At 37.1% G+C, this 72089-nt stretch overlaps 1 protein-coding gene across 1 annotated transcript; it reads right to left on the reverse strand.

Moving 5' to 3' along the window:
• Window positions 1–31881: 31881 nt before the first annotated feature.
• On the reverse strand, window positions 31882–46786 carry LOC149779707 (flavin-containing monooxygenase 5-like). The gene is made up of 6 exons (XM_089938670.1): window positions 46222–46786; window positions 41314–41557; window positions 38380–38495; window positions 33369–33605; window positions 32721–32824; window positions 31882–32226 (listed from the first exon to the last, which is right to left on the reverse strand). The coding sequence occupies exons 1-6, from the start codon at window positions 46784–46786 to the stop codon at window positions 31882–31884; spliced, it is 1611 nt and encodes a 536-aa protein (XP_089794796.1).
• Window positions 46787–72089: the final 25303 nt, after the last annotated feature.

Raw genomic sequence — 72089 nt, forward strand, 5'->3', positions numbered from 1 at the left:
CACATCAGCCTTATACAGGTTATACCAAATACGTCAATACCTTCAGCTTTAGATTTAATTTTGACTTCTACTGAATTTTCTTGGGGACTTTAAATTATTAGGACTTGATTCTGTAATTCTGTGATTATTTGGAATTTGATTCGTAATACCGTAGGTTCCTTTTATTACATTTTAACTTTGTACTCAAGGGAACTAAATTATGTGTTGAATTTTATAAAGCTTGTTGCTTTTCACACTTTTCTTTTGTGTATTTGAAGAGCATACACGACTCGTAACACTTAGTTAAGCACAATTTGGACCTTTCCCACAGGGAGTATTACTTAGTTATGTACGATTCTGACATTTGTCTTGGGGATTATTACTTAGTTATGTACGATTCTGACATTTGTCATAGAGATTTGTACTTATGTACGATTATCACATTTGCCACAAAGAAGTTTGCTAAGTTATGTACGATTCTGCCATTTCCTACACACATTATTACTTAGTTATGTACAATTCTGACATTTGCCACAAGGATTATTACTTACGTATGTACAATTTTGTCACTTGCCACAGGGATTATTACTTAGTTTGTGTATAATTTTGTCTCTTTCCACAGGATTATTACTTAATTATGGACATTTGTATCACTTGCCACGGGGATTATTATTTAGTTATGTACAATTTGTCATTTGCCACAATGTATATTTATTGGTCATGTATTATTCGGTCACTTGCCACAATGTATATTTATTGGTCATGTATGATTCGGTCACTTGACACATGGCATATCATATGGTAACTTGAACCTAATTTGAATATATAATAATAATAATAATAATAATAATAATAATAATGAGGACTTTGAATAGCGCCTAATCTTTAGAAGCTCTAAGCGCTTTACAACAATATATACAGGATAAAAATGCATACAAATATTTTCGAACTTTTAATATTTCAGAGCTTTTGATATTTCAGACGATCGTTTTTTGAAGTTTGAATTTCATTATTTGAAATTTTGGTAGAGGCGCAGAATGGACGAAAGGATTGTTGGAACGATACTTAAGAAGAACATAGAGACGACACTCATACAAAATTAAGATGATCTAATTAAACGAGTGTGCTGAATGAAAAAAGTATTGTATACTAGTAAAAAATAACTTCATTTAAACCGTTCATAAATGTAATTAACTGTTCTTGACGTTCTCTAGAGCACTATATGGTTCACTGATACTTCTAGCATGGAATTATTGTCCTTATAATGGTTCCCTCATTCTAGACTGTCATCGAACTGCTTTCTGCCTTTCACACTATATAGGTACGCGCTCTGTTGGCTTATTCACTATAGGTGCCACTCCAACGGCTTCTTCACCGTGATGTGAATTATTAGGTACTTCAAGTGACTGAGACCCCTATGTCGTGGTGTTCTTAAAACGTGCTGGGTTTCCCCGCCCTTGTGGCTGGATTCCCTGACTAGCAGAAACTCCTTTTAGCAGTCTCACAACCCAGCCTTAACTCTCCAGGGTTAAAATCAGTTTAATCTGGCTGCGATAGATATCCATTTTTTGTAGCTCCTGTCCACAGTAATCGTACACGTGACTGTCCCAGTTTTACCTGGCGTATCGTCACTTTATGTACACCTTTGGTTAGACTACATGAAGTGCAAGACTATCTCGCCTGGTGAGACGTATCAAGCCACTATAACGGTCATACACGAGTTAGTATTCTACAGTCAACTTCGGATAATACGTTTTCAGGTCTTTATTGTACGGAAAGTCTAATGTTATTTAAAGCATAAATAAAGTAAGTGAATGTGTCAGTTTGTGACAAGTAATATCTGGTATTTTGATTCCATGTCTGGGAAATTATTAGTGAAACAAACATCCGTTCACCATGACATCCCAAGTAGAGAAGTTTATTGACGATCCTATCCAGGGAAAATTAAGAGTCCTAAAAAATGGACGAGTTGCTTGAACTTGCAAAGCATTATGATCATGCTGAAGCCATGGCTTCTATGAGGAAACGTGACATCAAGAATGTCTTGATAGATATTTCGTGAACCAGAACGTTTTAAATACACGTGTTTATGGTTCGATAAAGAAGACCCAGTCTGGTTGGGGCAGGAAATTACGGGAAATAGACATAATAAAACTACAGCTTCGGCAAGACATAGACAAAAGATTGAAAAGGAGAAAGATAGAAAAAGGCAGGAGAAAGAGAGAAAGGAGGAGAGTGATATGCAAATGTAAAAGGAACAAATGAAAATGCAGGAGTGTGTGTGTGTGTGATTCTGATTTTTAAGCTTTAAAAAATTCAGTCATATCGCTACGATGTCTGCAGTGTGACAGTTTATCGTGATGTCTATCACTGGGGCATCATGCCGCAGCCATGTAGTATGATGTCCCACCCAGTCACCTTATCCGGACACAAGGCCGACCAGTCCTAATACTAACTTCTTAATGCTGAGCGCCTAGCGAGGCAGCTGCTAGACCAATTTTTATGAAACTTTGGTATGACTCGGCCGGAGATCGAACCTGCGATATCCTGCATCCGAGGCAGACGCTCTAACCACTTAGGCCACTGGAGCGGTTCAAATGCATAAGGTGAATCAAAATGGTGAAAAGAGAAGGTGTAGAGAATAATACTAATGTAAATGCGAGAGAGAGAGAGAGAGAGAGAGAGAGAGAGAGAGAGAGAGACAGAGAGAGAGAGAGAAAGAGAGAGAGAGAGAGAATGTAGATAGGGAATTTCGATTTAGGGAATCGGAACTGACCATTAAATGGTACTCTCATTGAAATACATGTACATATTTTAATCTCGTCAAATCTATCAGACAGGCTGTCCCTGTTAGAGAAAAGGAGGTAGACAAATATTTTCTCAGGTTTCAGAAAATTGCTGAGAATTTATAATATCCGAATGATTATTAGACCTGGCTTTTGCAGAGCATGCTTAGCGATGTATATACTGCAGCTCGTCGGAACAGACCGGTGACTACGATGCGGTCATAGGAAATGTCTTGAAGGCTCATGCAATGGTGCATCAGAGCTATCGTCAAACATTAAAAATTGTAGAAAGGAAACGACATGGACTCATCTTGAATTTGTATGAAAAAAGAATGTTTGCTAACTAGATGGTGTACAGCTAAGAAGGTTGACAAAATCTATGATAAATATGATAATCTTAAAAAATTCATATTGATTAAAAAGTTCAAGAATTAAGTCAGTAGTGACATTGGAACATACCTGGATGAGAAAGATGCCGAAACGTTAGAAAAAGCGGCAAATACAACTGATAAATATATTTTGATTCACAAGGTTCCATTTGTAAACAAATATTCCTCTCATCAGGTTTTTGTTAAGAAACCATGTCGGTCTCCTTTGATTACTTACAAACATCACACTTGTATAACTGCGAAGCATCAAACTTTTGTTTAGGAAGGATCAGACATCATTATCGTTGCCCATGTGCAATTGTTTTAAGAGGAAATGACGCGTTATTTCTGATCGTTATTTATTCATGATATATGTTAGCTGGTTTTAGCTGAGTGAAAAATCATTAATTTACAGTCACTACTTATTGGAGAATGTAAATTTATTCAAGGACTTGAATATTTAAATAATTCTATTCATGTTAAACTTTCAAGGACTTCATTAATAGTCTACGTTCACGGGATTACAATGAAACGAAACCTTTTAGATTTAGATCTATATTTCTTCAGTAGTGTTAGCACGGTTGCACATAAACACAGTATAACCTTTATTCGGAATATCTTTGGACAGTTTCCAGATATGTGCGAAATTGATAGTACAATGTAGGACAACGTTCTATGAATTCATGTACTGTACGTTATTGTTAATTATTTCCCTTTATTTGATTTTAAATGACATGTAAATACATTTATATTTTCGAACATTAAATTCTTATTAGGTTTAACGCGTCCTGTTACTTAAGTTTAATCCCCTAGACGTAACGGCAAATAAGAATTTCACTTGCTTATGTACGACGAAGTGTATTGCATGCTTATATGCGAACCTGGAACCGCGTCGATTCTACTTGGCATTCAGAATCGTGAATGTGTGCCATTTTCCAAAATGTTTTCAGGTAATGTGTATCTTTGTTAGCGGTCTGTCTGTTGTTCAGTTTGCCATGTCACTCGTCACTCATCTACGTACAAATAATAATGAAGCAGGCTTTTTAGTGCAAATAAAGTTAACATTTCGTAAACAGATTTCTTCCCGTTTTTGAACCTTATGTATATCTAATATCAGGAATGATCTCACTCCTTTTATAAATTTTAATGAATTTATTTATAAAAGTTTCGTATGGATCTAATTAGGGGTCAAAATTGGCCCTTATCATTCCTTTGTATTCTACTTCCTTATAACCGTTATCAATACTTATCTTATATAGTTATCGCTGCAATCACTTGTCTTCCTCATTAATTATCCAGCCATCACTTTTATCTTAATGTTTACAGAAATTTAACATTTTCACTTTTTATATATTGTCTTGTAGTACTGCATGTTTACTTTTATTTTGATACATTTATCTTTGTAAAGATGTTTTAGCAGTTTAAATTTTTTGAACTTAATCTAAATTTTCACTATATAAAGAATATTGTTCTGACGTGCCCTTAAACCCTAATGAATACACCCTTTCATATGTCCCTCGATAAAATGCTTAAATCAAAGGATATTAATGACAGTTATGTGTATTTTCTTTATCATGGCACGTGACTGGATCAACAGCTGAATGGCCAAATATTTGTATTTGTTGCAAATCAAAGTTGGATTGCTCTACTGTATAACAAGAGCTTACAAAGTTTGGATCCCAGTGGAAATACATGGCATGGCCAAATGACAGTCCTGTGTGCTGCCGACTCATCACACGCCCATAACCGGGAATTGTATTTATTGCTATCAATTACCCGTTCCCACCCCTACCCCCAGCAACAGTTGGCATACAATTTGTATAAACATTACTTAATTACAAGAGTTAATTGTCTAATATTCATTAGTTTTAGGTATCGAAATGTTTGTGTAGCCAGGGAACCTGCCTATTGTTAGGAAATTATAAACATATGTTCTCAGATGTGCTCATCTTAGTAGGCGCAAACTTGGGTGCGATCCTGTTTAACAGAATGATGCCAATACAAATGTAGCGGAACACTTTTTATTCAAGGTTGAAACAAATTTATATATTTCGAATGAATGAATACTATATTAACATTAAGTTTTATGGGAACTGATTTAGCGATCAGATCCAATTAGGGGTGGGGACAGTGTGAACATCAATGACAACCATGTGCATCTCTGTATTCATTTCTTTTTGGTGGATAGTGTTTTCCCAACTCCTAACTTCACTGTGTTATTTTACATAAACAAAACACTGCGCGTCAATAATATTTACATTGTTATTTTCAGTAGCTTCAGCTGAATTAGTTCTAGTGGCCAACATGATATTTGCTTTCATTTTGATATCCTGTATTTAATTTATATCAGACAAAATAGCATTTGAACCCTAGGTGTGAGGCCTATGCTATAATGGATATACAGGGAGTCGCACTTTTTAACAGCATGAGGGTCAGGAAAAGCCACGGTACACTTACCACGAACAGTGCAAAACTAGTATCTAACTAGCCTGAGCGTTTCGACCCTTTAATGAGTCTTTCTCAAAGGCAAATGCAAAACATAGACAAGACAAACAAACAAAAAACATAAAACTGATTATGTTTGCAAAACTTTACATGGCTGTTTTTTTTTTTTTACAGGAAATAAACCTTAAAAGTTTTATGTTTCAACTAGTTTATTTCAACTTGCTGCTGATGCTGTAAAATATTTGCATTGACATAGAAATCGATGAGACATAACGACATCTGTTATTTTAAGTAAATTTATGTAAGCGCAAATTATATCTCGAATATTTCATTGTTACAGTAGTCATTATAGGCAATTAAGCCAAATGTCCAGGTGCGAAACCTGTCAACACATAATAAAGACCATGACATTTTCTAGCACAGTGAGTAGTGAAGGGGGACACTTTACGGACAATGGGAATTAGCATTAAAAACACCCTTGGGACACTTTACGGACAATGGAAATTTAACATGGCGAAAAATCGTGGGACACTTTACGGACAAGGGGAATTAACATGGGAATAAATCGTGGGACACTTTACGGACAAGGGAATTTAACATGGGAATAAATCGTGGGATACTATACGTACAAGGGAAATTTAACATGGGATTTTTTTTTTTTAAAAAAAAGTTTTTTTAAAATTTAAATTTAAATTTAAATTTAAAAAAGGGGTAGGCAATTCAAAAGACTATCTCTTTTCGAGAAATATGGCTGGCCCTGAAAAGGGCCTTTGGGTTTTCTTCTTCTTCTGCTTCTAATTTCTTCTTTTCCTCCACCAACTTCTTATTTTATCTCCAACACTCTTTCTCTTCTTTTTTTTCTCCTTCTCTTCTTTCTTCTCTTCCTCCTCTTCTTCTTTCTTCCTCTTCTCATTTTCCTCTTCTTTTTCAATTTTTTCGTTCCATGTTCTTATTCTTATCTTTTCCTCTTCATCCTCCTTCTCCTCCTTTATTTCTTTCAACAGATCACTTATGATTACCTTCATTTTTCGTAAATTGTTTATCTCCATCTTCACTCGATGGGGACTATATGAATAGTGATCCTCGTTTAGGTTAACCAACATTTGCTCCATCATTCCTAAATTGTCGAGGACGTTTTGCAATTTTTCCATTTTGTCAAGGTGGTTCGAAGCCATCTTCTTTTTTATTCTGTACAGAATGGTTTGAACGACGAATACTGTGGGTTCTTATACTCAAAGCGCGAACGTGAAGGAAAACATCCCCTAAAAACATAAAATGGATCTTACCTAGATCATGACCCAACATCGCGCGTACGTGAAGGAAAACATCCCCCTACTTTCTCATTTCTTATAATATAACCCTAACTATACTCTCCACATTTGCTAAGAAACCCATAATCTACTATTCCCACAAACATACCTGAGCTCTTACAAACACAAACACACAAACTCATACCCTCACACTATCTTAAAAAAGAGTTAGTGTTTATATACACACTACTCTACCTACACACATTGGCAAATCAATCGTTATTTCTTTTCTAGAGTATTGGGTAGCCCTGAAAAGGGCTGTTTTTTTTAAACTCCAGATGCACCTATCTAATGGTTGCACCTTCCTGGCCTGGCGCCGCACACGCATCTTCTTCCCCAGTCTTCTTTCACCTTTCTTCTAGGGAGCGCAGAGGGAGGATGATTCGCTTCAGCACCCCAATCCTCTGTTTCAGGAATATTAAACGACATCATCTCTTCTCTTTTCTTTTCCTCCTCTTCCCTCTGTCTTCTCTCCTCTTCTTCCTTCTTTATTCTTGCTTCTTCTACTATAGCCTCCGCTGATAGTTCGTTTACTATCCGCCTGGCATATTCCAGGTGCATCTGGAGTTCTAACAGTTTCACTATTCTGCTAGTCATTCTTCTGGCTGTGTTGATCAATCAACAAGGGTAGCTGGACTGCCGAACGAGTTTCAATTTATACTGAAAGCGCGAACGTGAAGGAAAACATCCCCCTAAAAACATAAAATTCATCTTACCTAGATCATGACCAAAAAAAACAACAACGCGCGGACCTAAAAGAAACACTCGCTCACTTTTTTATGCTACCCATCACTTCAATAGACTATCCACATACGCAAAGCAATCCAATCTAACCCAAAATATACACCTCAAACAGCCCAAAAAACAAACATCATTTTAATCTACTATCCACACCAACCTACTTTATCACTTACAAACACAATCACACAAACACACAAACACATACCCTCACATTTTTTTTGAAAAAGAGTTAGTGTTTATTTTCACACTACTCCACCTTCACACATTGGCAAATTAATAGTTATTTCTTTTCTAGAGTATTGGGTAGCCCTGAAAAGGGCTGTTTTTTTGTTTGCTATGGCATTCTTTTTTAGTTTCTAAGAATGCGATGTCCTCTGATTATAGACTTTCTGGCAATAGGTCTGCTTCTTCGGAAAGAGAAGAAGAACTCTTTGGTGTCGATACGGCAATCGACAAAGCCTCTGTCAGGTTGCTGCTGCTGTTGTTGTTGTTGTTGTTGTTGTTGTTGCTGTTTTTGAAGTCTGTACTTCTCTGTCCATTCTTCTTTCTCCCTGTTCACTTCTTCTCTGAAGAGCTCTTCTATCAGGTCTTCAGTGATTTTTAACATTCTCACGTTCTCTATTTCTTCTGGCTTCGGTATCAGACTGTGTCTGACCCTATGCAAATTCACGTAGGCTTCGTTGAGCTTAGCTAGTTTGGAGCACATCTTCGTAGGAGGATGAGTCGACAATGGATGGTTAGACTGGAAACAACCCCGGTTCTTAAAGTGAAAGCGCGGACGTGAAGGAAAACATCCCCCACACGGTTTTCGATTCGCAACGTTCAGTGATTGTCATGAGAGGGATAGTAAGAAATGAAAGAGCATCAATTCAACATTCTTCTAGCTAAACAAAAGACAAAAGCATTTTTTCAAAACACAACATTTTTTATTCAAAAATCACTTAACACTAAACAACAACTCTAACATTTTTAACAATAATCCAACACTATAACATCAAACAATTTTTTCAAATCACAAACATTTTTTTCTCAATGGACAATCTATTTTAAACAGGGCTGACAACGTTGTGAATGAAATTGTGATTTCCACTGTTGGAAATCATTAGGCCATTGATGGACACTACGTTTCCTAGCTTGAGACAAAAGATAAGCATAATGGTCACAAAACCATCGATCTACTTTCACATCGTTTCTAGCAGAAGAACGAGGATCAAAATGAGTCACTAAATGTTCTAAGGAATAGCCCAGGCTGCGATGATGCAGAAAATACACACAGTACTGTCCACACACCAAGGAATCTGTGCCTTGTAATTTCACGTTATTGAATCGGGTAGTCTGAGCATTTCTTCTCATAAAGTCGATGATATCGTCTTCCAAAGGGGGCAATCCGTACGAATCGAAATATTCCACACATCCTTCTTGAGGAAAGTAAACGGCTACCCAGTGGGTTCCTGGGAGATGACTTTCGTCCGTGTTGATCACGTAAGCTTGATGGTCTTTAGGTTTGCGATGAGGGAGTTCATCTTTAGCACAGACGACAGGATTCCAAGAAGCCGTATACGAACTGTGGTTCAAAAGGTAATAAAGTTCCCAGGTATCCATTGATTTGTGTGTTTTTTTCTTCACAGGTAATAATAAGTCGTCAATTCGATCCTGACTTTTTGCTTGAAAATGTCTGACGAATAAACGGTTATTCGTTCTGTTTCCTCACTCTGATTCAGGAGAGCTTCGATACGATGGATCTCTTGAGTGGTTAATGCTGGACAAGAATGTTCACGCAAGTCTTTATACCACTGGTGCAACACGTCTTTATTCGAGATGAGACTCCAAGCTTCGTCCAGATACTCGTCCAATTTTTCTTCTTGACTTAACATCAGGCATTTATCGTGTTGAATTTGACTGGGATGATCGTTTTGACATCCATAGCAATTTTTCTTGATCAATTCCGTCATTTTGTCGACCAAGTGTTTGGCAAAACAGGAGACTAAATGGGCTTCTTGTTCTGGCCATCTCGACTTCATCAAAACTTCTTCTCCTTCCACGGTCTCCTTACATTCCATCTCCAAAGTTTCTCCACTAGGTAAAGAGGGATAACAGTCTTCCATGGCTTTCTAATAATCTAGAATGACTTCTCTCAAACTGTTGATTTCTATGGTATTATCGAATTCTGCATACAGGATGACGTTCACTGTCTCTGTCAGAGGATTTGCAAACTGAAGTTCCACACGAATCTGGCCAGATTTTATAGGGTGGAAATGTCCCTCGTCGCTGCCTTGGTCTGGAGTGAAATCGAAAGCCCACAAAGCATAGCCTCCGTCATAATCGTTGTACGTAATGCCGTGAGTGGTGTTGGTTCCTAACTGTCCGGTGGCTTCGTACAGGGACAAGTACGATCTCAAGTAATTGTTCTTGGCAAAGTCAGGTTCGAAAGGTCGGGTACACAAGGTCTTGCCATCACGACTGACTTCGATTTTCTTTACGTCGAAGTGTTGAAAGTTAAAAGGATTTTGATTGAAAGCTCCGTTGAAGGCTGCATTCGAGACCATACCAAGGATCAAACGTTTGGGTAACTGTCCTTGGAACAGATGATCTTCGGTTATGGATTGTAGTCCAGCAGAAATGGTGAACGTTTTCACTTCCACACGTCGGATGGGATACTTGGCTGTCGTTCTGCTCAACGTCTGACTGATGTCGTTTGCCACTTTGGGTAACACTTCCACGCGCCGTACGTAGAGTCTGGCTTGTAGGATTGTGCTTTTAGGATTGCCACCTTTAGTAGCATCACTATCAGCCAACAAATGGAAAGCGGCACTGCTGAGATTCAGTCTCAGGCGCACATTGACACCGTTCAGCAAATATTTCTCTTGCAACCACATGTCCAAATGCAAACGATCCATCAGTTCTAAACTCTTTCCACCTAGGATTTTCTTTTGTCTTTCCTCAAAGCCGTCATTGTCTTTTTTTAATGTGTTGAACTCGTTCGCTTCGTCAGGTTCCCACAGCACACAAGCATTGAGATGAGTATCCTTGGCATCTATTCCGTACGTCAAGAGATTTTCCAGGTAGGCACGGTAAGGGTAAGTATCCATGCTACTGCTGACTAGTTTGTTATTCAAGTACAAGTCCACTGAGCTGAACAAGGAATGCATGAAATTGTTGACGGGAGCTATATTCTCAGTGTCTTCTACTGCACCATCCTCCTTATCTAGAACTTGGACTTTCAGGTACAAGTAACTGCTATTCAGATCGATGTAATCTTCGGGCTGTCCTTTGATTTCAAACTCGATGGGAGCTGAGGCTGTCAATGAGGAGACGGGATGAAATTCCACCCATTGGGATTCTTGCATGGTCATCATGGTGGGGGGCATGGCAAACAGATCCAGTTCCGTCTTGGAACAAGCGCAAGACTCTCGGTGCATCATTTTTTGTTGTTGCTGTGTTTCAATAATCGAAAACGTCTAAGTCTCGAACGGTTCTTCTTTTCTTGGCCTTTCTCACTTGAAGTCTGGTGAAAGGGTGTTTTCTTCTTCGTCGTCTCTTTCTGCCTTGTCCTTGCTGAATGCTTGACTCGGTAGCCTGCAGGGCATTTATAGGTGTGTCTCGTCGGCCTAAAATGTCTTTGCCCGTTTGCAGCAAGACATTTTTGCCTGCCCTCATGAAGGCTTCTTTAGGGTTCTGTTTGTCGATGATGACATTTTGGAGAAATTCTTTGCCTTGTGTCAGTGCCGCATCTTTCAAGGCGTGCAATCCTCGTGTCACCATCGGTTTCAACACTGGGGCCACCGAACGAAAGGCCGATTTTAACATGTCTCCTAAACCGTGTCCTCGCTGTCGAGCCACCCCTTGGTACACTGGATACATGACTTACTTACGAGTCGTGAGAGAACCGTTTTCGAAAATGGAGTTTCACCGTGACTTTTCCTTTGTTAGTGAATGGAATATTTTGTCCCAAATCTCCTTTTATAGTAATGTTGACCGTGTCCAAATACGACTTAGTGACCGGCAAATAGTGAGGATGGACAAATTCGCGGTGGACGTGATAAGTGTTTCCACCTTCCTCGTCAGCGTTTGTGGCAGAATCTACTTTGAAAGGAATGACACGCAGTAACGGTACGGAGGTGTGTCCCACCACGTTGTATTCCACCACATCGGAGTACACGAACATCAAATTCAGTCCTTGGTTCAGTTCTACCGGGGTACGAAAATACTGGCCAAAAGTCACGTTGTCGAAAATGACTGGTAATTCGGGTGATGTTTTTCGTTCTAAGTTCTTCCTCAGCTCCATGTCTCCGCCCAACATGTCATACAATTCAGGACAAAATATAATGGACACGATTTTACTTCGCTCAAATTTCATCAAGAAGCGACGAGCTACTTTGTGGTACTCCATGGTGACACTTTTGTTCCTGAAATTGTCCTTCTTAAAAACTTCCCCAAACACACCATTAAACTTGGAGGCTATGGCGCTGACCAAATGATGACCACTGAAATAATAGCCTGGGGGAATCACAAAGTTGTAGGTCCACGTTTTAAGTTTCTCATCATAGGTTTTATTGTCATATTTGACATTCTTATCCAAGTACTCTTGCAATTGCTCGTCATGAACTTCCACCGTAAAAGTATTTTGCTGGGCAATGACATTGAGGACTTGGGTCGGGTGAATCATTTCTACTAAAGCCACTTCCCAATGGGCTTCGTGATCTAAGGGGATGGCTTGAGGTAATTTGGCCGTGTAACAGCACAACGTGTTGTTGGGAAACACCTCCATGGAACTGTCACTGGGTAAGGTTAAGTAAAATTGGTTTTGGTGACTCATAATTCCAGAGTTCTGTGGCTGTCCGAGGGAATATTAGTGGATGTCAGAGGTGTGTCTCCGCCCAAAATGGGGTTCTGATTGTGGTTGGACTGGTGACTGGCACTGGCACTGGACACAACGTTCCCGTTCGAGGAGAATTTCAGGGAGGGATTGGGAAGTAGGTAACCGATGCAACTGCTCAATAAAATGGTCCACAATTGTTTGTCTCCTTGTTGCAAACTCAAATTGGCGATGGCTGCTCCGATGACACAATACACCACGAAGATTTGGCAGAAAAAGACGATTTGCGTTTTAGGCACACGTTCTCCACACCACACCCACAAGGGTTGTTTTTGTAAATCTTGCACAGAAGAACTAGGGGAAGAAGGACTGGTCGACGTAGCTGCGTCTGATGTGTGAAAGGGCATGATGGTCACTTCTTCTTTTTATAGTCGATGACTTGCGAAGCGTCGATCCAAGAATCGAAACTGGGTGGATATCCTTTCCAACGTACTTTGACTTCTTTGACACGTCGTTTGCCCACTTTACGGGTTCTGCGTTCCAGAATGCTTTCGATGTCGTACACGTCGTCTTCTTTTTTGGTGACACGTTGTAACTCGGGCAAATAAAACGTTCCTTTGAGTACTTCTCCGTTCATGTCTTCCAATTTATAGACGGCAGGATGACGGCCATGCACTCGTCCAGTGACGCGAAACAATTCGGTCGTCCAGTTAGGTAAGTAACCTTTGTCGAAAGTGCGTTTGGTTTTGCCAATGCGCACCCAATCTCCTACGGTCAACTCTCCACTTTTCTTAGGGACAGCCCTCGTCGGGGACGTACCGAACAGGCGCTCGAACACCAGCACTTCGTTGTCGGGAGTCACGTCTTGCGGGGCACGTCCGATGCTTCGATGGTAAGATTGGTTGTACGCTTGCACCAGGTGCGGTAAGATGTCGATGTACTTCAGAGTGTGGTGATGCGTAAAATATTTCCACATGCGTTCTTTCAAAGTGCGTTGAAAACGCTCCACGATGCTGGCTTTGGTTTCGGGATTCTCGGTGGTAAAAAAATGAATGTCACGTTTCTTTAATTCTTTTTGGAAAGCTTGGTTCAGAAATTCGGTGCCTTTGTCCGTTTGCCATCGAAGAGGGTGACGACCGCTTTGTTTCAACACCCGTTGCAGGGCTCGCACTAACTCGCTGCTCGATTTGGAAGTCAAAGGCACGACCCAGGCAAATTTGGAAAAGACGTCGATGACACAAAACAAATATTTGTAACCACGATTGTAGCTGGCCAAATGAGAGACATCGGCTAAATCGGCTTGCCATTGATGATCGATACCTTCCACTCGGGTGCGACTTCTGGCAAACTTGCGTCGAATGGGTTTGTGTAAAGTGTAGGTAGTTTGTTCTTGTAACCATCGTTGCACTTGAGGTAAACGGAGACTTTTCAGTCGGGTTTTGGCAGCACGATACAATTTTTGAACTCCTGCGTAACCTGCAGGATGGGAGGGATCGTAGTAAATGCTAGCTAAGACTTTTTCCATTTTTTGTGTGGATTGGTGTCTTAATAAGGCACCCACTCTTGGAAGAGGCTACTCTTTTTCTCTTGGGGTATTTTCTTGGATTGCAAGGCTTTGCGTGTGCGGCCAGCAATAGGTGTCGAAGAGGAGGAGGATGTCTGAGCGGGGGATATCGGTTCTTGTTTCACTTCTGTTTTCACTTCTGTCTTCACTTTCTTTTTCTCTTGTGAGGAAGAAGGGGTGGCCATCATCTTTTTAATCCATCCAATTCTGGAGGTAGGTGGTGTTGTTAACTTGCGTACTTTTTCTGGTGGAGTTTGAAACCCTTCTTCTTCTTCTTCTTTTCCTTTTTCTGTCTTGACCACTGGTACTGGTACTGGTACTGGTACTGGTGATGGTGCTGGACTTTTCATCAAGGTCTTAAAATCTTTCAGAGTGGGTAAAGCTGTTTCGTCTAAAGCTTTCTGGTGAAAGAGTTGCAGTCTTTGCAAGAGTTGACCGTACTTTTGCGATTTTTCTGTTTCGGACAAATCTTGGCGATCCAGCAAGGATTGCAATTCGTGTTGTAACTGGGACATTTCGCTCAAATTGGGATTGGGAGGTAAATGCGGGGTGCGTTGTTCTTGCCACCGATGGTATTCCATCCATCGTTTGTAAGGCACTAAAGCTAGTTTTCGTCCTTCCATGGGGTTGTCAGGGGTGAATTCTGAGATCTTGGGACTTCCGAAGGCCTTTTTATCTTGCTCCCATCAGTCCTCCCAACATGGTTCCCAAGACTCCTTTCAGTATGGGGCCTAACAAGAGAGGTAAAATGCCTCCACGTTGGACCAACATCTTCTTTTTTTGACGAATGGGAATTTTCTTTTGAACCATTTTCCGAAGAACGTGACGATGTTTGCCTAAGCATTGTTTCTGGTGTTTGGACAAAGGGATCGTGCCTTTCAAAACGTTCAAACAACATTCGCACACGGTATCGATGACCTCTTTGGAGGCTGTTTGAATGAGTTTTTTTCGTAGGGGTGGAGAAGCTTTGGACAGGACAGATAACAGGTCCCCATGTTTGGCTAAACGTGGTGGTAGTCCTTTCCTTTTCTTTCCTTGGGGTTTTCTGGAGGGTGACATCTTTGAGTCTTTAGGAGCACCTAAAAACACTGATACCCTACTCGGTCACAGGCCTTTTTTATACTGGAACGCGTCGCCACTGATTGTCTTTACGTTTTATCAGTTTGAGGACAGGCATGACACGTCGTGCAGGGGTACGTAACGGACTAAATCGAGCCAGTTCTTGCTTGGACAAATCCAGTAAACTTTGTAACATGCCCGATCTTTCATGGACTTTGATTTTGGGAGAAGGTACTTTGTGAGCAGCAGCCACTGCCGCTAAATTGGAAGGTCCTGCCACTGGGGAAGTTCTTTTGGGGGTCATCAACGGAGAAGTTCTTGGTGTGATCAACGTCTCCAAGTACTCTTCAGTTCCTGGTGACATCAACGGAGAAGTGGACAAACGTGAGGCTGCCGGAGACGCTGTGGCAGGTCGTGGCTTGCGAGTGTAAGGTTGCGTCCTGGCCGAAGTGCCTCTCTTGCGACTAGTTTTCTTCTTCTTCTGTGGACTTTTCTTTTTCTGGGGACTTTTTCTCTGTTTCTTTTTCTGGGGGCTTCTTTTCTTTTTCCGGGGTGATGGTGGTGGTGTCTGGTAAGAGGAGGGTCCTGCCACTGGAGAAGTTATTCTTCTTGGGGACCTGGTCTTTTTCTTTTTCTTCTTGGGGCTTCGTTGGACTTTTGTCTTAGGGATAACTTTGGGGGCATTAGGATCCCATCTTAAGAGTGAGCGAATGATGACCCCTCCTAGAGTACCGCTCCCTCCAGGTTTCAAAATGATTTGTTTTTTGGTTTGAGTGTCGATGCGGGGATCGGCCAGTTGGACCAAAGCGACTTTGTTTCGATCGAAAAAGCGTTGGGTTTGATGAGGAATCTGAATGATTCCTTGGAGTAATTGACGTGCCGTCACCGTGAACCATCGTAAGACTTCTTTGAGACTAGCTTCTAAGACACGAGCTCGTGTTTGTGGATCTTTTTCTCGGCTGATGCCATACAAGGCACGAATCAATTTGACGGGAAGATGTGACTGAAGGGACGTCATGTTCACACTGTGTGAGACAGACGAAAAAGGGTCTGAGGTTTTTATAGATTTTTTCATGGGGAGTGAAATGAAGTCGAGGACGGAGACGTGTACAGGACAGGCCCTCCGTCTTGGCACCAGTGGTGAAACAAGTGGGTACGAAATCGCAAATCCTCGGGGGTCGTAGGTTTCAAATCGACGAGTAAATAGGCGTGTGGAGTTTGAGTGGCATCGTCGTACGCCTGAGTCAGCCAAGGCGTTCCTAACTGTTTGGCTAAGACTTGCACTTGCGATTTATCTCGAGGGCTTTTAAACAAGACCACGTAATGCGCATTGAGACTGATGGTGCGATGGGCTTTACTTTGTTGAAACAAATTTTGGGTGATGTAAACGACACTGGCATTACGGTGATGCCCTTTGCGCGTGAACCACAATTTAATTTCTTCTTCGTCTTCTCCTAACATGTCGTCGAAAATGACCAAATGGGTTAGACGGGAGTCAGAGACGATGCCATCGTCTTCTTTAGGAATGCCTTCCACAAACACGATGGAATCGCCTTGACTTTCACGCAAGAGGCTGTACGCCGATTGCCACTCTTTGTAACACCACACGATCCGTTGAGGTGGCCGATCGATCAAATGATGTTTATGTTCGATCAAACGTTTGACGAATTCGGTTTTGCCCGAACCGCTAGGTCCAGCAATGAGCACGTTAAAGGGATGGCGAAGATACAAAGCCTCCCAACTGGCACGATCTAAGTGTTCGTCGATGATTTTGACAGTAGAGGAAGAGGGAGCAGAGACAGCAGAGGTAGCCATGGTATGAGAAATGTCACTTGTGACACGAAAAAACAAACAAGACAAGAGTTTATATACTTTTTTCAGAACACGTTTATTGAATGTTTCAAATATGAACACGAAAGACAAAAATACATACAACCCAAATAGTGATGTACAGGAATATAAAACACAGCAAAGCGATCAAAGTGGAATATAAACAAGTGTCTGTACAACATGTTTTGGTTAACCAAGATGTCCTAGGGACAGTGTGTAATGTTCTTACAGTTTCTACATGAGGTATTGTCACACAAGTGTCCTCCCGGAATGACCTTTCAGGCATGTCCATGACAGTCCTGTCCTGAAACGAGTGGTTGTTCTCGGTGACGGGTTCTTCTGGCACCGTCACTAACACGGGTTGAAAAGTAACTTTTTTCCTTGAACAACTCTCGTGCATACTGGGCCACTTCTTGGGTCCAAGCCTCAAAATCCCATTCTTTCCAGGCACGGACATCTGTCCAATGGGGATGTAAGTCACAAGCTACACACACATCGTCATACACGTCTTGGGTAGCTAAAAGTTGACGAATCTTTTTTTCCCGTAGAGGTCGAGAAGTATCCAGATGAAAACGCAAGGCTTTGAGCAAGAGGAGTTTTTCGTGACCATTTAAGGCCATGGAGGTGGTAAGTACTGATCGTAAAGAGTCCACAAAGAATCGGCTGGTAAACGAAATCCCAGAAAACAAGTCACTAAGACACACACCACTTGTCGTCCAAAATTGAATGGATACAGTTCTTGTAATAATTGATGGTAATGATCCACGGTTTGAATATGGTCATTGAGTTCCTTCCACGGAATCTGTTGGATGACATGTGACATAAACCGTGGCATGGCAGCCTCTTTTTATATTCTCTTTTTTTCGGATGCAATAGACGTACTTTCTAGCCAGAGATCTTCGTTCTCCAGTAGGGAATCTAAATCTTGCATACTGTAACCGAAACGTCAGAGTTCGTTTAGGTGTTTCCTCTTCCTCTAAGTAGATTCCACGTAAAATATGTTGGTAATCCTTTAACTTGTCTTCCTCAATGTATTGCTGTAGGTGAATCTCGAAGTAACCATAATCATGAACATGTCGATCATTAGCGACCTCAAAGTGTTGAACAATGTCTGACCATTGAAAGAATTTCTGACGAATCAGTTCTTTTATACCATTCAAGTACCAGTGGTTAAAGATCTGGTGACGTATCGGATGCAATTGTTCTTTACGTTTCACTTGTATTTTCACCAGCTCTCGGTAAATGCGTTCTCTCAACTCCACAGGCAAAGCACGAATGTTCTCTTGTAAAGTATCCATGAATAGGTCATACTAAATCCTCTTTGGTCTGACACAAGAAATGTACTCTTTGCACAAACATGGTTTCACTTCAGTGTCGAATTTAAATCGTTGAGTCACTAATCTACACATTACAATTCGTTCAGAAGTTTCCTCTTTCACCAAGTTGACATTGTGTGAAAGATGTTGGTAATTCGTTAACTCTTCCTCTGGAATTCGATGCAATACGTTTACAATGTAGTAAATAGAATCGTCAATACCAAACCATTCCTTTTTATAACCAGGAGGTCGTTGATCAATGTCTGTCCAATGGAACACTTTCAATTGAATCAGTCCTTGTATAGCCTTCAGGTACCAGTGGTTCAAACACCGGTGACGTATCGGATGCAATTGTTCTTTACGTTTCACTTGTATTTTGACCAGCTCTCGGTAAATGCGTTCTCTCAACTCCACAGGCAAAGCACGAATGTTCTCTTGTAAAGTATCCATGAACAGATGATTATGGTAAGAAGTTACTTCAATGTCTCGGTCCCACTAAAGGTAAGTAATGACAATTCGGTGACCATCGAGCATGTTCTACGTAGGCCGAATCTTGCGGTTCCCAGTGGTGAAGTGACACACCGCAACTGAAGCACTTGACTTTATCTCCTTCGCCCAAGTAGAAAAATCCGGCTCTGGCTAATTCTTCGGGGGTCGGTCCTCCCAGATACTTTGGCCATTTTCCTTTGAACGATTGAAGACGATTTTCAAAGTCGCAGTATTCCGACGAACGCACAGGAAACGAATATTCGTTTTTCACAGGTTCGTTTCGATGAGGGTTGAGTGAAATGGGTAGGAGTTTGCTCAGGGCTGGATGACATCCGTAGGGAGGTAAACGTGAAGGTCGACATTCCCCTTTAAAACGAAACCCAGTAAAATGTCCAAGAGGACGAGCAGCATCGCTTTCGCATCCCACAGGTTTGACACGTACAGCATCACTTTCCATGACAGGGGTAGGGGCACTAAAGTTCCCATGATGCTTTACGGCATCGCTCAGGTCACAAGGTACAGCATCGGTCCCATCGCAAGGCTCACAATCGCACTCGTCTGCAAACTCCGTTACGCAATTACAATGGTAACCACATGGACAATCGCAGTTTCCTTCCGGACATTTTCCGTCGCAATGCATGGGTCTTATCCATCCAGTATTAGTCACACTAGAGGAAGATACAACTTTTTTACAATCCCCAAACTGAAACGATGTCTTTTTCAAAGTATTCATCTTGTTCGCTCGGTCTTGGTAGTCACAATGAACTATCGATCTTGACCATAGCCCCCTTTTTATACTAGTCTCAATGCAGTCTCCAACTTGTACATCTTTCCTTTTTTACGTTTTTTATGTCCTGTTTCGGAAGGTACCGTCTCTAAGGTACCGTCAACATTGTACCGTAGTGTGATGGGTGGAAAGGCCATAGAAAGGTAAGGGCAATTCGGAGACCATCGAGTATGCTCCAGAATAGCTGAATCTTTATAGATACATAGATCCATTCGTAACTTCAGTCCGCAAGCGAAACACTGTACCTCGTATCCCAATCCTGACTCAGGTCCCAAGTAGACAAATCCTGTTCTAGCTAAAACATGCGAAGAAGGTAATCCTTCCCTATCCGTAGGCCATTTCTGAAACGTGTCCAATCGACGGGCACAATCACAATAGTCAGGTAAGAAGACTGGAAAATGGTAGGGTTTGAACTTGGAGTTCTCATCGGGTTTCTCACTCGATTCTTGCTGTGGCGAAGTCATCTTTCTGGTGGGGTAACTATCCTCTTACAACCAATGTTTTATACCAACGTGTCCATACGGTAAGGTGAAATGATTGGGAAGTCGAACTCGCTTCTGGTACACGATTTGATAGACTTTTTCCAAGGGTCGACTGACGATGTGGTGAGTGGGTAAACGTACAATCTTGTTCGGTTGGTGAGTGGTCACTTTAAAGTTTCCATCCTCTCCCGATTGCAAGGCTTCTTTCAATACCCCAAAGTTGACCACTCGACTGGTACGATAATTCAGAGTCAGTCCTTTCACTTTGCACGTCGTGTGCACTTCTCCTTGTTTGTCCCGGTATTCGTAGCCGTAATTTTTGGGACCGCCACTGACGAAACTTAGAATCTTGTCGTCGGGATGCTCGTCTGTCCAGGCTCCTAAACGGTCTCCTTCGATGTTAGGGTGATGTTGAATCGGGTGATGGATGTAAATGCAACTGTCCGTGTCAAAGTACAGGACACGTTCCCCTAACAGTTCTAAAGCTTCGTACAATTTTAAGCGAGCATGGGCTGTCACGTAAGCCGCAATGATGACATTTCCAAAAGGGTCGTCTTGTACAAAGTCCAAATCTTCTTCGTAATTGACCAAGATCAAATTCTCTCGAACGACGTCCACGTGTTTCATGTATTTGGTTTTGTCGTGAATCATCTGGAAGTAGCGGGAAGGTTCTGTCAAATATTCCGTCTTGGGTAAACACGGTCGTTGTGCCATTTTACCCCACAAGCAATTTAACATCACTTTGGCAAACGATCGCCTGCCTTCGTTTTTCTCGATGTGGTCTAAAGTGATGCCTTCTTGTTCGTAGTATTTCTCTTTGAATTGTATTTGGTCTTCGGGAGTGTGACACCAGGAAGGATAGCCGCTGGCTTCTTGCTTCAGTTTCAAAAAGGCATCCACGTAGTCGGCGAAAATGCCTTTCTGACTGGGATCACCCTTGTGGTATTGTTGTGTCTTGGGAAAGTGGCAAATTTCGTACACTTCTAACAGTTGGTATCCCATGTCCAGAGCTTTGAACAATTCTACGCTGACCCAGGTTCCCGTCAAGGCCCGTTCTTCCTGGCTGTGCTGACAAGGTTGGTCTTGGTTGCACGTTTCGGCACAAGTACGGCACAAGGGAAACATCAATTTGCCTTGACAATGGTGAGGTAAGACGGGATGGTAGAGGTTCGTGGGAGGCAAAACTTTGCACTTGATCAAGCCTTCGTATTGTCGAATGTTTTTCAGGTCGATGTGTTCCGTCAGCAATTGTGGGTGCCCTACGGGAAAACGACAATATTTGCACACGTAGGGATACAGCGAACACACGTCCAAGTATTTGATTTCTTCTCCTTTCTCTTCGTCGGCTTGGTACAGCAAACAGGTGGCATTGGTCCTTCCTCCGTACAAACTATCCCTCGGGTTCAGCGGGTCCACGAACTGGTAACTTTCCACGAGGCGTTTAAACTCGGGATCGGTTTTCATACGGTGATCGTACTCGTGTTCCCACATTTCCACCACTTGGTATCCTTGCTGTTGCAACTTTAGGCGCCGCTGACAAGTGTCCTGGTACAAGTCTTCCATGGTTCGTTGCAAAAACTGATTTTTAGTGCCACGGTCAGGGTAACAGACGGGACATCCGTGAAATAAGCAACCGTTAAACTCGTACACGATCTTGGGGTTTTCTAAGTCCCAGCCATCGACCGAATACGTTCCGATGGTCTTTTCGCCCCCTCCGTTGCGGGCATGCTGAATCCACTTGTCTTCCTTGTCGCACAAGTAATGTAACCAACGTAGGGCTTTGACCGAGTATTGACGTTTGACAAAGTGGGTCGTTTGAGGACTGATGACAGCCACGGTCTTTTCAGGCATGAATCGTTGTCGATACACTAAGGAACACGCTTTGGCAATGGTGCAAGCTTCTTTCAAAGGATCGACCCCTCCGTGTTCCATGAACAGTTCTCGAAATTTTCCACAGCAACGCCGTAAAATGTCCACGTTGGAACGACAATACTTTAGCATTTCTTCCTGAAAGTCGAAGGGGTCCGAGGCGTGAATCTGGTACCAAGCGTAGAAAGCTTCTCGTTGTTCGGTACGCATGTTGTCGGGGTCGTAATAGTGAGCCTCGGGTAAATGGGGTAGAACGGCGTGTTGATTGGCTTCCGTATTGAAAAAGTGTGGAAAGTACCCTTTAGCCATTTCTGTCATTCCAAACGTTTTAGGCATTCGACTCAAAGGCATGGCCAAATAGCTCATCGAATCTTTAAACTGCACTTGTCCCACTTGCATGAAAATGATTTTGGCTCCGTTCAAAGTCACTTTAGGACGCTCGGTGCCTTGTTCCGTATAATATCTGAGAAGAAACTGTCCATCGTATCCGGAGAAATTGTGAGCCATCACCGTGGCATGACGATGACAATCTCCGTAACGTTCGATGTCCTCTTGGCTCCACGTCTTGTCGACGGGGTCTAAGGCCCATTGGGCAAAATCGGCTAACGTGTTCGGTCCCCGAAAGATTTTTTCACGCCCTCCGGGTATCTTGCTGCAGTGAGGGCAATGACTGAAGATAGGTTCTTGAATGCACTTCTCGCACGCTCGATGAGCCACGCAGAAATTAGGAATGTGAATGCCAGTTTCTTGCATGCATTCGAAATCGAAAAAGATGAAATTGCCTTTCTTCTTGTGACCGTCCTCTTTCTCTGGTGGGGGTTGGTATTTTTGCACGTAACATTGGTGTTCCAAGTCCACGATGTGGTGACAAATGTGACATTTTTTCTTTCCTCGACATACGTGTGCCTTGGTATTATTGGTACGTATGACTTGTTCACACGTAGAGCACAATCTCAGCAGTTGACAAGCGCATTTCTTCTGTGAACCTTGCGTTTTCAGATGTTGTTGGTAACAGGTAGGGCTAACAAACGTGCGCAGACAAGTGGAACAAGGCACTGGTTCTTCGCTCAGACAGGGTGAAGAGGCCAAACATCCTGTGCATTTCGATCCACAATGCTTGTGTTGCTCTCGATTATTATAACCATGGTCACATTTCTCACAGTAATAACCGTATTTCAGGAATCCGGTGATACTGGTAATGGTATCGAAATGTTCATCGTGATGATAAAGATGAATGTATTTTCCGTCCTTAAAGTCTTGGCCTCGAAACAACAGAGGTCCGCGCACTTCTTGAGGGTGCACTTTCAAGGTGTAGCGTGGAGCTAGGGCATCTTGCAATTTTTGCATCTCAGGAATGCCACAGGGTGTGTCTTTGGACAGGCCAGCTTGTTGCAACAGGAGTTCTGCTTCGTTTCCTTGTTTGGCTCGATGGGAACGTTGAATAGTGTCCCAGGTTCTTTTCCATTCTACCGTGTCGTTCTTGTTGGCATAGGTTCGTCCCACCACGATGGCACGGGCTAAGCACATCTGGTCATGAGGGTTGTCAATTCGGACGAGACTCTTTTTGGTGTTGCGAAGGTCGTCCACCAATAACATCTTTTTGCGTCCAGTCCCTTGAGGAGGAGAGACGTGGGTCATGTCCAGTGTGGCTTTACCATCGGTGATGTCAAACTGATCATTAGATTGTTGTACGTGTTGAATCTTGTCCATGACTTTGGAAGCAGTTAATTCTGCAGGGGTGCTAAACTCGATCCAAACAGGGGATTTCAAACCGTCGTGTTGTATGGAAAGTCTCAAACGATCGTCTTCTTTGGGTTGACATTGTCGCTTGAGTGCAGTGAGCAAAGAATCCCACACCTCAGTGATGAACACTTCTGCTTTCTCTAACGGTACTTCGGACTTGAAATCTTTAAACTTCACCGTGTATTTGTAAGCCGTGGTTCTAAATTTTCTAGAGGAGCGCTTTTCCGTCTCTCGAATGGAATAGTAGTTTTCAGGGTTGACAAAGGGTGGTGAAATTGGTTTAGACGGTTTGGATTCTGGTTCACTCATGTCCTCTTCAAAATCACTGGCATGAATTTGTGCCAAGATTTCAGCCCTGGTACGAGGCGATAGATCACGTTTCTGCCTCTTACTTTCTTCTTTCTTCTCGAATGAATGGGATCGTTTCATCTTGAAAGCAAAAAGTCAAATGACTCAAGTTCAAACACCATAAACTACTTTATAGTCCTGGCAGACCAGCGTATATAAAAGGGTGTGTGTCTTGTCCTTTCACTATTCATTTCACTCTCAAGCCGAGCACAACGATGGAAGAGACTGACCAGATGGAACGTTTCGTCAGAGCTTTGCGAGGGGTCATTAGAAAATTCTCTTCAGACCAGCCTACGGACTACTCTCCTTCCTTTAGAGATAAAAGTCAAGATACTTGCTATATCTGTCAGAAGAAAGGGCATTGGTCTTCAGAGTGTCCAGACCGTCAAAAAAGAAAAAAAACAGGGACTAAAAGAGACAAAAGTGAAGATACCTGTTATTATTGTCAAGAAAAAGGACATTGGTCTCCAGATTGTCCAAAAAAGAAACAAGAGGAGTCAGAAGAAAAGAGGAATTCTTCAGAAGAAGAGAGGGATTCTTCAGAGGAAGAGAGGGATTCTTCTGAGGAAGAAAGAAGACAGGTGAAGAAAAAGAAACAGGAGAAAAAAAGAAGAAGGGAAGAAAGCGAGGAGGAAGAAGAGGAAAAGAGTGTGACGGTGAAGAAATTCAAAAAACAGAGAGACTAAACAAGGAGAAAAGAAGAAATTAATGAACTTATTATTAAAGTGTTGTGTTATAAATTGTGAATTGGATTGTAAAAAAAATGGAGAAAAGAATAAATGAATGATATAAGGTAAGTGTCTTTGAGTTGTGATTTTAAAATAAGAAGCTACACTCACGCACTCATACACAGACACGTACTATAAGGGTAACATGGGTGAGTTTTTTTGAGTTATTGGCAAATTGAAATTGTATTTCTTTTCGAGAAATGTGGGTGGCCCTGAAAAGGGCCTTTTTTCTTCATGGTGTAGGGGTGAGTTTAAGCAATCAATTTTAACTGCCTTAAGCCTTTGCCACGGCCAAGGCCTACTTCTGGACTGCGTAATGTTGATGATGATGATGATTGGGTTGAAATCACTAAGGGTGGTACGGTAGGCTTAGTCACAGGGTTGACATGTTTGGCTCGGGAAGGTCGTATTCTCTTCGGTCGTGATAAAGAAGTCTGATACATTTGTTTCAGACTTCTTAACTCCGCTAAAATGTCCAACAGTACCGTGACCGTTTGATTTTCACCCTCTTGTTTCTTTGCTGCTACTTCTTCTTGCTGTTGTTTTTTTCTTACCTCTTCTTCTTCTTGTTGCTGTTGCTGTAGGAGAAAAGCCTGTTCCGCTTCCTTTTGTCGTTGTATAAATTTCTCCAATTCTTCTTTCTGTCTCTGTCTAAAATTCTCCACTTGCGGTAATGAAGAAAGTAACGAAGGTTCCGGAACAAATTCTTGCGAGGAGAGAAAATCCACAAAATCCCAATTCACCTCTTCTGAAAGTAAGTCCGAGTTCCCTTGGGCAGTCTCCCCTGCTGGTGCACCCCAATGGACCGTTTTCTGAGTTTCCGTCATGTTGAATCACTGTCGCATAGACTGACTGCACACAAGCGCTAGCGAATCTATATTGACTACGTGACGTCACAGACTGCTCTCTTCGGATTGGATGCGAGCTGACTGAATTCTGTAACGCGTGTTCGGATTGGTAAATGAACTCAATCCGTTTCAATCCTTCCTCCGCCTATAAATAAGCGCCGTTCAGTGCATTGATTCACCTGTTCTCGTCGCTTCAAGATGTGGACTACAGTTGAGTCATCCACCCTTGTGTCTTCCATGATGTTTCGGACAGACTTGCTCATGTATGTCCGATCGAAGTGGACCGTTGTCCACAGGACCAACACCAGCCTGTGGATACGTAGGATCTACGTCGAAAGACAAGGATGCCTGAAAAGAGTGCTGATGTACGGACCAACAGTAAGACGCAGCCTAAGGACAAGAAGAAGACCAATGCGGTGCCATTTATGTTAATGAATACATTAACATAAAACCCAAAGGCCCTTTTCAGGGCCAGCCATATTTCTCGAAAAGAGATAGTCTTTTGAATTGCCTACCCCTTTTTTAAATTTAAATTTAAATTTAAATTTTAAAAAAACTTTTTTTAAAAAAAAAAAAATCCCATGTTAAATTTCCCTTGTACGTATAGTATCCCACGATTTATTCCCATGTTAAATTCCCTTGTCCGTAAAGTGTCCCACGATTTATTCCCATGTTAATTCCCCTTGTCCGTAAAGTGTCCCACGATTTTTCGCCATGTTAAATTTCCATTGTCCGTAAAGTGTCCCAAGGGTGTTTTTAATGCTAATTCCCATTGTCCGTAAAGTGTCCCCCTTCACTACTACAGTGACTAGAGAAAAACTAAACATAAATTGTCCAAACAAAACATTCAAAAAAAAAGAATGTCATTTATCTCATCACATGTAAGATCGACAGCATCCAGTATGTCCGAAAACTGAAAAGCTACACAAAGGATTAACCTTCATAGATCTGATTGGATGACACAGAAGCTGTACAGAAGCTCGGTCGCAGAACACTTCTCCTCCGCTAGCCACACTTTCAGTGATATAATACTTATTGCAATTGCTCACAACCCCAACTGGAGTTCACAAACCAGGAAAGAAAGGGAATCTTACTGAATACGCCGCCTTAGAACATTGAATCCAAGCGGTTTAAACCAAGAAGACTACATAAAGACAGCCATGCACAAATAAAATTATCTTTTGCAACCGACACATTTTCTTGTAAATAATTCTCAGAATTTTCTTAATAGCCTATAGTGACTATTATAACAACGAATATCCCGGACGTAATTTATATAAATACCAGTTTTATTGATTTAGACTGCTTGGTTTTAGAGTATCTACGGCCGCATATCTAGTAAGTTTCCTTTCTTTCCTGGTTTCGGAACTCCAGTTGGGGGTTGTGAGCAATTGCAATAAGTGTTACCTCATCGAAAATGTGGCTATGGGAAGAGAAGTGTACTTCTGTCCAGCTTCGTTGTCATCCAATCAGATCTGTGAGGATCGGTCCTTGGTGTAGCTTTTCATTTTCTTCGACATAGATCTTACATGTGATAAGATAAATTAGATTCCTTTTCACTTGTGGACCATATAAGTTTAGTTTCTCGTTCGTTGCTGTGGAGAGTGCTGATATCCATCCTGTGTTGACAGGATTTGCATCTAATATCGCCACAGGGACCAGATTTACTAGGTAGGTCATGGCTTGCAGTTTGGCGTTAGCTTCGTTCAGACTATTATGTCCTTTAGGTTGTTTGTCTGAGCTAGGCTACTACTGGCTTGTTTGAAGGATCAACTTCAGCATGTCACAAGATTCCACAATAAGACAGTGTTTCTTGATGATTTCACCTACTGTGGGAGTGTATGAATGGTAGGTGAGGATAAATGGTATACGATCTATCAAGTGTACACGCGAAGTTAGTTGTGATATGGTAAATAAACTACGTTTTCCTTGGAAAAAGAAACAGGTACACCTGCTTCTTTGTGTGTTTTATATGAACTCTTTCAGATGCTACCTGTGTGCCAGAATAGCTTTTGCAAGCTACCAAGCACATTGTATAATAAATTTTGTGTCCTAGTGAAACGATATGTTACAAAAATAATTAGATGTAGAATTGACAAATAATGAATAATACAGAAACAGACTTAATGTGTCCGTACAACAGGCAATTTTGGAACGGAAGTATTTCAATCCCTCGATGGATCTCATCAGGCGGTGGTAGCAAATGTCATATTATATGGCACTTGTTACAGGTTTCCCCGCTATACTTGGGTGTTGTTGTCGTGTTGTTGTCCTTATTATAATCTTTATTGCGCTTTTTCTGAACTAAGTATTTCAGTCTGGTTTAACCATATAATTGTTCCTCATTTTACTTTGGCTTATCTACCTCTCAGTTCCAATTGTAAGATTTCTTTGATATATCTAATTTCCGTACTTGTTGTGGGCGTGTATAATGTCGCCTTGTCTTCTGAGAGTGTAACGCATGGTTTTAGGTCTGCCATGACATTGTTTGTAATATCCATAATCTTTTTTAACTAAGAATCTCAAAGACTGTAGACAGGTTGAAAGAAAAATAGATTTCATTCTCTATCATCTATTTACTCAGTGTATTGTAATTCTATGAATAGCTGCTGTAGGTCTTCTTTCATGGTTTCTTGAATAGAAGGCATTCGTATGGAAAGAAACATCTAGTGATATGTTCACAGTTTCACACTTATGTGTGTTTGTGTCACGTTGCAGTCACATTAAAACACTTTATCTTGCATTCGTTATCATGATTTACTGTAGTCATTGCCCGTCAGTTTCGTCCTTTGTCAGATAGGTAATGTTGCTGAAACCGACGTATGCTTTAAACGAGTCACCAATTATTTCTTTGATTGCATAGTGTTGCCATAGTTAGATAATGTTTCCGTCATAGCAATGCAATTTTGCATGTAGAATTTTAGATTACAGCAATTTGCTTTTCTGTAAATTGCCTCCATTATCTCCCCTTAGTTGTAAATACTAAGCTGCCGCTTGTCTTAACATATTAGCTGAGGTTGTCTTAACATCTTGGCTGGGGTTTTCTTAACATCTTGGTAGATTGTTTCTTAACATCTTGGCTGACGTTGTCTTAATATCTTGGCTGAGGTTGTCTTAATATTTTGGCGTAGGTTTTAATATGCCTGCGTCTTGCTTGAACCACATGTAAAACATCTCTTCACTGAATAAGGTTGGTCTACATTTAATAATCTGTATTTTTCTCATGGGAATTGGATCTGAGAAACGTTCCACTTGCCATATGGAATATACTTCATCGTATGCGACTTGAAATCCAAAGGCTGATTTGACATCACAATCTGCGGTCAGAAACTTCGTATTCTTATTTCATTTTTAATTTTTTGCTAATCTATTAGCAATTATCTGCATGGTGCTCAAAGTTGGATGAGAAGTAAGTATGGCAATATGCACTAGTCTGGTTCTTGTGTTTGCTCTTTGTATCTCTTGATATTCTGTCGATAATCCCAAGTCGACCGCAGCAACAATTCAGTTATATGAGGTCACAATTCGCAAATTGAATGATTTTCTGCCATCCGTTCTTCACCACTTTACTAATTGGTGTATATGTAAACATTCTGTGGAGAATATGTAGACATCTCATTATGTACTTGTGTTATCATTTGTATTTTCAACTTGTTCAGCAGTAGTATTCCCTGTAATGAGAAATAATGTATTCAGTATCAGTTGTAAGCATTTGCATACTGGAAAGAACTTAGGAACAATTACAAGTGGGGTATTTTTGGAATCGGCAGACTCAGCACATTCAACAAGTCGGCCGGAGGATAACGTAAACTCTGCGTAATACTCTTTTCGGCATGGTTCTGGCAATTATTCATGCCTTTGTTATGTGGATATCACTCTTTTCGGCATGGTTCTGTCAATTATTCATGCCTTTGTTATGTGGATATTACTCTTTTCGGCATGGTTCTGGCAATTATTCATGCCTTTGTTATGTGGATATCACTCTTTTCGGCATGGTTCTGTCAATTATTCATGCCTTTGTTATGTGGATATTACTCTTTTCGGCATGGTTCTGGCAATTATTCATGCCTTTGTTATGTGAATATCACTCTTTTCGGCATGGTTCTGGCAATTATTCATGCCTTTGTTATGTGGATATTACTCTTTTCGGCATGGTTCTGGCAATTATTCATGCCTTTGTTATGTGGATATCACTCTTAAAGCATATCGGTTGTGACCTTTTCGATTTCGTGGTAACATGCCAAATAGTTTGTGTCCGTAATGGTTGTGATTTCAATTGTTTTAACACTGGAGATTTGCGTTAGTGAGGCACACATTTATAGCTCATTTATAATACTAGAGATTTGCGTTGGTGAGGCATACTTTTATAACTCATTTATAACACTAGAGATCTGCGTTAGTGAGGCGTATGTTTATGACTCAGTTATAACATTAGAGGTTTACGTTAGTGAGGCATACTTTCATAATTCATTTATAACATTAGATATTTGCGTTAGTGTGGCTTACTTTTGTAACTCATTTATAAACACTTGATCATTTTAAGTTCTGATATCAGTGGTATGAATCAATGCAATCAGCAATCAGCAGCGACAAATATTAATAAATAGACTTGAAAGTTGAGTTTAATCACATTTTCAGATTGTGTTAGTAAGTAAATTTCTTATTAGGAATCAATCTCTTTGTGTTTTCTTCGTGTTCTAAGTTAAAGCACTGACCTTGATCTTACGTAGCCGATATTACGAAAACACTTATGGAGCAATGAGTAAGAAGAAATGTTGGTCTGTACATGTATGGACTCACTTTACTGGAAATGTAATATATCCATTAGAAATACCACTATACTTGTGGTATAGTGTGAGAGCAACTGGATCGATGTAAAGCCTCCGGCATGAAACAGACCAGATCAAAACTGTTCAAAGTTAGTACCATTTTAACTAGCCCGGACGTAAGTTTTGTTCGAGCGGGACCCTCAGTTGTGCAATATGCATGCCATGAACTGATTTTTAACGTGGAGGTAATTCATCGTAATATTAGTGTGATAGAAGTACATATGCAACGTCAGCGTGGAATATGTCACAAAAAAATATTTGGATTGAACCAGAAATGGAACCTATGAATGCGGTAACTTTTGATCAGCTGTTAAAAGGAAACATACTGGTATTGGTGTGTGTAATGGCGGCTTTGGTAATGGTACCTCTAGGTATCTGAATGTGATTAGAATGTTTGACTGAATTTAGCTTAGAAAAAAGTATGTTTGTACTATGTCGGAATGTTAACGGTGGTCTGTCGCTAGTTTATCGGAGACATACCAATTCGTAACATCTTTCCAATGTCAGTCGATTATGTTAAAGTATAGGCGGTAATCGGAGAGATACTTTACAAATTAGAAAGCTCTGACGGGGTAATAACATGCCTGATATTCAAAAGAATAGATCCTCGCAGTGAAAGATATAGATCCTCTTTGTTAAAAATATAGATCCTCGTAGTTAAAGATATAGATCCTCGTAGTTAAAAATTTAGATCCTTGTAGTTAAATTTTAGATCCTTGTAGTTAAAAATATAGATCCTCGTAGTTAAAGATATAGATCATCGTAGTTAAAAATATAGATCCTCGTAGTTAAAAATATATATATTGACATATATAGTAACATTCAACGATTTGTCAACTATTAATCAAGTACCAGTACTTTTAATTTAATGTTATTCTTCTAATCTATGAATGAAACTATCAAAACAAATAATTCACAATCTGCAGCGTCAAAATGTTACCTATGGTGCTATTAGTGATTACGCATCATCAATGATGACGTTAATGAAAGTACTATAGCGTGATAATAACATAGGATATAGGTGTAATCGTGTCCTAGAATGAGACGAGAAAGGCCGACAGCGTCCCGACTGGAACCAGTCTAAGTTGTAACGTCGTATCATGTAAATACAAAATTCAACTAGATCATGAGAATTTGAATTAAAATATCGTGATCTGATACTAACAAATCTTTTACAAAATGACTATTTTTAAAAAGTATATATAATCATTTGGTATTACCGACAACGATGACCTCTTTTCTTGGGACCTATCCTTATACTGATAGGCTTTTCAACAATCGATAAGAGTTTCCTCCCTTTTCTGTTCTCATTCGCTGCATGTTAATGCATTTTAATAGAATGGGAGACCTATCTAACTGTTGGCGACCTTATTGATGACAACTGTATATTCTTAATAATGTGCACTTTCGTCCATTCGGTCTTTCCCATACAACTGATTTATCTTTAAGGTTTTGGTACATAAGTACTATAACGTGAAAACACGTCAACGTATACATCCATTAGACGAAAACCTATTTTATGATAAAGGTGTCTAAAATGTAACTTACATAATGCATATGCAGAAAAGGATGACGATGAATAAGATGACAAAGTAGGTGAGACGATGATCTGGGATGCTGATTGTGTAAGATCTATTGTTTTCCTTTCCTCTTGCATTCTTTGGTAAAATGTTTGTCCTTGTTGGGAAAAGACACCGTTGTACGGATCCTTTAATTGCGGCCCTAGCCCCATTCCATTTTCCTGGCCCCATGAGGCGGTACTGGGCTGGAACACAGGGTCCAAATATGCATCTGATGGCTAATCCAGGGTCTTCGAAGAAGAGTTTCCAAAGATTTGGCTTCACCCCGATCTGGTCCGCTAACTCGTCCATGTAATGTACCCAAAAACACTGCCAGAACATGAGAAGTGTTATTGAACATATTGTATTTGTTGTGTTTCGCAAGTTGCATATCACTTTTCGCTCTTCCTCCATATTAAAAGAATATTTATCATACAGATTGTATCATATAAAAATACACACAGAATATGAATATAATGAAAGAAAAAAGTAACATTTTCTTATACATTTTATCTTCTATTTATACATTTGTCCTCAAATTATAAAGATGGAACGATTTAAAATATTCAAAAATCTTTGCCATTTGAACATATGCGTCATAAATATTGGTACGTTTCTAACCTAAGCGTCATTGAATCTCTTTCAGTATGTTTATTGACAGAAAGAAGTTTAGGTGAGAAACGGTCATTGCAATTTGTCCAGACTTTGCAGTTCACATTTATTTAATATACTGTTTTCAGGATACGTTACTTTGCGTTAAAGCCCAATCATATCTTCATGAAAATACCTCCTTAAGAATTTGTGGGAACACTTTGTAAATGTACCTGTAAGGTATGCCTCTGTGATTTGACGTACATTTTATCCATGGCTTCTCTTTTGGCTTGGATGTCTTCCATCATTATTTTTTCTGATGGTAGATGGCACTCCCCTTCAGGAGAAAAAAAACCCGTTAAGTTATAGAAAAATTCATTACGAAAGCAGATGAATCATCCTGAATATATTCGAGAAATCTTTAGAAGAGATGTTTCGTCAGATCTTTCTCTGGTGATATCTTATTGGACACATTATCATCATTGGCATCGTACATAATTATTATCTCTTCTTTCACCTAAGTAGATTGAACTTTTAAAGATGTTTTCATTAATGTACCACTGAAATGACTGGTTTTAAGACTTACAACTGAAATTCTGTTCTAATTAGATTGTTTGGTACTCTACTTCTCATTATGGCCAAATTATGTTCAGATATGGTAGAACTCCAATAACCTGGACATCAATCGCTTGAATAGTAGGCATCGTTGATACGATTCAGTCATTACCGATATATCTGATGTTCTGCCAGCAACCTAATAAGGCTGGAATAAGCGAATATTCGAACTCAATAGCGTCAGCAGTAATCTGATTATTTTATGTTATGCTGTTGATTTTTTTCATCTTTTCTTATTCGGAAGTGTTGTACCAAACCAAACATACCTTTGATGACTTTCGTGAACCATCTGCATTGCATCTCTGAAATTGGCATGACCGACCCAATGGCTTGGACAAGGCCGATAACTGCAAACGTGGAATGCTTCAGATGTGGGGGAAACATGTACTTGTACAGTTCTGTGCGGTTATTCTCCACTCTGGTCACACGCTCGGGTACAAAGCTCAGTTTGTAGTCAAAACCGGTGGCAAAGATGATAGCGTCTATGTCCAGGAATGTGCCGTCTGTAACGGAAATACCTTGCTAAAGTAATCCTCGTAAATACAGAAGTTTATGTTTTATGAGCCTATTGTAAAGTCATTTAGATTTCTCCTCTATATAAAATTAGATAATATATTTTATGTTTACAATACACTAACTTTTCGTGGTTATAAGACACTGTATTGGTATTAAAAATATAAAGATGTCAATTGCAGATAGGAAGTCACTTAATAACAATGGGATAGCACCTAAAAACACAACAAACAGGGTTCTCCAAGTTCTTGGAAGACGACTGAATTAAATAATAAATAATACATTAATGAATATTAGTATATCTTAGTTTCGTACGGTGTGAGTGCCATATTTACTAGAGTACCGGGTGATAAGGCTTTGTCAGTTACTAATCATCGTCCGATATTACTAAGACGATACAATGTAACAAGACTGTTAGCTGTGCTTGAAGTGCACATACTTTGTGTGTGATGTATGGTTTTACCTTCAGATTCACTGTGCTGATATGGGGTCACAAGATGCCCTTATAGTGTGTAATTTATTGACTTGTCAATGCTCAACACTGCTCTCCATCCTCCTGGTTGGTGGTACAGATATGAGGTTGATACACACAATAATCAGAAGTTGAAATATGTAGATGAATTCACAGATCACATTAGTAATATATATATATATATATATATATATATATATATATATATATATATATATATAAATTATAAAATAAACAACACCAACACGTAGAATGTGTGACCGGTTTCGCTTTAATGCTTCATCAGACTGAATTCAAACTGAATTCAATATCATTGCTTACGTCATTAAATATGTTGTTTCTAAGTGATCAATGAAATAAACAATGATATAAACAAGATGACGTCATAGCTTACATTTTTAACGTAATTATCTAATACTTTAACGAATAATTTACATGGAGATGTGCATATACAGCAAAGATTAATGATATCTTAATACATAAATATATATATAAAACTGGATCTTAAAGATACGTATATCTCTACTGAAAACTATATATACCATTTATTAACAAATAGAGATAAACAGTTTTAGTAACATTAGTATTATGTATAATACACGCTTATTAGAAGAAAAGAAAATAAATTACACAAAAAAAAAAAAAAATACAAAGATAAATGTAATCAACATATACACTAGTATAATCTTTATAGCTGTGAAAGTGGTTATCAGAACTCAATTTATTTAATAAAAATATAATACAAATATGGTGTGCATTACGGTTACTATCAAGTATTTTATAAACAATTAATCATGTTATATTGATAATTAATTACAAATTCAATTTCATTTTTAAAGAACTAGTAAACATATTTTTATGTTATTAGATTATACTTTTACCAATTAAGATTTTTTTCTGAATTATGTCCCCTGTTTACAATTAGATATGAATATTTCATATTATTTTACTGTGCAGAAAATCTTAATTGGTAAAAGTATAATCTAATAACATAAAAATATGTTTACTAGTTCTTTAAAAATGAAATTGAATTTGTAATTAATTATCAATATAACATGATTAATTGTTTATAAAATACTTGATAGTAACCGTAATGCACACCATATTTGTATTATATTTTTATTAAATAAATTGAGTTCTGATAACCACTTTCACAGCTATAAAGATTATGCTAGTGTATATGTTGATTACATTTATCTTTGTATTTTTTTTTTTTGTGTAATTTATTTTCTTTTCTTCTAATAAGCGTGTATTATACATAATACTAATGTTACTAAAACTGTTTATCTCTATTTGTTAATAAATGGTATATATATATATAGATAGATAGATAGGGAGAAGGAGAAAAATGGTTGATCGGCATTTGTCAACACACACACACTGTCAAAAACATCGACGTTACGTTGGAAATTACTCTTTGTCGTAAACCTAAGTATTCCGAACAGTACGTTGATTTAGACTCGCACCATTCATTAGATCAGAAAGTTGGGGTCATCAGAACATTATGACATTGAGCCAAAGTCGCTACGTCAGACCCTACGATATAAAACATGAATGTGATTATGTAAATACTGCCCTGACGTCTTTTTATCCGGAGTGGGCTATTAGAAGGTGTCCAAAAGTTGAACGCTGGTCAAAATGACAACACCAGGAAGAGCCGGCCAATAACTGGGAAATATACTTGAAAGGTAGCATTCTGCTATCATATGTGAAAAGGTTTTCCGAATGCACGAAGCACGTTTTTCAGCGACACAAAATTAATATGTTTTAAACCATACAGGACCCAAAGATAGATGTTAATTCGCCCAAATGATAAGACTGATATAAAAAATATTTGCGAACCTTGTTATGTATATTTAACTTTGACTGTTTGTTAGTTTCTTTAGTTTTTTAATTTAATTTAATTTTATTTTATTTTATTTTATTTTATTTTATTTTATGCTATTGTAATGTAACGTTGTATATTGAACGTGGCCTTGTCCAGAATTGGGTTCATCTCTGCTTTACTCAAATTGACTTTTTTAAATTGTATTCCTTGTAGACAACTAATACATAGCTAAGTTATTCTAAATATGTATGGGTTTCAAATTATTATAACTAGAAGAAGTAAATATTTATGGGTTTCAAATTAGCTTTATTATAAATAGAAAAAGTAAATAGGCATGGGTTTCAAATTAGCTTTATTATAAATAGAAGAAATAAATATGCTTGTTTAGGTTTAGGTTTTGGAATTTCCTGAGTGAATTATACATAATCCAAGTTTATGTTTTGTAAACATCAGGATCATTCTAGAAGGTTATTTTCCATTAGGTATTTTTTTTAGAAAATGCTAATTGTGACATGAGGTCAAGCAGATAATTATATAATCTTGTAAATGGAGTATTTTTCAGTCATGTTTTAAGATCTAGAATTATTAAGTTGTATTATATGTTGTGTCCAGGTGGGCTGAATTTTATTTCTTCAAATTATTGAATTCAAGTGATTATTTCTCCGGAAATACAAAAGTGTTCTGATCAAATTCTTGGACAGGGACATACAGTGGAATTTATAGTGTAATCAAACGTGGAATTATATTGCTTGATTCAGCAAACGACTGTTGACACATCAACACACTAGAAGCTATAACAGACACGTCATCGCCTTCAGTTTTTGGATTTATTCTGGAGTTTTAATGAATTTTATTCAGGACTTTAAACTACTAGGACTAGTGTCTGTAATTCTTGGATTTATTTTGGATTTAATTCGCAACACCGTAAGTTCTTTTTTTTTATTTTTACTTTGTATTCTAGGGAAATAAGTTATTTGTTAAATTTTACAAAGCTTGTTGTCTCTCGTTCTTTGTGTTATTATTTTAAGATCATAGACTCGTAACAACCTATATATCTTAGTAAGCGTGTAGGACAGTCTGAAAGTCGCGTCACGACTATGTTTGGGAAACGGAAAGGACACTGAAACCGAGTTTTAATGAACATAGAAGGCCAAGGTCAAACTCGTCTGAAGTATCAAGTCACATCCACAATGTTTGCCCTGGCCATACTGTACTTTGGGACGCAGCAAAGTTTTGAGATGGAGAACAAGCCTGATTTGAGTGGTTGGGGGAGAAGGGTTAGAGTATCTACCTACATTCGTACACACATGCCTACGATGAAGGGAGGTCGGGTTGTGAATGACTACCCATTTTAGTCTTAAGTCTCTGTTTGTGTTTCGACTGTGGCATTCTACAAGAACTAAAATATCAATATTACAGTGTGCATTGGAGCAAAATGAGCAGTTACCACATAAAAATTGTTTCTGTAACAGGTAGTGATTTACAATGAAGTTCGTTTATTGTACGTAGTTTCTGACTGATATGTGTAAGAGCACTGTCACAGCTGCGGGAAGGTTTTGTTTTGCCTCGAGCAGCAGAAGACAATCGGTATGGTAAGTCAAGGGCAATGAAACAAAAATGATGCTAAATGACATGCTGGAAATAGTATTATCTGTGAAGGAAACCTTATCTTTCATGACTGCTAAGTGACACGCTGGAAATATCATTTCCTGTGAAGTAGACCTTATCCTTCATGAATGTGGATTGACTTGCTGAAAATAGTATTACCTGTGAAGTAGACATTATCCTTCATGACTGCTAACTGACATGATGGATGTCTTATTACCTATGAAGTAGACCTTATTCTTCATGACTGCTAATTGACATCATGGATGTATTATTACCTGTGAAGTAGACCTTATCTTTTATGACTGCTAATTGACATCATGGATGTATTATTACCTGTGAAGTAGACCTTATCTTTTATGACTGCTAATTGACATCATGGATGTATTATTACCTGTGAAGTAGACCTTATCTTTTATGACTGCTAATTGACATCATGGATGTATTATTACCTGTGAAGTAGACCTTATTCTTCATTTCTGCTAATTGACATCATGGATGTATTATTGCCTGTGAAGTAGACCTTATCTTTCATGACTGCTAAGTGACATGATGGATGCATTATTACCTGTGAAGTAGACCTTATCTTTTATGACTGCTAATTGACATCATGGATGTATTATTACCTGTGAAGTAGACCTTATTCTTCATGACTGCTAATTGACATCATGGATGTATTATTGCCTGTGAAGTGGACCTTATCTTTCATGACTGCTAAGTGACATGATGGATGTATTATTGCCTGTGAAGTAGACCTTATCCTTCATGACTGCTAATTGACATGACGGATGTATTATTACCTGTGACTTAGTCCTTATGCTTCATGACTGCCTAATGACTTGATGGAAATATCATTTACCTGTGAAGTACACCTTATCCTTCATGATGTGATGAATGTCTGGCCGAATCTTCACAGCTCCCGTCATGATCCGGTATGGCAGCTCGTCGTTTATTGTGGGATGGGCTTGAAGGGACCTGAGATATCAAAGCCTAAATCCATGAATTTCAGGTAGCATAATTACTTCTGTCAAATGGAACTTGTTTCTTGAATTAGAAACTTTTCAGGTTCTGTATTTACTGCACGTTTTCCTATCTATCTTTGGTTGTATAATACCAGCAAAATTTGTTTTGCAGTAATTTATCTTTGTTAGGGGGAAGCAATAATAATAATAATAATAATAATAATAATAATTATAGTTAGCATTTCATAGTGGAATTATTATAGGCTTCCGTAAATTCTCTAAGAGAGTATTTCAGAGTTAGGCGATAGGAATAAGATGTATATTGATTTGGATAATAAAAGCATATCTTGTTTGCAGTAAATTTTATTTTGTTCAGGCGAAATAATAATAATAATAATAATAATAATTAGTAGTAGTAGTAGTAGTAGTAGTAGCAGTTAATGCTGGATTCTTTAAATTATATAATAAGATCATTTGCAAGTTGTATGATATTTAAAGGCCGTTAACTGAATATGAAAAATTAACACATGATGACATATGGTCCAATATTTTGTAATACCTAATAAACAACATTTGTAGTATATACAGCATCTGATATAGGTAATAATTTAATGTAGAATTCATGAAACGAGTTTAATAATGTCCGGCTTTTGCTCGCCAAGGCTCGCAAAAGCTGGACATTATTCAACAAGTTTCATAAATTTAATATTAAATCATTACCCATTTAAGATTATTTGTATCACATAGTTTTTATTTCAGTTGACATTATTTAGTTCGAAAGAATAACGAATAATTTCTTTCATTCTGACAGACGTTACTCCTTTCACTTGTGCTTAAAAAATGGTTCCAAACAAAGTTGAAACTAGTAGTAACGTTTAAAAGTAGATTTGTTTCGGTTTTTTTCATTGATGCCTGTATTAATTTTTCCTTTTATTTCCTATTAATTTACTGCATTACACTGGTATCAGAACTTATAGGTTACTGCATTTGTGTGGGAAAATGTGAACGAGTTTTTCGGATGGAAATACTGCACGTGCAGTATATTCATCCGACAAAACGAGTTCATATTTTCCAATACAAATGCAGTAACCTTCTTGTTGTATGCTCATTTTCTTATTCTACTTAAGGCTTAATTATAAAAACAAACATACACTAAAAGAAGCAAAGTAATTGAATGTATGATGTATTCCAAACAAAATACACAAGCGCAGATTCATCATTACTCAACAACAACAACATTATTATTGCGCACATCACTCCACCTGAGATAAATTTGAACTTAGTCGCGAGCTAGACATAACTTTCGAAAAAAAATTGCCTGTTGGTCTACTAAAAATTCAAATTTTGAGTCATATTGTGGATGAATGCACATCGCAACAACTTTTCCATTTGATCTAGAATTAATAGATTTTGGTATTTATGTCGATTCTACGATTTTTTTAATTGTATGGACTGGATTTATCTGTGCCGATTCCATATGAAGTGCATCGGGTTTCAGCAGCTACGGAGCAGCGTGTTGACATCTGAAAGTGTTTTTCTGTTCTGGCATTGAATGTTTGAAATTATAATGTGGTAAAATATGAAGTCTTTCAAATGCAATTATCAAAAAAACGCTATGGAATATAATGTTTTCCCCCTCTCATTTTGAGTGCAGTAAGGAGGATGTAATTGCACTTAGAATATAGTCGAAATTACAGTACAATTTCGAAATGTGTAATCAAGCTTGAGAACCCATGACGTGGCTCGTGTAATTCGGATTTGTAGAACTAAGAAAGTTCATTTTGAGGAAATTCAGGATGTAAAACTGTAAGTATATTTTTTGCCATTCCTATTAATAGATAAAGAAGACAGTTCATGCCTTGTCACTTGCATGTTTCTAGGGACCCAGCCATTTTATGAAATCTGGCATCTATCGCTAGCCTAAATCCGAAACATTGTATCAAGAAAGTTAACGCACAATGTGGCAAAGCAGCTGGTATGTGACAATCCACGAAACGTCTGATCTAGTTCATTCAGAAACAAATTTGATCAACCGAAACGTAAAGCGGCTAGTACGTAATCATACATGATCTCTTTACAAAGTAATTCCTAATACACTATTGGGCACACGTAAGTGCAACATGACGTACACGTGAGTGCAATATCGTAAAATACTGAACAAGTATGACAATGAAAAGTTAATGGAGGAAAAAAATGAACAAATAATAAAAAAAGATTACAGTCGTTGTCGGCCTCTGCTTGCTATCTGAGTTATGACGTGGCAAGCGTTCGACTTTTCTGTCAAAAGTTATATTTAGCTTTAGCCAGAAGTATATCATCCTTCACAGGCACGTGTTTACCACATAAAGCAGCTGTCAGTATTTTATTTTTATCTTCCGTCACTATCGCTAAATATTGACTTGCACGACGATGTGAAGCTAATTGGACTGTACATCAAATCTATAATAAGGTGCAATACTGGACCTTAGTGAGAAAAATATTAGCATTTGCCGTGCAATCCAGTTCGTCTAAGTGTAAAGAAATTTTACTATCTTGTGGCCTTATTATAAAATGGTCTCACTTGTTATATAGCCCCTATATGTATAACAATGTGGCGTGTGTATGAAATGCAAGATCATACAAATTGAACTGATTTCGAGGACCGAGAAGTCTCAGCATTGCATTATAAACAAAACAGCAACGCGGACTCGTGAAATCAGATATTTCTGGACCTATGATAACTTCAACAATATAATTTATAAGCAAATGCAATCGGATTTGTTTGTTTGTTTTTGTTATTATTGTTGTTGTTTATTTTGATAACTTGCATAATAAGATTTCTGACTGTATACCTGTGCATCGGTTGCAGACCATAAGCCTCGTGGTCAAACCGGAAGTTTGCCATCTTTTCAACACACCATTGAAGTGCGGATATTGGTAATTGGAACAAGAAGCGACAATTCGCAATTGCATCCGCGGGAAGTCCCCAGAATCCCATGCGACTTATGATCCATGCTCCTCTACGGGTCGAGATATATGTCTGCGCAGTAACGTGACTGAGGTCTACCGCTATGTCTACAGCAGAATTGCCTATTCCTACAAAATAATAATAATAATAATAATAATAATAATAATAATAATAATTCCAAAACAAATAATTTATATCGCCTTTGAGTGCAAATAAGTTGCCATGGACTCCTATGCAAAATTCTACACAATACCTGTATGGACTGCGTATTTTTATGAGAAAACGAAAGGTGAGAGCGAGGGAGAGTGATAGACGACGTGTCTAAATTATAGCGTGCTACATTTTATTTTAGTACAACGAACTTTTAAAGACCTTTGAAAACAGGTATAATATTAGTATAGATCTCGATATATAAAATGATCACCAAACGTATAAAGTACAGGGAAATGCACGGACGGTAATGAGCTACATACAGTTAAGTTTTTGCGTTTATTTTTATTTTGTCATTGTACGCCGGATATATTCCTATCTGTCCAGTGTCCAGTACAATGACTTATTCTGCACGAATGCGTCCACAGCATTTTTGTATAATTATATATAGTTTTTTATTGTTATATATTGTTTTCTTTCTGACATTGTAATGTGACATTTGCTCGTGTGTTGATGCTTATAGCTTTCAGATTAATCTGTACTCTGTGCGGTGTTAAATGGTATTACTTTGCAAATGTACTGTCACAGAAATTGATAAAGGCGAAAATATGAATTAACCTAAGTTCACCCCTACCACCCTCGTTTTACTGAGGCTTAAAATGGCGTCTTTATTACAGTGGTGTTCTAAAATGTAGCATTCCCGAGACTGGTAATTCACCAGCTTGATCATCAACTCCACTAAATTGTGCAGGCACTCAGTTTGTAGTGGACAATGTCCAGTCAGGTAATTATATACGGCTCCTTTTTATTTTCTGGCATGACACACACACGTATCAAGTACAGTTTATACAAAACTGAGATATTTTCACATCAGATGTCGCCAGTGGCAAATGGTATTTAATTTAATGTTGATGAATTATCTTCGCTCAAAACAAACAGTAGAAATTATTGGAAACTTCTAACAAAAAGCAATTGGAGTGGTTACACTAATATATATTTTCCGAACTTTAAAACATTGATTTCAAACAATAATATGCATCAAAATATTATGAAAATGCTTTAACTTTGACACAAAAATTGTTTGTGAGAGGTTAATTTCAGCATAAGTAACTTTTTATTCAAGTACTTAATAAATAAATATCTGGGCAAAAAAGTAAATATCTGGTTTTTTGCTTCTTTTTTGGGGGGTAGGGTGTCTTCTAGTTACTTTTTGCTAAAGCCTATGTGCCTTTTTTTAGATTTGTAGCTACAATTATGCATACACATTTCTTTCAAATTATAAGGACAGAATTTTTTTATATAAATAATAAGATTGAAATTTTCTCTAAATTGTATTAAAAGTAATTTTTGATTAAATTATATTGAAAGTAATTTTCTATTAAAATAAAATTGAGATTAAATCCATTTATTTTGGTATTACAATTGTATATTATTTAATAAAGCTTCCTCCCTTATGAGCGAAACGGCAAAACTCTCTTGTACATACATTACCCTTGTATGATAATTTACCAACAAAAAAAAATACACTCGGTGAGTTGCGTAGATAGATGAACTAGACGAATTTCAAACATTTCTTTCTAGAAGGGTAAATGTCTACCTAATGACGTACATAGACCCAGACGATATTCTGTAAGAAACTATGAAGCCTCACTTTGAGATTCTGACGAACCACAAGAACCTGACGTATATCCATATTTGGCTTTGTCCTAAGAAACTGATATAAAAAGCGTCAGTCCACGGGCACGCCAGTTTACTCGACAGAAACTCAAAGAGACTTCAGTCTTTACAGCATCCCATACCTCCGCTCGCCAAATTCCCCAGATGTAGCCATATATTTGTTGTCAAAGTGACACCTCGTTCAAGAGAATTTGAATTTCTTCTTCCTTTCTCTCTCTCTCTCTCTCTCTCTCTCTCTCTCTCTCTCTCTCTCTCTCTCGGGTCATGGAAACAGCTTGACTAAGAGTTTATGAGACAAACAGTCTCGTAACAATAGCATGTCATGAATATGTTCTTAACACTATACATACATCGTTTCATGAACAATTTAATTAAAACATGTCATAGGATGTGCTTTAAGCAGAAAAGAGGTGACAATAAATTGGCAAATGTGGAGCATTTGCTAACCCTCTATTTTATGCAAAGCCATAAATCAATACCTCTATACAAAAGTCGCACTTCTTTCCTTTGTCTCTGTTTTTATGTGACAAAGAGTATTATAATGAATAGAAATGTAGATTCATTGACAATGATGATAGCAAATAGGAATCCATAGTGACGGGTGTCGTATATATGTTTGTATCACTCATGCTGCTTTCAAATTTTATATTGTTCCCCATTACATTGTTCCCATGTGATATTCATAATAACAGTATAAATGCATGTAATGATGAAATTAACAATATTGTTTCATTTGTTAATTTAATATTCAGATACAAATTTCTAAAACAAATCTCTTGAGAAAAATATTAAACATATTTATCAATAAATATGCAAATGCTTTTAAGCTAAGGACACTTAGCATTCATTTCAACCCATACGAACTGTATCCTTATGACCAATCTCATGACGGATATGAACTGTACCCTTATGCCCAATCTCATGACGGATATGAATTGCATCCTTATGACCGAACTCATGACGGATATGATCTGTACCCTTATGACCAATCTCATGACGGATATGAATTGCACCCTTATGACCGATCTCATGACGGATATGAAATGTACCCTTATGACCAATCCCATGACGGATATGATCTGTACCCTTATGACCAATCTCATGACGGATATAAACTGTGTCCTTATGACCAATCCCCTGACGGTTTGACATAATAGTCTTAAAAGATGATTATAGTAACCTGACAAGAAGGATGTATAAGGCGTGTAATGTTTCCTTCCGCATCTAAGACAAAAGATCACTGAGATGGTGACTGTCTGAGAATGACTCTCGTCTTAGTGTTTGGTAGGTTTCTTCCAGAATTAAAAAAATGCTTTGTAAAACATATTATGTACCTTTTTGTATTTAGAATGGCAGACTAAAGGCCTTTCGTTATATCTGAATGCAAGAAGAGTACATGCATCTAGTTTCATAGAGTGTTTAATATCGGCGAAAATATTAGAACAGCGGTTGCGGCCCCAGCCGCTTTGGTTCCGACATCTTGGTCTCCGTGCAAAGATAAACTAGTTTACTAGTATTTTATTGTGCTATGTCTATTTATAGAGAATTGATAAAATCCAAATCAACAGCACATTCTATTCAGTCTATGTATACCCTGAATTGTATGGGAATTAATCACAAATAAAGCATGGATCAGGGGGAAAAATAATATGTGTCTGCGAAGTATTTACATATCTTGCTCAATTACATTTTAATTTACTATTCATTATTTATATCGTATGGATCTATATGCTAATAAGCAATAATATCCTCGATGTACATTGCTTGAAAACGTTGGGAAAATATCTTAGTCTGCAAGCTAAAATTACAGGTAGTACGTAAAAGCACTAAAAAAAGTATTTATAAGAATGCAGTTACCTCCCTTGTGCAATGAATCGTAATGATCTTAAGTACCAATTTTAAATGACTTGCAAAGAATGAATTTAATAGTTATTAGCGTCTCCACTCAAAAATCGCCATAAACATTTCCATAATTTGTTGCTTTCGAAACAAAATTATTTTTTACATGACGTTCACCGATGGTAATTTTATATGCATACATTGTTAGGATATTTTAAATATATCTTAGAAAAAAATAGGTACTGATTTTCGTAAATACCTACGAAACTATTACACATAAGCAGTTCATAATGAACTGAATATTAATATATTGATATTACCATCTTGCAAAGGCATCAGTTGCATAAATTGATTGCACTGTACAATATCTGAATTTTGTTTGTGTTAGAAGTAACGCTGTTAATCTTTTAGCCAAAATGTCCAAAATATACAAATGATGACTAAAATTCGGGGTGGGGGGGAGCCCGCTTGTATCTGGAAACTTTTATAGATAATGAAGCCATTTCGAAATGAAGCGATTTTATTTTCCATTTTAAAAAGTTCCAATACTTTAACTTTCCTTATTGTTTATTGTCCCGTGAGAATCGGAAAATGATTGTATACACATAGTGCTTTTAGAGTAGGTCCTACACACAGTGCCTTTAGCATAAGGCCTAAACGCCGTGCTTTTAGTATACACACCGTGCTTTTAGTATGGGGCGTACACGCCGTGCTTTTAGGATAGGGCCTACACACCGTGCTTTTAATTACACGCCGTGCTTTTAGCATAGGGCCTACACACTGTGCTTTTAGTAAACACACCGTGCTATTAGTATAGGGCCTACACGCCGTGCTTTTAATTAGACACCGTGCGTTTAATATAGGTCCTATACACCGTGATTTTAGTTACACGCCGTGCTTTTAGCACACTGCCTAAACACCGTGCTTTTAGTAAACACACCGTGCTATTAGTATAGGGCCTACACGCCGTGATTTTAGTGTATACTAGACAAAATTATGGTTTTTGTTTTAAGAAATGGACATACCTAATTGATGAACAGCTCGATGATTCTGAAAAATAACTGTAATGAGTAAAGTTCATGCATACAAAGTATTGTGTAACACAGGGACGTGACGAGCTACTTACCAACTACCAATACTCTCTTTCCTGTGAATTCCAAGTTTTCTTTGTAGCTATGAGAATGCAGATACTTTCCAGTAAAAGTTTCAAGTCCCTCAAACTTCGGTTGATGGGGATACGTATGATGGCCTGCGCATACAAGTACCCCATCAAACAATCCGGTTTGTCTCTCCCCATTCTCAGATTTGAACGTCACTCGCCACTTGCCGCTCGAGTCGTAGTCGGATGCTGGAGTGATGTTCTCTACTGACGTTTTAAAGCTGATATACTTTAAAAGTCCAAAACTATCAGCGTACATTCGAAAATATTTCAGAACAAATCTGTGTGGCATAAACATAGGAAACTCTTGTGGTGGTGGAAAATCGCTAAACGACATCATTTCTTTGCTTGTATTGATGATGCATGTCTTGTATACACCTCCTTTGCCGACTTTTTGTATCTCAGAATAGTTCCACAGACCACCAATATCATCTTCTCTTTCGAAGCACACTGGTTCCAACCCCTCATCTAAACAGCATTTAATTGCCGCTAGTCCACTGCAGCCAGCTCCAATTATTGCAATCCTTTTCATTATAAATACTATGTCGTATTTTTAAAAATCTTTGAACGAATCAGGATAAAACTGTTTGCTTCCCCGCTCCGTCAAGGTAATAAATAAGATTTCGGAAGATGCAAATATAGTTGTTGTATTCGATGTTGGTGCAGTTACGGAGAAGGTGCAAAAATAACGTGCCCTATCATTTATACCGCTTTGGCCCCTGTCGTCATTAGGTTGAATATACATACCTGGCCAACTGACCACTAGAAAACGACTTCTGTGAAATGACCGCATTAGGAGAGGCATATCAAATTACAGTTGACTGTTGTAACCTGATTTAGAAGCATTGCCTGTTCTCTTTTCGGCCCCAAGCCTTAAAACATGCGGGCTGATCGTGATAATTTACATCGATGAAACGATTCGGATGTGAGCAGAAACTTCAAATACACAGACTCGTGTGGGTATTTAGAGTATAACATTTTCCTCTTAGATTTCTACTTAATATGCAGCTGTGTTAAAATGAATTGAGAAATATTAATACCTTAATGGTCTGTATTTAATATTCATTAGATATTATTGAGGCCTATGTGTATATGCAGCGATCTTTATTGATAGTTGTACTGAAGCAAATGGACTGCACAACAAATACTCTGGTGCCAATTAATCGATATATCATTCTTTAATCTTTTACATATTTTCAAAGTATTTAACATCTACAGATTTGGGTCTTTGCTGCGCACAGTGATTTCGAAAGAAAAACGAAATAAATGTTGTTACGAATATCATCGAAATTGGAAAAATTAATTTGCATTTGCCATTACACCTTTGCGAAATTTAGCAACACTAGTTTTATCCACGCTACGCCGCCAGAGCGGTTGCCAAGCAAGGTATTATAGTATATATATAAAAAACACACATACTTATATTCGAGTTTGACGATCACTATTTCAATAAATATTGCATGGCCAAGTTCAAAAGAGCTTTTGTAATATATACCTATTAGAAACTACGAAACATGTACCTTTCATATATCTATCTATCTATATATCTATCTATCTTCTATCTATCTATCTATCTATCTTGATTGTAGATCTAAAATCTGAATAAATATGCAGTAACACGCGTGTAGGAACAAACAGCAAGCCTTTTACTTTGTCATAAACACATATCAAATCATCGCATATTTATTTATTTAAAATCTATGGGGAAAGTCGAATTACAACATCTATCGCTTGTACTATGAAAAGTGTTTTCTTTGTCGTCTTTGCCTAGATGTTGTCAAGGCTACTTGACGTCCTTGGCAAGCAGATACACACGCACAATCTAGTCACGTACACAAAATAAAATGGCACATACACAAAATAAAATGACACATACACGATATGATTTATCATTGCAAAGCTAAGCTAAAGTGGCATATATAAGTAGCTAAACGTATCCCGCTGATCCTAATTGATTATTTCAGTATTGTTATATAATTGTAGCTGGGTGTGTGACATAAGAGTCATATACGTAACACCTAATTGGTGACCTAATAGTAGCAATGTGAAATAACTCGGGCACAATGTCCTGTCATTTAGAAATGCTGACATATGGTTATGATTACAGAGATGACACATTCTTACATAGTGGGGCGGATTTGTCTGAGCAAAACAAAATGGAACAAAACATTAGTGTCAGCTTCAGTCTAACCGTACAAATATTACACTAAGGACAGTTACCGAGTATTCTTTAGTAACAATCATTTTCTATATTGGGCAAACACAGGTAGAACGAGAATGATAGGGAACAAAGTAATAGCTTTCGATATATATATATATATATATATATATATATATATATATATATATATATATATATATATATAGTAAAATCGTACCGTTCCTATTATTTAAGTTTATTTATCTATTCCATACATTACCATTTTTGTCTTGTATAAATTCTCATGAAATATAATATTTTTAACTACCTCTACCTGGCGTGTTGTTCTTAGCACATAAAGCGTTCGGCATGAAAAAGACTGAGAGATACACATGTAAAACACACTCACACGATATATATATATATATATATATATATATATATATATATATATATATATATATATATATATATATAATATTCTCAACACTCATATTTATATATTTTTTAATTAATTATTGTCTTTTTGATACAGTGATGAGTACCGATTTCAGCTCAGCGCGATTCCCCTAAACGAATGACCAGATTTCTTTTGCAAAGCCAACTAATTTATTGAAGATGAATGTAACAGTTGCATATATAGGAGAGTGATAGAGTGTTACCATTAGCAACAATGTTACCATTAGCAATAATGATCCACCTTGGACGAATAATGAAATCTAAAATCTTTTAAGCCGGAGAAAACGATTGTTTGATCAAGCAAACCCGTACGCAAAACGTCTGGCACCAGTTTCTTTGCACGTAAAAGAGAAATGTATTAGTAACTGAGATTTGTGGTAATCAAAAAGACAGTGAATACAATATATATGTGTGTGTGTGTGTGTGTGTGTGTGTGTGTGTTCAAAGTGTCAGTTAAGGATGAATATATTCTAGAACTTCTACCTCTAGTTAATCCGTGGTCATGTGTACTGGTCGTTGTTGTTGTAGTAGGGTTAAATGCCATTTTTCAGCACAAGATATGCTATACATAGCTGCCAGCATAACTGGTGGAGGAAGAACCATGGAAACCCCGGAAAGAACCACCCGACCCACGAGAACCGACTCGCAAGCTTTTGCACGTGCCTACACTGGCCGAGCCCGAGAAACGAACTCACGCAGACAGTGGTTAGATGGCAGTGAACCGTAACGGCGTGCGCTTGAGACCACTTGGCCACTCGGGGCCCCAAATGTCTATATAACCCTTGATTTATGATGACAAGGGATACCCAGTCTATCTGGGCTCATCATGGAATTGAAACTTAAAATGTCTTCCATTTGAAAATCATTAAACACATGGTTTTTAAACTGTTTACAACTTTAATCATTTCTTGCTAGTGCATTACAGACTCCAATATAGAACATAACTGAATATTTTTCCATCATATCAGTGATTTCTCCTCTGTATTTCGTTATATAATCAATATCTATGATAAATAACAAGAGACACGTAATTCCATCATGTCACTTATTACTACTAGTTATTTCATCCTGTCGCATACTAATACCAGTTATTCCACCCCGTCCCATACTAATACCAATTATTCCATCCCGTCCCATACTAATACTAGTTATTTCAGCTCGTCACATACTAATACCAATTATTCCATCCCGTCCCATACTAATACCAGTTAGTCCATCTCGTCCCATACTAGTACCAATTATTCCATCCCGTCACATACTAATACCAGTTATTCCATCCCGTCCCATACTAATACAAATTATTCCATCTCGTCCCATACTAATGCCATTTATTCCATCCCGTCCCATACTAATACCAATCATTCCATTCCGTCCCATACTAATACCACTTATTCCATCCCATCCCATACTAATACCACTATATTCCTTCCCGTCCCATACTAATACCATTTATTCCATCCCGTCCCATACTAATACCAGTTATTCCATCCCGTCGCATACTAGTACCAATCTATTCCATCCTGCCGTATACTAAAACCAGTTATTCCATCCTGTCACATAAGAAACCTGAATTTAAATAGTTTAACCCAAACAAAATACCTGATTAAATCAGTTACCATTGACTACGTTACGTTCGCCCAATCATATAAAAAATTTTACCAGCAAATTGGAAACAATGGAACTGTTATGATTTCTGAGATATTTTCACGTCAGTTATACTCAGATATTTTGCCGAGTGAATACGGTGTTTTAGTTAATTTTCCATTTTTGTTTGCAACTCCGATACTAGCTTTGCTTGGTTTTAGTGATTATTAGTTTTGTTTTTAGGGAAGTTGGGATGATATTTCTGCATCCGGGTTACTAGCCAATTTCTAGGAACAACGTAATATGTACAGCCTCCGCGAGACTATGCGTTTGTGTTGATTATTTTCGTGAAAAGGCCCGTCCATAATTTTGTAATATAAGGAATTATGGTTATAGTTTCGTGTATAATAGTGTTTCGTCATTTGAGATAGGATTAATTTTGTGCACCAGCGGTTGGGTCGTGTGTTGCCGAACATGGCACCAAGCTGTCGATCAGTGGCTCGGAAGAGCTTATTGACAACTCATGCGAATGTGAGGCAAGAAAAATCATGCAACAGCTAGATTAGAATCCCATGAGTATGTGGGCGTTGGACGAATAAATAAAAATCATTAGTTGTATTATATATGTTTCACATTTCTTAAGACTGAGTGGATGAATGTATGTATGTATGTATTGTGTGTGTGTGTGTGTGTGTGTGTACTCCTAGTAGTACCGGAATGAGCAGAATGTAATTATTTTAATGATTATGTAAAGAAGCTGTTCACTGATTCAAGCTGTTTGCCCTAATTAGCAGATGTAATTTTAAATATATGTACTTATGCAGCAGAAAGACGCTTGTTTAGTAAACCAATCGCTTATTTAATTAAGCAAATACCCCAAGTACTCCCAAAATCATTCGTTTTATAAATAATAAACACAAAATGGTCCAGAGCAGATAAGAGCATTATATACATTATTCGTGTTATGTATTGGTATCAGATCATTATATACATTATTCGTGTTAAGTATTGGTACCATTATCATGTTTTTACATACTACTTGTCATTGCGTTAAATTAGTCTAACTAGGGCAAAACGACCTGACCATTGCAAAGAAAGCTATGTTATTGTGCCCTAGCCGAGTTTTTTTTCTGACGACGGCATGCAATTAAGATGGTTGTATTGGAAACAAGTTGACATATGACAGTTATATAAAGAGAAAGTCGGTCGCCTGTCGTACAGTGCGCATTTCGTACAGTGTGCCTGTCGTACAGTGCAGCTTAAAAACAATTTGAGATTGGTGTACATGATCTGAATACTCTTACACGAGTCATTATCTCCAATCAAAGCCGGAAGTGAGTTAATTGATGTTAACTCGCAAAATATTGGAATTCTTTCGTAGAAAACGATTGTAAGATTTCATTTCACACAAGATTCAAGACACAAATTCTTCTAATCAGTCTCGTGAAACCTGGTGCTTTATATTAAATTAGTGTATTCGATGACTATCGTTACACACTTGCATTGTGTAACTTGACGATATGACGCACTTAATTGACATTACACGATTACGCATTGTAAATTGACGATATGAGAAGTAATTGAGGTTACACGCATACAGATTGTCTACACCTTGTAACGTGTCGATCTGTCACGCGTAACTGACATTTTAAATAATATTTCATAGGTTATTTTTTCCATGGCCTTAAATATATAAATACAAGGTACATCTCGATAGCGTCTCGTAATACATAAATTTACATCCCTTGCGAGGCTGTAAATATACGTTTATGCATAAAAGATAGATACATGCAGACAACATACTTCTATAAATACAATATGGTTCTAAGCATACAACATACGTATATGAACACAATATGGCTCTATGCATACAGCATACGTATATGAATACAATATGGCTCTATGCATTCAACATACGTCTAGCCATACAATATGTCTCTATGCATGTTACATACGTCTAGCCATACAATATGGTTCTAAGCATACAACATACGTCTAGTAATACAATGTGGCTCTAAGCATATAACAAACTTTTATGAATACAATATGGCTTTATGCATACAACATACGTCTAGCCAAACAATATGGATGTATGCATACAGCATACGTCTATGAATACAATATCGCTCTAAGCATATAACATACGTCTTGCAATACAATATGGCTCTAAGTATAAACCATACGTCTATGAATACAATATCGCTCTAAGCATATAGCATACGTCTAGCCATACAATATGGCTCTAAGTATATACCATACGTATATGAATACAATATGGCTTTATGCATACAACATACGTCTAGCCATACAATATGGCTCTAAGCATACAACATACGTCTAGCCATACAATATGGTTCTAAGCATACAACATACGTCTAGCCATACAATAAGGCTATCTGCATACAACATACGTCTAGCCATACAATATGGTTCTAAGCATACAAAATACGTCTAGCCATACAATATGGCTCTAAGCATACAACATAAGTCTTGCCATACAATATGGCTTTAAGCATACAACATACGTCTTGCCATACAATATGGCTCTAAGCAGACAAAATACGTCTAGCCATACAATATGGCTCTAAACATACAAAATACGTCTAGCCAAACAATATGGCCCTAAGCATACAACATACGTCTAACCATACATTATGGCTCTAAGCACACAACACACGTCTAGCCATACAATAAGACTCTATTCATACAACGTGGCTTAAAGGAGTTCATTCCGTGTAGCTCTTGTTCTGGCAGGTCGTTAATGTTTATATTACGTTCATTTCGCTGAGTACATGTGAACTGAGTTTAGGGAAGACCAACGGTATTATGTCATTGGATTGTTTCCGCAGATTCAAAGCTGTCATACATAAGAAAGTATCACCTGAACTATTTGATTGTGGTCAACTTACAATTGCTTTTTAACTCATTACGACGCGTTAAGATTCTGATTTACGTTGAATTTACATATTTTATTCTGCAAAACTTTAATCAGATTCTAAAAATGGTGAAATTCAACATTTTTAGCAAAGATAAATACAATATGGCTCTAAGCATATTTTATTCTATATTTAATTTTAAAACTATGGATGTAAAGAAAGTTCAAATACGCGTTCGTTTCTTATCAAACGTTTACGCCCGCGCTATTAATTTACACATATGGTTTGTTAAACAATTGTAGCATGCTTTTTTAATATCTGATATGCATTTATTGTTTGAATTTGATGTATAGAATTATATAATTGATAGTTCTGCATATATTTTGCAGATGAAATTCTACATCGAGATGATAAGGAAAACAGAAACTTTGCCCTCACGGAATAATTATTTACATGTGCTATCAACATGCCGGACCGCTCCGGTGGCCTAGTGGTTAGAGCGTCCGCCGCGGATGCGGGAGGTCGTGGGTTCGAACCTGGCCAATTCATACCAAAGACTTACAAAAATGGTACTAACAGCTGCCTCGCTGGGCGCTTAACATTAAGATGTTAGTGTTAGGACTGGTAGGTCTGGTGTCAGTATAATGTGATTGGGTGGGACATCATGCTACATGTCAGCGGCATGATGCCCCAGTGCTAAACATCACTTTAAACTGTCACACTGCAGACATTGTAGCGATATGACTGAAAAATTGTTAAAGCTACGTTAAAAATCCAAATCACATCAGACATCAACATGCCGGACTCTATCAAGCCCTAGGCAATAGATGCCAGACTCTATCAAGCCCTAGGCAATAAATGACAGACTCTATCAAGTCCTTGGCAATAATATCTTGGACATATTACAAACTATTTGGAACTATAGTTTATTTGAGTCAACATAATAACATCTAAAATCATGTTCTTGTATTTTATTTATTAAACATTTTAACTGTATTCTCTTTTTGCTTAGTAATTGCAAATTTTGGTATTCAAGATATATGTTTTCACTATCCGGATTGGATAGTACCATAACATACATGCACAGCATAATAGCAGGGGCTTATTATTATTATTATTATTATTATTATAATATATATATATATATATATATATATATATATATATATATATATATATATATATATATATATATATATATATATATATAACACTGATAGATATAAGCTAGTATTATAAGCTAGAACTAATACGAAACATTAAAAATGGCAAGTACATTAATTTGTGATTGTTTTGTTCCAGTACTAGTGAGGAATGGATCTGCGTTTCTGACAAGTGTTGGAGTATTCACCGTGAGAAGGGGCTGGCTATTTACCGATGCTCCTAAAGTGTCCTTTGATTGCCTTAAAAAAGAACGAAATTCGCGGTTTTTATTATTCACTACTAATTTTTGTTGCGCTTATTCTAGTGCGTTGCATATGAAGAGTATTTGAAAAGATCAGAATGTTTTGTTATAATGTGTTCAATATTTGAACCTGACAAGAAAATTTATTGGCGGTCGATAAACGAAATAACTTTCTATACATTTATCCGCAGCTGAGGTACAACATGCCAGACACCTAGTATATATATATATTATGCGTATGGCGTAACATAGGTGATTGACAGTGCTGTAAAAGTGGCGGATGAGAACAATTCTGGTAAGGAACACAGATCATACAGTAAAACCTGACTGGGTTTAGGGTATTCTATGACTGATATCAAACCAACTTGATTAATGTTTATGGACGTTTTTTGTTGTCATACTCTACAACCTAAGATGGTTATATCGTATTAAAGTTGGTCCTTAATCCATGGAAATGTCCCATGTTCTGACAAACAGTTGTCTGCGTTTGGTGGGCGGGTGGTGGCTGCTATAAAGGAGCCGATTAATGAGGATGATTGATAGGTAAAGGGAAATATTTCTATTGTGGTTACTTACCTATTTTTACTATGCTGAAAAACCATTTGAATGGGTCCTACATTTGTTGTCAGCTAATAAAACCAAATAGACTCGGGTTGAAATTGCCAAGCAACTACACGCTAGATATGAAAATAGTAACCAGAAACGGTTAAATTAAACACGGTCGTTGGAACAAGAATTGACCTTTCTGATCTCAGCTTAATAAAATTTAATAACATTTGTATCTGAGAAAACAAAAAGAATCTACAAATTGTTCGACGTAGTTGGACTGGCAAGGGAGTTTTATACACATTGAAGGACTGGTCATCCATGTACCTGTGTACATGGATTGTTACTTACTTGTTTACTTAGTTACTTACTTACTTATTTATTTATTTACTTACTTACTTACTTACTTATTTACTTACTTACTTACTTAGTTACTTACTTACTTATTTATTTACTTACTTATTTGCTTACTTATTTACTTACTTACTTACTTATTTGCTTACTTATTTACTTACTTACTTACTTGCTTACTTACTTGCTTACCTACTTTTTTGCTTACTTACTTACTTACTTATTTACTTACTTACTTACTTACTTACTTACTTACTTATTTGCTTACTTATTTACTTACTTACTTACTTACTTATTTACTTACCAACTTACTTAGTTACTTACTTACTTATTTATTTACTTACTTATTTGCTTACTTATTTACTTACTTACTTACTTGTTTACTTACTTACTTGTTTACTTACTTACTTGCTTACTTACTTACTTATTTGCTTACTTATTTACTTACTTACTTACTTATTTGCTTACTTATTTACTTACTTATTTACTTATTTGCTTACTTATTTACTTACTTACTTACTTACTTACTTACTTATTTGCTTACTTATTTACTTACTTAGTTACTTACTTACTTATTTGCTTACTTATTTACTTACTTACTTACTTGCTTACTTACTTACTTAGTTACTTACTTACTTATTTGCTTACTTATTTACTTACTTACTTACTCATTTGCTTACTTATTTACTTACTTAGTTACTTACTTACTTATTTGCTTACTTAGTTACTTACTTACTTATTTGCTTACTTATTTACTTACTTACTTACTTATTTGCTTACTTATTTACTTACTTAGTTACTTACTTACTTACTTACTTACTTATTTGCTTACTTATTTACTTACTTACTTACTTACTTACTTATTTGCTTACTTGCTTACTTACTTGCTTACCTACTTTTTTGCTTACTTACTTACTTACTTATTTACTTACTTACTTACTTACTTATTTGCTTACTTATTTACTTACTTACTTACTTACTTATTTACTTACTTACTTAGTTACTTACTTACTTGTTTACTTACTTACTTGTTTACTTACTTACTTGCTTACTTACTTACTTATTTGCTTACTTATTTACTTACTTACTTACTTATTTGCTTACTTATTTACTTACTTACTTACTTACTTACTTATTTGCTTACTTATTTACTTACTTACTTGCTTACTTACTTGCTTACCTACTTTTTTGCTTACTTACTTACTTACTTATTTACTTATTTATTTACTTACTTATTTACTTACTTATTTGCTTACTTATTTGCTTACTTACTTATTTGCTTACTTATTTACTTCCTTACTTACTTACTTATTTGCTTACTTATTTACTTATTTACTTACTTACTTGCTTACTTACTTATTTACTTGCTTATTTACTTACTTATTTACTTATTTGCTTACTTATTTACTTACTTACTTACTTACTTGCTTGCTTACTTATTTCCTTCCTTACTTACTTACTTATTTGCTTACTTATTTACTTAATTACTTACTTACTTGCTTACTTACTTATTTATTTACTTATTTACTTACTTACTTACTTATTTGCTCCCTTATTTACTTATTTACTTACTTGATTACTTACTTGCTTACTTACTTACTTATTTACTTACTTACTTACATAATCCTCTACGCAAGGAGTAGCTCATAAAAACGCAACCAGAAGTCGCCACCGTGGTCTGCCTGATACACATCTCTCCAGGTCTCCCATGGCCACTTTTGTTCCTTCATCTCCTTCTCCACTGTCCTCCTCAATGATGTCTTACGGTCTGCTTCTCTTTCAGTCGTCGTCTGGGGTTTCATCTGAGGGCGACTTTGTGTAAGGATGTGGGTGACATTCGGAGCAAGTAACCAATCTACCTCCATCTGCGCATCTGGAGTCTTGTATGATGGGTTTGGTTTCAGTCCTTCTCCACAGTTCGGTGTTTGAGATGTGTAGGGCCAAACGAAGCTGAGAATTCTGCACAGGCATTTGTTCTGGAACACGTATAAATTATAACTTATGGTCTTAATAATGTTCAAGATTCTGCTCCATATAGAACGGTAACCATGACATTACTGGTGAAAATAATGATTTTAGTTTTCGTGATGATGCGCCAGATCCTCCACTTACGCCTGAGTGCTTCAAATGCAAGGTATTGTAACATATACTGAATACAAAGCTAGTCATGCAACTTTCATAATAGCATTATATAGTGTACGACATACCCCATGCTTTGTATATGCTGTCTGAGAAGAACCATTCTATAACCCCAGGAAACCTAATTAGTATATACTCTCTGACAAGGACCAGTCTATCAACACTGGAAGCCTGATTGGTATATACTTCCTGAGAAGGACCAGTCTACAAGTCTACAATCCAAGGAAGCCTGATTTGTATATACTGCCTGAGAAGTACCAGTCTACAATCCCAGGAAGATATATATATATATATATATATATATATATATATATATATATATATATATATATATATATATACCCAGAGAAGGGCCAGACTACAAATGGACGTAATTTCAATAATGTGAGATGGTCATATGACCGTGCTCCTGAAAACATCACTGTATAATGTGGCAAATATTTGTGTTGAATGAATAAATATCCCATCTAAAAAGAACAAATATACACGTGACAGCTGAGTCTTTTATAAATGTTATTTGCATTGCACACGTGTGTCAATGACAAGGTGTATAGATTACTAGATAAGGTAAACATTTTGTTTTTGAGGGAATGCTGTGTTTATAGCTTTTGCCTCAAATGATATAATCATTCTCGACAGGGAGGAAATGGCTTATAATATGTTTTTTGAGAATACAGTGTCTGTTTCTTTAAGGGAAGACTCGTTATTTTGTGTGGTAAAGCTGTTGAACAAATCAAGATAATGCCAAATTTTGTATAATTGGTATTACTATATGTATAAGTTGGCGACCTTGACATTGTCATATCGTTGTCTGTGCTCCAAGGTAAATTACATATCTTTCACTTTAGACATGTCATGGTCGTACAATATAAAAATGTCAGTAAGGTTATTGAATACACTCCAGCAAGCCGTTGATGCTATGAGCCAGATCAATTAGTGCAAATAATTACTTAAGTCACAATAGTTTTGACGAATAATTGATGGTATTTTGATGCAAAGGAGTACCCAGTTTATTCTGAGAGACGTTTTCTATTTGCGTGTGTCTGTGTGTGATTTGAATTTTTAACGTAGCTTTAAAAAACATATCGCTACGATGTCTGCAGTCTATACTGTTGTATAGCATGACGTCCCACCCAATCACATTATCCTGCTTCCAGGCCAAACAGTCCTAACACTAACCTCTTAATCTGAGCGCCTTGAGAGGCAGTTATATTTGTAAATCTTTGTTATGACTCGGCCGTGGTTCGAATTCGCAGCCTTCCGCATCCGAAACGGACGCTCTAACCACTAGGCCACCGGAGCGGTCCGTTTTGTTCATTGCATATGTGTTGTTGTTGTTGTTGTTGTAGGGTTTATTGCAATTCTGTAGAACATGATAGGCTATATGTGGCGGCAAGTATAAATGGTGGAGGAAGAACTCGGGAAACCCTCGGAAAGAACCACCGACCCACGATAAGCTACTGGCAAGGTTTCTCACATATCCACATTGGCCGAATCCGAGACTCGAACCCACGCAGACATAGGTGAGATGGCAGCGATCCGTAACAGTGAGCACTTTAGACCACTCGGCCACTCGGGGACCCTGCCTATATGTATTTCTATCCTCTGCATGTAAATCTTTCCATCCTGAATATCTCGCTCTCTCTCTCTCCTTTGCTTGTTTGCCTAATTCTCGCTATATACTGTATATCTATCTTTCTCCCCTGAATTAGTTAATGCGTGTATCATAAATAATTTCACTTGTCAAAAAAGTACCCCTTTTTTACTTCCTTGCTATTTAATTATATACTATATTATATATATATATATACACTGTGAGTGTGTGTTCGTTGGCATATGTTTCAAAGAAAAGAATATTGGGAAAGGTAAAACAAAATACGCTTAGAAAATTAATTCTAACATTAAGCACCTACTTTTGAAGTTAGCTGTATTGATTTGTGTTTGTTACTTTTATAAATGATTTCGTCATCAAAACTTTGAAGCTAAGTTACTGCATCAATATTTACAAGGACGTTTCTTGAAAGTTAGTTTCTTTATTAAAGCTCAAGTAAGGACCATACATTCGAGATTTTATATAAATTGCCAAATGTTATTATATCCACATTGAAGTTCCATCGGGATTGCATTTGCGGCTAATTTTAAATTAAAGTATTTTTGTTATCAATTATAGAAACCTCTTGCTTTGCAGTTATTCTATGCAAAGGCCACTTTATATAAATGACTAGTACCAGATGTACCTTCATACGATTTTTCTTATATATATATATATATATATATATATATATATATATATATATATATATATATATATATATATATATAGGGATCAGTCTAAAATTGACTCAATACTGTAGAAAACCCTATTAAGGAGATTCCAAACTTGTCATAAACGTTTCGTTGGTTTTATGATGCCGTCCCTGTCTTTGTATCACATATGTTGTTACTGTATTAAATCCATGGATTGGTAGGAACGGGAAAATCGTAGGACAATTGGAGTGCTTGCGTAACATAATGTGGGTGAAAAATTCCAGTGTAATTTAAATGTAACATAAGCCTAAAACTGTAATTAAAATGTAACATCCTTGTACGTGACAAAATAATAACAGTTTCTGAACATATTTCGTTTGTACGACTGAAACCTATTAAGGGTCACTCAAATATATTAAGACGAGTCTTTAATGATATTAAAAATGCAAGTTAGCGATTTTAATCCCAGATCGATATTGGAATATTTTGTGCCATACACGTACGAAATTGAACATTGAATCTATCCAGCATTTATGAAAAGCTTAACTTCGTGGCCCCGTCTGATATGGGTATATCTAAATCGAACTGTCACAGATATTTCAAAGAAACGGCAATGTGCATTCTTTTGATATAACAAACGGGGATAACATTTATTTTTTGTTATTTTATATCCATTGCTATAGAGTTTGCTAACAAATAAAATTGTATTTGTTACATTGTCACACTAACTTGGGTATGAATTAAGGAGCTATACATTTAACAGTTTTTGACACAAATATGTCATGTGTGTCAGCTGCCATACATTTAAAAATATCACAAAATCGGCGCTGATTTATTTAACAGTCACCGAGCACCCCCTTGGTAGGTTGACATAATAGATTTTTCTATAATGATATTTGTAGCGATATCCTGCTGACCTCTGGTTAACCCAAGAACAGTGAGTTTCGGGGATGAAGACTCGGACTTCACAAGGACAAAGTAGGTCCATTTCGTACAAATTCTGTATCCAGCTTAACAAACAATGAATGGAAAGGACATTGGTTACTTTACCGTAAAGTGCCTAAAACATGTATACTAGTTATACCTATTCATAAAAATGTCTTGACATTATTAACGATATTAATATTCTTTCGTCACATAATGTCCATTGCTGAAGACATTTTCAACAGCCAACTCTTCTCTTTGCAATTAGGGAACATGTGTTGATTTGGGGTTGCTTGTTAGTTTTGGGGTAGTTTTGACGCACTGATGACCGTCATGCCGAGGAAGCGCGGTCTTATTACCTTTCACAGGGGCACACAGAGGCAGTTAATTAGGGCTGGACTATGCAGGTATCGAACCCACCTCCATTGTATTACGAGTTAGTGGTTGTATCAACTGAGTTACAGCAAATTTTTACAGTAAATTAGGAATAGGTAGGTAAAGAATGGGTTGTAAAGAATAGGTAGATATAGAATAGATAAGTAAAGAATATGCAGATAAAGAATAGGTAGCCAAAAAAAGTTAGATAACGAATACACTGTAGATAAAGAACATGTAGGTAAAGAACAGGTAGGTAAACATGTAAAATCAATCATACTTGACTAGTATCAGACAGAAAATCTTTCTAATAGTAGATAAAAAAAATGACATTAAGTATCTGGCTTTTGTCAAATTAAATGGAAACTAGAGTTTTATATCATTTGGTACGTATGAACTGAAATTATACGGCAGTCAATTAATACAGCTGGTTTCGTTTAAAATGAAGGACATGTATAATGAAATATACGGCAGTCAATTAATACAGCTGGTTTCGTTTAAAATGAAGGACATGTATAACTGTCGATCGCTTATTTGATCAGCAGCATGCTACATGATGTATTGTTGGGGTTTTTTTGTTTTTTTTTTAGGTGGTATTCATTTTTTAGTCACGCATCATCAACGCCTATCTAAAACTACAAAACAAAAACACTACATTATTCTGATGTACAACTCTGATAGGCGGTTAAAAATAAATGTGAAATGAAGATTTAAAGGCATTTAAAAAATTGGGTACGATATATAACAATAAATACTGGCTTTGCATTTTAGCATTATTACTGAAAATTAGAAAGGGCAAAATGGTATAATTCTTTTGTTTCGGTGTTGTTTTGTTTTATTTTTTCGGGAGCTGGCTGGAGAGCATTTCTTCTATTAAGAGTTCTTTTCTCATTAAAATGGCTGATAAAGCAATTATATAATGACTAGTAAAAAGAAAAGTCAACTAATTTGTCAGTAGTATGTGACGATTTGGCAAATTCTATTTTAAAAAACAAGTCTGATATAACAGTATACTGGACAAATATTGTTACATTTTTTAGAATATTATTCAGATCATTGTATACCTATTTAACCATTCGTTCTACATCTCCACCTCTTACAAACAGTGCCGACATTTTGTCAAACAATAGATAAATAAATGTCATTTCAGTTGTGAAGATTTCAAGTCTCGGCCAGTGAGCAATGATCGAGTATCGACAAAAATTGCCATAATAAAATGAAATATGCTACTGCTACTACTGCCAATAATAATAATAATAATAATAATAATGATAATAATAATACGAATGATAATTAATAATAGTACAAATAATAATAATAACAATAATAATAATAATAATAATAATAATATGAATAATAATTAATAATAGTACAAATAATAATAATAATAATAATAATAATACGATTAATAATTAATAATATTACAAATAATAATAATAATAATAATACGAATAATAATTAATAATAGTTCAAATAATAATAATAATAATAATAATAATAATAATAATCATAGTAATGATGATGGCGATGATACTACCACTACTACTACTACAACTACTACTACTAATAATAATAATAATACGAATGATAATTAATAATAGTACAAATAAATAAATGATAATAATAATAATACTAATAAATAATGACAATGATGATGAGGATAATCATGATAATAATGATCACAATAATGATGATGGTGATGATACTAATACTAAAAATGACAACGATACTACTACTACTACTACTACTACTACTAATAATAATAATAATAATAACATTTTGATAGGTGACAGTCACGATAATTGTTCAGACAAGAATTTACAAATTGTACGATCTTTATTAGAGAGAACACACGGATGAGTTTTGGTAGATGTGATATTAACAATTGTATCATCTCAAATAACAACACATGGGTGAGTTTTGGTAGATGTGATATTAACAATTGTATCATCTCAAATAACAACACATGGGTGAGTTTTGGTAGATGTGATATTAACAATTGTATCATCTCAAATAACAACACACGGGTGAGTTTTGGTAGATGTGATATTAACAATTGTATCATCTCAAATAACAACACATGGGAGAGTTTTGGTAGATGTGATATTAACAATTGTATCATCTCAAATAACAACACACGGGTGAGTTTTGGTAGATGTGATATTAACAATTGTATCATCTCAAATAACAACACACGGGTGAGTTTTGGTAGATGTGATATTAACAATTGTATCATCACAAATAACAACACACGGGTGAGTTTTCGTAGATGTGATATTAACAATTGTATCATCTCAAATAACAACACATGGGTGAGTTTTGGTAGATGTGATATTAACAATTGTATCATCTCAAATAACAACACATGGGTGAGTTTTGGTAGATGTGATATTAACAATTGTATCATCTCAAATAACAACACACGGGTGAGTTTTGGTAGATGTGATATTAACAATTGTATCATCTCAAATAATAACACATGGGTGAGTTTTGGTAGATGTGATATTAACAATTGTATCATCTCAAATAACAACACATGGGTGAGTTTTGGTAGATGTGATATTAACAATTGTATCATCTCAAATAACAAAACAGGGATGAGTTTTGTTAGATGTGATATCAACAATTGTATCATCTCAAATAACAACACATGGGTGAGTTTTGGTAGATGTGATATTAACAATTGTATCATCTCAAATAACAACACACGGGTGAGTTTTGGTAGATGTGATATTAACAATTGTATCATCTCAAATAACAACACATGGGTGAGTTTTGGTAGATGTGATATTAAAAAATGTATCATCTCAAATAACAACACATGGGTGAGTTTTGGTAGATGTGATATTAACAATTGTATCATCTCAAATAACAACACACGGGTGAGTTTTGGTAGATGTGATATTAACAATTGTATCATCTCAAATAACAACACACGGGTGAGTTTTGGTAGATGTGATATTAACAATTGTATCATCTCAAATAACAACACACGTGTGAGTTTTGGTAGATGTGATATTAACAATTGTATCATATCAAATAACAACACACGGGTGAGTTTTGGTAGATGTGATATTAACAATTGTATCATCTCAAATAACAACACACGGGTGAGTTTTGGTAGATGTGATATTAACAATTGTATCATCTCAAATAACAACACACGGGTGAGTTTTGGTAGATGTGACATTAACAATTGTATCATCTCAAATAACAACACATGGGTGAGTTTTGGTAGATGTGATATTAACAATTGTATCATCTCAAATAACAACACACGGGTGAGTTTTGGTAGATGTGATATTAACAATTGTATCATCTCAAATAACAACACATGGGCGAGTTTTGGTAGATGTGATATTAACAATTGTATCATCTCAAATAACAACACACGGGTGAGTTTTGGTAGATGTGATATGAACAATTGTATCATCTCAAATAACAACACACGGGTGAGTTTTGGTAGATGTGATATTAACAATTGTATCATCACAAATAACAACACACGGGTGAGTTCTGGTGGATGTGACATTAACAATTGTATCATCTCAAATAACAACACACGGGTGAGTTTTGGTAGATGTGATATTAACAATTGTATCATCTCAAATAACAACACATGGGCGAGTTTTGGTAGATGTGATATTAACAATTGTATCATCTCAAATAACAACACACGGGTGAGTTTTGGTAGATGTGATATTAACAATTGTATCATCTCAAATAACAACACATGGGCGAGTTTTGGTAGATGTGATATTAACAATTGTATCATCTCAAATAACAACACACGGGTGAGTTTTGGTAGATGTGATATGAACAATTGTATCATCTCAAATAACAACACACGGGTGAGTTTTGGTAGATGTGATATTAACAATTGTATCATCTCAAATAACAACACACGGGTGAGTTCTGGTGGATGTGACATTAACAATTGTATCATCTCAAATAACAACACACGGGTGAGTTTTGGTGGATGTGACATTAACAATTGTATCATCTCAAATAACAACACACGGGTGAGTTTTGGTAGATGTGATATTAACAATTGTATCATCTCAAATAACAACACACGGGTGAGTTTTGGTAGATGTGATATTAACAATTGTATCATCTCAAATAACAACACATGGGTGAGTTTTGGTAGATGTGATATTAACAATTGTATCATCTCAAATAACAACACATGGGTGAGTTTTGGTAGATGTGATATTAACAATTGTATCATCTCAAATAACAACACATGGGTGAGTTTTGGTAGATGTGATATTAACAATTGCATCATCTCAAATAACAACACACCGGTGAGTTTTGGTAGATGTGATATTAACAATTGTATCATCTCAAATAACAACACATGGGTGAGTTTTGGTAGATGTGATATGAACAATTGTATCATCTCAAATAACAACACATGGGTGAATTTTGGTAGATGTGATATTAACAATTATATCATCTCAAATAACAACACACGGGTGAGTTTTGGTAGATGTGATATTAACAATTGTATCATCTCAAATAACAACACATGGGAGAGTTTTGGTAGATGTGATATTAACAATTGTATCATCTCAAATAACAACACACGGGTGAGTTTTGGTAGATGTGATATTAACAATTGTATCATCTCAAATAACAACACACGGGTGAGTTTTGGTAGATGTGATATTAACAATTGTATCATCTCAAATAACAACACATGGGTGAGTTTTGGTAGATGTGATATTAACAATTGTATCATCTCAAATAACAACACACGGGTGAGTTTTGGTAGATGTGATATTAACAATTGTATCATCTCAAATAACAACACACGGGTGAGTTTTGGTAGATGTTATATTAACAATTGTATCATCTCAAATAACAACACATGGGAAAGTTTTGGTAGATGTGATATTAACAATTGTATCATTTCAAATAACAACACACGGGTGAGTTTTGGTAGATGTGATATTAACAATTGTATCATCTCAAATAACAACACACGGGTGAGTTTTGGTAGATGTGATATTAACAATTGTATCATCACAAATAACAACACACGGGTGAGTTTTGGTAGATGTGATATTAACAATTGTATCATCTCAAATAACAACACATGGGTGAGTTTTGGTAGATGTGATATTAACAATTGTATCATCTCAAATAACAACACACGGGTGAGTTTTGGTAGATGTGATATTAACAATTGTATCATCTCAAATAACAAAACACGGTGAGTTTTGGTAGATGTGATATTAACAATTGTATCATCTCAAAATAACAACACACGGGTGAGTTTTGGTAGATGTGATATTAACAATTGTATCATCTCAAATAACAAAATACGGTGAGTTTTGGTAGATGTGATATTAACAATTGTATCATCTCAAATATGCACATACAATAGGATGAATGTTAGAAAAGTGACATTTTAGAATGAATGTGTAAATTTATAAGGTGTTATATATATAAATAGATATATATATATATATATATATATATATATATATATATATATATATATATATATATATATATACACACACACACAAATCAGTGTAGTGTTGGCTTGGAGGTCTGAATACCCTCAGCTGAAATATACTGTTCACCATCTTTTACGTTTTAAGATGGGAATTGTTTTGGGGCAGATGAGGTGTCTGATCGCATGTGTCTTCCAGTCAAATAAATCTCTGAAATATACATCAACCCCCAAAGGGGAAATCATTGGTTTATCACTAGCAGTGGTATCTGTCTTGTTTTTCATGTTACGAAAAGTGGTAGTTTGGCCATACAGAGGTAAAGATTGAATCATATTGTAATAAGCCAAAGGTGTCGCTTCTCCAAGTGAATCCAACCCTGGCGTGCATCGCGCTAGATGTCACTTGTTTTGTCCTGATTTCCAAGGACGTATCGAAAACAGTCGTTGTCTACTGAAAATTCCAACTCGTCCAGACCATAAATAATTTTTCTCTAATCAATGCATGACAACAAAATATAACAACTACATATTTTACACCTTCACAATTGCACGCCAACATCACAGCTGCATGGTTTCCCCTAATTTCCGTAACGTAGCTCCAGTATTTCACACCATGCAAATAAAGAAAAGTAATATACCAAATACAAGGAACTGTTTTTCCTATGCTACCTTGAGTCAGTCAAATAATGACTTTTAGCCTCATTTCTCCTTTAAATCTACACTATATTTACCATCACAGTAACAATAAAAGGCGTTTCCAGTCTCAATTTTTCCATTGTACAACTTACCAGTCCTTATCACAAATACTTTACATGGAGACACAAAATGAATCCACACAATTACATTTAATAGCGACAACTTGGTCCCATGGACACCGTCGCGTCTGTGGCCTAAACTCACAACAAAATTAATCATGCCATCACGAAATCTAATCAACACTGCACTCTGTGACATTTGCCCCTAGCAATTGGATAATTATTCGGGCTGAGGACTGTTTCCCCATTACCAACTTCCCATAACCAAACAAGTACTTGGATAATTATTCGGGCTGAGGACTATTTCCCCATTACCAATTTCCCATAACCAAACAAGTAATTGGATAATTATTCGGGCTGAGGACTGTTTCCCCATTACCAACTTCCCATAACCAAACAAGTACTTGGATAATTATTCGGGCTGAGGACTATTTCCCCATTACCAATTTCCCATAACCAAACAAGTAATTGGATAATTATTCGGGCTGAGGACTGTTTCCCCATTACCAACTTCCCATAACCAAACAAGTACTTGGATAATTATTCGGGCTGAGGACTATTTCCCCATTACCAACTTCCCATAACCAAACAAGTAATTGGATAATTATTCGGGCTGTGGACTATTTCCCCATTACCAATTTCCCATAACCAAACAAGTAATTGGATAATTATTCGGGCTGAGGACTGTTTCCCCATTACCAGCTTCCCATAACCAAACAAGTACTTGGATAATTATTCGGGCTGTGGACTATTTCCCCATTACCAACTTCCCATAACCAAACAAGTAATTGGATAATTATTCGGGCTGAGGACTATTTCCCCATTACCAATTTCCCATAACCAAACAAGTAATTGGATAATTATTCGGGCTGAGGACTATTTCCCCATTACCAACTTCCCATAACCAAACAAGTAATCACGATAACCTAATAAATCCTTAAAGGAGAAAGGTATTTACAAATGGCGCAAATGCATTACAATATTATAAGTATCTATAATATATATTTTCGTTAAAAAACCTCCTTGAAAACCTTATGTGCCACAAAACTCGGTCCTTGCAATGGCTATACATATATTGAAGCAAAATCTTTCAAAATTTGTCAAATTACCCATAACCGGATTGCTTCTTCTGTTTGACTCATATCATCCCTAACTATGGGGCTGAGGTTTAGGGGCTTTCTACGATCACAATGATATTGAAAAGAGTTCATTTGTAAAAATATACTTGGTACATCTAAGTTAACTCCGAAAGCATTCGTACATAATTAAATATTAAGAATTAGTAGGCATAATATTAGATTTAAAAAGATTTTGAAATATTAGCTTAGAATTCTATCAATGCCAAATGCCGGGTATCATAAACAATGCTACAATTTACATATTTGGGGATCGTAATTGTTAATAGCCTTCTACTTGCATTTTGATTTGACAATATTTATCGTGCTCAGAGTGTAAATGATGCAAATATATTTCGTAGATTATTCAGTCAGAAATGTGAAGATATTTTATGCAAAAGCTGCGGGATGAGTTTAAGACTACACTTCTATAGGTCATAAGGAGTAGAATTCACTTGCCAAAAATATCTAGAATTGTTAGGAGATAGCGATTTTTTAAAATTATATAATTACAGTGCTTAGAGTGGAGAACTTGAGTAATGAATGCGGGCACCCTAGCAACAATATGATTTCCATGTCAGAAAAATGTCCCGGCACTCTGTCGAAAAGAGGAGATTTAACAAGGGTGGGTCTGTCTAGCGGCAAGGGAAATTTAACATAGGGAATGTATAGCAATAATGTATTTGATCTGTCTAGGGGTAAGGGGAAGTGGCGAGGGGTGACGTAACGGTAGTGGACAGTGGGGAACAATGGCAACAATGTTGCAAGGGGCTGACCTCATTCTGGCGGAACAGTGTTGCAAGGGGCTGACCTGAATACGTGTTACTCTAGGGAGAAACACGATTGAGATAGACATAGACATAGAGACATGGCTAGAGACATGAACGTAGACATACATAGATTTAGCGACATAAATCTATATAATAAAAAACAACTATACAACAGGCTAAACAAATGAGAATAGGCAGAGAGAATATGCATTTTTTCGAAAGAGTTGAGGGGACCTGAAAAAGACCTTCGTATTTCGTTTAGTGGTTGTCATTCTTTCTTCTACTCCACCAGATTCTCAATTTGTACAACATATTTTTCCTCTTCTTTTTTCCATTCTCCTTCTCATCATAATCCTCCTCTTTTTTCTTCCTCTAATTTTCGTCATCTTTAATCACATTTTCAATGTAGGCTTTAATTTTATATATTTCGTCATAGTCCTCATTCTCCTCCTTTTCCTTTTTGATAAGTCCCTTAATATGTTCTTCCCTCTCCTTAAATTATTAAATTCCATCTTCAATTGATGGGGCCTATAACAATGATTCTTCATCCTGACTAGCGTTTCATCCACCATATCTAGACCATCTACTACTTCTTGCAACTTCTTCATTTTCTCTTTGTTGCTCGCCATGTTTGTTATTCAATGTTGAATTGCGCCAGTGACAAATGCTACGCTTTCCATATCTCAAACACGGACGTGAAAGAAAATATCCCTCTCACCAACTACGTATATCGCATACCGAACAATCCACATAGATTAGAGTGTGACTAGCGTTGACCACAACACTGCTTCTTCCGAGATGAGACCCCAAACGTTATCCAGATACTCGTCCAATTTTTCTTCTTTGCTCATCATCAGACATTTGTTGTGTTGAATTTTACTGGGATGATCGTTTTGACTTCCATAGTAATCTTTCTTGGTCAGCGCTGTAATTGTTTCCGCAAGGTGTTTGGCAAAAGAGGAGACTAAATGTTGTTCTTGTTCTGCCATATGTACATTATCATGTCCTCTTTATCTTTGTCTTTTTTGGTAGGTGGTTCTACTTCCAAGGTATCCTTCCATTCTAGTTTTAAAAAAGAGGCCCAACCCTTCAAAAAGGGATAAGAGTCTTCCATAGCTTTTAATAGTCTAGACTGACGTCTCTCAAACTGTTGACGTCAAAAGTGTTGTCGAATTCGGCAAACAAGATGACGTTCACTGTCTCGGTTATAGCTTCTGTAAACTGAAGTGCCACATGCAGTTGAGCAGATTTTATAGGGTGGAAATGTCCCTCGTCGCTGGCTTGGTCTGGAGTGAAATCAAAAGGCCACAAAGCTTAACCTCATGCATAACAGTCGTACGAAATACTGTGGCTGCGTACAACTACGATCTCACGGCAAGCTTAGATTCGAAGGGTCTGATGCACAAGGTCTTGCCATCGCGGCTGACTTCGATCTTGGACACTTTGAAGTGCTTAAACCCGAAAGGGTTGGCAGTGACGGCTCCGTTGAGGGATTCGTTGAGGGATTCGTTGCTAACGATACCAACGAATAAACGTGTGGGTAACTGTCCTTGGAACAGATGATCTTCGATCTTGGATCGGAGTACAGCGGCAATGGTGAAGGTTTTCACTTTCACGCGTCGTATGGGATACTTGCTGATCTTTCTGCTCAAAGCGTGAGTGATGTTGTTTCCCACTTTAGGTAACACTTCCAAGAGTCGCACGTAGAGTCTGAGTTCTTGGATGATGCTTTTGTACTCGTTGGCATGGGTCATCAAATGAAAAGGTACTGCTGAGATTCAGTCTCAGGCAGATATTCATCCCGTTCTATGTACTTTTCTTTCAACCACATGTCCAAATGCAAGCGATCCATCTGTTCCAAACTACTGCCTTGCAGGATTTTCTTTCGGCGGTCGTTAAAATCAACATTGTGAGGATCGTCAGCCACTTCTTGGCATAGTTTCCGTACCTTAAGAACTTTTCGAGGTACGCACGGTAAGGATAAGTATACATGCTTGTTACTGACTAGTTTGTTATTCAAGTACAAATCCACCTCGCTGAACAAGGAAAGCATGATATGTTTGACGGGAGTTACTCTAGCATCGGCTCCCGGAACAGTGTCGTCCGTTTAAATAACTTTGACTTTCAGGTACAAGTAACTGCTATTCAGATCGATGCCCTTTGGGCTGTCCTTTGATTTCGAATTCGATGGGTGCTGAGGTCATTAAAGAGCAGATGGGATTAAATTCTACCCATTGGGATTTTTCCTTAGTCGTTTTGGTCGGTGGTATAGCAAATACATCCAGTTCCGACTCGGAACAGACGCTAGACTCTCGATGCATCATTTGTCTGTTTAATAGTTAAAAACGTCTAATTCTCTGACGGTCCTTCTTTTGTTTGTCTTTCTAGCACTGTGTAAGTGAAATCCTCTGGAGGGGTACCTTCGTCGGCTCTTTCTGCTTAGTCCTTGCTATGGTGTCAGTGCAGCGGAAATACAAGATTAGGCAACGTCCAGTGCATTTATAGGAGCTTCTGGTCCACCCAAAGTGTATTTTCTAGTTTGAAGCAAGACGTTTTCGCTTGCTCTCAAGAAAGCTTTTTAAGGGTTTCGTTTGTCGATGATGACATTTTGGAGAAATTCTTAGCCATGCGTCAAATCGGCATCTTTAAAGGCTTGCAATCCTCGTGTCACCATCGGTTTCAAAA

The sequence above is a fragment of the Sinohyriopsis cumingii genome, chromosome 17 (genome assembly GCF_028554795.1).
Source record: "Sinohyriopsis cumingii isolate HCF-2022 chromosome 17, ASM2855479v2, whole genome shotgun sequence".
In the NCBI taxonomy this organism is placed as follows: Eukaryota; Metazoa; Mollusca; class Bivalvia; order Unionida; family Unionidae; genus Sinohyriopsis; species Sinohyriopsis cumingii.

Coding starts and splice junctions, on each gene's coding strand:
- LOC149779707 (XM_089938670.1), bottom strand. CDS start 46,786: ATGAAAAGGATTGCAATAATTGGAGCTGGCTGCAGTGGACTAGCGGCA. Junction 41,558..46,221: donor AAAGAGAGTATTGGTAGTTG/GTAAGTAGCTCG, acceptor ATTATTTTGTAG/GAATAGGCAATTCTGCTGTA. Junction 32,825..33,368: donor GTTCACGAAAGTCATCAAAG/GTATGTTTGGTT, acceptor TTTCTCCTGAAG/GGGAGTGCCATCTACCATCA.